Raw genomic sequence first — 66,962 nt, 5'->3', positions numbered from 1 at the left:
ATAATTTAAATGGTCATCTATAGGCGTTTGAGTAACGGGAAGTGTAAATAGTACCTGTTGTTTCTGTTGCCGGAAATCGCTCAAAAGTTGAGAGAAACAGACACATTTGATATAATACCTACATATGAACATTTGTCGACCTAACTTAGACGAGAGAAAGAGAATTAGGCACCGCGTCGCCCAGCGGTAGAGCGCTTGACTGCTAATCAGACAGTCTCGAGTTCGAATCCGGGTTCAAGTCAATAGAACGTCCCTGAGTTCACCCAATTCTAATGGGTACATAACTCATGTTAGGAAAAGTATATTGCTGACCACACTATTACTATCTATGCCGAGGTCATAGAAACAGATGAACACTGTTTCACTTTCTCCATGGACCGTTATGTTAGAAAAAGGAACTTCATTTTTAAATATAGCCATGCTATATTTAGATAAATAGTTTTAAAACACAAACTCGCTTCTTGAATGATAAAAACGTGACTAAATATGCATTCGATGATATGTTGAGCTATGCGAAGGTAGCCAGAATACCTAGTGCCTTTATAGAAGTCGGGTTCAAATTATTTTATTATGACTATCAGGAATTTGTATTTAATCAAAAACAATATTGTATCGTTTAAAGATTACGATTGTTTGAATTGTTGTTTTTTACCGTTATAACTTTAGTTCACGCAAAAGAATGTTAGAAATTAAAGAAGGTTTGTATCGGTGGTGTGGCTACAAATTTGTTCCAGAAACACGTACGCTCCAGTTTATGTTTTTAATCAACAGATATACTCTCCTAGTCAAACCTCGCACATTTTAATGACGTATTTATTAACAATGTTTACAAAAAGTACAACAAAAATGGAAGAATGCTGACATGAAATACGATTTTTTTGTAGCACACAAGCAAAATAACATATAGATCTATCTATCACCCTGCATATTTTTGAATTGCTTCACTTTGTATTTATTATTTAGATCTGCTCAGAATTGAAAACAAGTTGTCATTCTATTCAAATATCAAATATTGCTTTGAGATAAATAAATGATTATTCATTATGTGTACGAAGCACCTAAAAGACTAAGTAAGTAATCTAGATCTAGATTTCTAAATTCACCGTAAGCATTCTGAGTCAGGTTAGATCTAGAGTACAGTGGTTCGTGAAGTCGATTTGGCTTAACGAAAAAACTGTGCTATACCCCGAACTTTTATTTTAACCTGAAAACTGATACCCCTGGGGCAAGGGGGGGGGGGGGGGGTAATTTGAAAAAATTGTTGAATTATGTTTCCTTTACTTTTCCGGCTTAATAACATAATGAAAAGAATCTATATTTCAATAGCACCATCTCACACACACCCTATCTAAAGTGGTTTTAAGATTTCAATATAACATAATCTTTGAAATCGTTATGTCAGAAGTATCGGTCGGTGACGTAAATGAAATGTTAATTAATTACTTTAAGTCATCTCTTATTGCTGAGAAAACGCAAAACAATACTATGTAGCGTCGCCAGTTTCTTAATATATCAAACGTTCAGTGTCTGACTGTATATTATGACTGGCATCCTGGCTAGGTTTATACAGAGTTTCTTCCAGGCATCTCTTCGGCCCCCGTGAATTTTTTTTTACCGCCCCCCCCCCCAGAACGAAATGAAATTTATATAATTTATATAGAAAATATATACTTTTAACAGTGTCCGCCCCCCCCCCCCCCCGAAGAAAGTCTACCGCCCCCACGAAAATTTCAAGTAACCTCCCCCACCCCCGGAGAAAAAAGTCTGGAAGAAACACTGGTTTTATACTTCGTATTGTAATCACAATATGGCTTGAGTTCGGGTTAAGATTGTATTCAAATTAACGACAGGTTAAGCAAACATACCGCTTCTAAAGTTGTAAGCTAGCTTCAGCCCATGAATCTTAATTTTTAAACAAAAGCAGGGATACTTGTAGAATTAAATCCAGTGGCGTAGGCAGGGGGGGGGGGGGGTTAGGGGGGGTCATAACCCCCCCCCCCCCATAGACCCCTCGGTATATATATAAAAAGTATGAGGTGGGGGTGCAAATCGAAAGTTTGAGGGGGGGTGGAAATCGAAAGTTTGTCCCCGGGTAAAAATTGGACCCACCCTTGAGACGATCCTGGCTACGCCACTGATTAAATCTGTATATCTTACGGAATAGCTCTCTAAAAATATCAATAACAATTGGAGCTTATCAACTGTATTTTTTTTCTACTTGTATCATACAGACAAACTAGGAGCAACGGGCAATCCAAATGTCAACCTCATATCTCAGACTTGCTGTTTTTACAATCTCCTGGGCGGCGATTTCAGCTAAAAGTAAGTCTATTTCATTGTTTCGTATTAGGTACATGGGAGGCTGAAAGAATATGCAGGACTTGGGACCTGCTGAAAAGAGTGGCATGAGACTGTGGACAATGGAAATCTTTAACAGAGGCGCTATGTTGCGCGGAGTTTCTTCCAGTCCCCCCTCCCCACCCAATGAAATCTATATAGAAAATATATTTTTTAACAGTGTCCGTCTCCCCACCCCGGAAATTTCAAGTGCCCCCCCCCCCCCAACGAGAAAAAAGTCTAAAAGAAACTCTGATGTTGCGCAAGGAAGGAAAGGAATAAGGATAATGAGGAATAGTGTAAACATTAAAATATATTACATTACACTATGTAAAGTAAATCTAAATCGCCATTGTTAAATTAAACAACGACGTATGCATAATGCATGTGTTTATCAATGAGGTTAGTAATGAGAATCTAATAATAGTAACATCGTTGTAAGTTGTATCTCTTGCCCTAATTAATATCGCCTACTAAATTTGTTTAAACACATCGCAAAGCCCTAAATGTTTGTTTTTAATCCACACTTAGAGTAAAAAATGTAAATTACTTCATGGTACGTTGACAAAAGGCAACATTGTACCATATAGGGTTAAAATATCATCAACTATATAGGAGTAGCTAAGTTTTAATTTGCAAAGGTGATGAATCCTATACATAGACAGATTTTAGTTTACAAAGTGATGAATCCTATTCATAGACTGGTTTTAGTTTACAAAGTGATGAATCCTATACATAGACAGATTTTAGTTTACAAAGTGATGAATCCTATACATAGACAGATTTTAGTTTACAAAGTGATGAATCCTATACATAGACAGGTTTTAGTTTACAAAGTGATGAATCCTATACATAGACAGATTTTAGTTTACAAAGTGATGAATCCTATACATAGACAGGTTTTAGTTTTCAAAGTGCTGAATCCTATACATAGACAGATTTTAGTTTACAAAGTGATGAATCCTATACATAAAATAGGTTTTAGTTTACAAAGTGATGAATCCTATACATAGACAGGTTTTAGTTTACAAAGTAATGAATCCTATACATAGACAGGTTTTAGTTTACAAAGTGATGAATCCTATACATAGACAGGTTTTAGTTTACAAAGTGATGAATCCTATACATAGACAGGTTTTAGTTTACAAAGTGATGAATCCTATACATAGACAGGTTTTAGTTTACAAAGTAATGAATCCTATACATAGACATGTTTTAGTTTACAAAGTGAGAAATTATATATACATGAGTCACCAATTCCGGTTTAGAAAATAAAGAATCATATATACTAAGAAGTGTTAGTATAAAAACGATAAAGCCTATATATACAAGAAAGTGTTAAAATATAAAATGATATACAAGCGAATTCTAGTAAACAAAACGATGAATCCTATATACAAGCATGTATACAAATCTTATATACACGCACATTTACAAAATGATGAATCACATTCAAGCAAGTATACAAAATGATGAAACCTGTATACAAGCACATATACAAAACGATGAATCCTATATATATATATATATAATAAGCACCTATACAACTCATATATACAAGCACTTAAATAAAACGATGCATGATTCTCCAGATTGTAAGCCTGATAATCCTATATACAATGAGCTAAATAAAACGATGCATGACTCTCCAGATTGTAAGCCTGATAATTCTATATACAATGAGCTAAATAAAACGATGCATGACTCTCCAGATTGTAAGCCTGATAATCCTATATACAATGAGCTAAATAAAACGATGCATGACTCTCCAGATTGTAAGCCTGATAATCCTATATACAATCAGCTAAATAAAACGATGCATGATTCTCCTGATTGTAAGCCTGATAATCCTATATACAATGAGCTAAATAAAACGATGCATGACTCTCCAGATTGTAAGCCTGATAATCCTATATACAATCAGCTAAATAAAACGATGCATGATTCTCCTGATTGTAAGCCTGATAATCCTATATACAATCAGCTAAATAAAACGATGCATGATTCTCCAGAGTGTGAGCCTGGGTGGTTTGGGTCAAGCTGTCAGTTCCGGTGTCGGTGTAAAAACAACGTCAACTGTGACTACTATGGGGGCTGCTCGGATGGATGTATCGAGGGATGGTTCGGTCATGCCTGTCAATTTGGTGAATCGAATTTTTTTAAAATATGTTTTCTTTTTTCTTTTTGAGGAAACTGTAATTTTTTTTAAATTTGAAATTATTTTTGTTCTTGTACAGTTTTTTTTTTTTGTTATTATTTTTTTTTTTTTTTGTAAAACGGCGTTCAGCTTGAACGGTTTTTAAAAAATGAAACATTTTTTTGTGTGAACCTTTTATTTATTTGTTTAGTTTGAAACGTTTTTTGGTGTAGCTGCTTAATTTAGTTTGAAACTATGTTCTTTTTCTATACTTATAAACTAGTTTTTGTAAGAATTAAGGAGATAAGAATTCTTCGTGTGTATTAAACATGATGAAAAATCCTTCTCAGGTGTAACAACAACAAAAAGCTTCTCATTCATGTGTCTTTAATATATAGATTTACTATTTAGTTACCCTGGTTTTATTTTTTTATAAGAAATAGAAACGGTCAGAAACTTTAAAAATACAATTTTTAAAATATAAAAGGGTTCATTCAAATTAAAAAGCAATCAATTATACTTTTTTTTTAATTAATCGCTTATCTAACAGGATGTTAAATAGACAATTGGATGAACATTCGTTGCTGCAAACACTTCCATTTAGCTTGTCAAACTTAGATGCATATATTTGTAACGTTTTTTTTTTAATTGGAAGGGAGAAATAAGAAGCATAAACTGTATACGCTAAACGAAAAAAAAAGGATTTCATGAAATGTGAAACACTGAAATAAAATATTCATTAGGAAATATTTCTTTCAATACTTTTATGTGATTTTTTTTTTTAAATGATGCCTAGTTGCTTAATTTGACGATACTAACATTTTTACAGTAATAAATAGTAAGAATTTGATATATTCCACTCAACTTAGTATAAAATCATTACAAACGTGAATGTGTTAGATTGCTGCACCTTCACAAATAACCAGCATAAGACTGTCTTGTTCTCCCGGGTTTACCACTATTTTTTGTGAAGTAATGTGGTTCTCATTTACGACATATTCAAGCATTCGTGTAGTGTTGATGAACTAAATACTGTGGTACCCCGTTCTGTAGCGTCGCTCGTATGTCACTCAAATCTTCAAGTAATTTTCTCCATTAATCCGTTCCAACCCCGTAACATGACATCTCAGTTGTTTTTATACGTTTATTAATAACTAAACTGTATTCATACATGCCAAAAATAGTTTATTAACAAACTAAAGGATAATGCAAAGAAATAAACGTGTTTTATAAATGAGTCTTACCGTGAACATCAGTCGACTTGAGCTTACAGAAGATGCTGATGGAGTTGTGGGCCAGTGTAGGGTGGAGTTGTGGGCCAGTGTAGGTTGGAGTTGTGGGCCAGTGTAGGGTGGAGTTGTGGGCCAGTGTAGGGTGGAGTTGTGGGCCAGTGTAGGGTGGAGTTGTGAGCCAGTGTAGGGTGGAGTTGTGGGCAAGTGTAGGGTGGAGTTGTGGCCCAGTGTAGGGTGGAGTTGTGGGCAAGTGTAGGGTGGAGTTGTGGCCCAGTGTAGGGTGGAGTTGTGGACCATTGTAGGGTGGAGTTGTGGGCCATTGTAGGGTGGAGTTGTGGGCCAGTGTAGGGTGGAGTTGTGGGTCAGTGTAGGGTGGAGTTGTGGGCCAGTGTAGGGTGGAGTTGTGGGTCAGTGTAGGGTGGAGTTGTAGCCCAGTGTAGGGTGGAGTTGTGGGCCAGTGTAGGGTGGAGTTGTGGCCCAGTGTAGGGTGGAGTTGTGGGCCAGTGTAGGGTGGAGTTGTGTGCCAGTGTAGGGTGGAGTTGTGGGCAAGTGTAGGGTGGAGTTGTGGGTCAGTGTAGGGTAGAGTTGTGGGCCAGTGTAGGGTGGAGTTGTGGGCCAGTGTGGGGTGGAGCTGTGGGCCAGTGTAGGGTGGAGTTGTGGGCCAGTGTAGGGTGGAGTTGTGGGCCAGTGTGGGGTGGAGTTGTGGACAATTGTAGGGTGGAGTTGTGGGCCAGTGTAGGGTGGAGTTGTGGGCCAGTGTAGGGTGGAGTTGTGGGCCAATGTAGGGCGGAAGAGATAAGCTGAGGAGCTTAGCTTCGTTTACTCACTCACTGATTTTCTCAAGCGCTATTGGTCACTTAAATTTCCTTTCTCTTTACACTTCGCACGCTACACTTTATCCGTAAACTTAATGGAACTGGAACTTCATCGATCATAATTAAAGTTAAATATTACTATATCATGTGTTTTACTTTAACTTAACTTTCTGAACCCACAACTCGCATTCTATTCTAAAAAGTTTTTTTTTTAAATTTAATAATATGAGCTGACCCGCGACGTAGCATACTCATAATTTGTGAATTCGACACTACCCCCCCCCCCCCCCCCCCGCCCTGCCTCCCCACCCCACCCCACCCAGTGAAAGCAGCCGTTTACAGACGACAATGAAAATATCAAGCATAACTTATTATCTCCCCTTAGTTTCAAATCTTTTCAAAACTAAATTATCTGCCCCTTATAGCCGTCACTTAATAGAACCGGCTCTACTATTGTAAACATTCGGGGTGAACCACAGCTCACCTGACAGGTGGGGATGGGGGTGGTAGTGATATGCCTAGAAAGCGGGGTAGGGACGGCTAAGCTGCGTGGTGTCTCGTATGGTCCCCATGAAGAGACTAGACTACCCGTCATCCCTTGGATAACTGTGGGTTTTGGGGGACATCCATAAATGACATCACGTCTGTCACTTATCATCACAAAATAACAGTCTCCACATTCAAAAAGACTTTGGTTTGTATCTAATTAATCTTTGGTTTGACCTAGATTCTCGATCTAGTTCTAGAAATAACTTTCTTGGCCACCTGATATTTAGATCTATAAATAAATAGATAACTTTCTTGGACATAATGTAGAGCTAGAGAAATTTATTGTAAATTTAAATGAAAAAGACAGTTGAAAATTTATATAAGTGTTGGAACGTAATAAAAACAGCAAGCGAACGTATTGTTAAAGTTATAGCCGACAGAAAATTAGTTTTAGAACGCGTTAAACTTTTGAATGGGCCACAAAGTCTATGAGGGAAACCGCCATTTTATTGTAGTAAAAAGTAAACAAATCATGTGACGTCACTATGCTGTCAAATTTAAGCCATTGTTTAAAAATTTAAAAATTAATGTGGTTAATCTATCTATGAATAAATCAATAAATTAATTAACGTCTTTAAATAAATTTGTGATTAACAGTCTGTCTGAAAACAAAATTTTTGCTCTACCTACATACTATTTTACAGCTCTTCTCAGAGAGCAGATTCTCTCCATTACCCAATCAGACAAACAAAACAAACAAATAAATATTCAAACATGTAAACAAACTTGATAAGTGTGGGTTTCGGGGTCATCCATAAAAAAACATCACGTCTGTCACTTATCGTCTTTTAAAAACACCTAAAACACCGGGTGGGTGGGTGGGTATATGGATGGATGGATGGATGGATGGATGGACGGACGGACGGACGGACGGACGGACAGAAAGATAGACAGACAGACAGACAGGCAGACAGACAGACAGACACACAGACAGACACATAGACAGACACACAGACAGACAGAAAGACAAACGGACAGACAGACAGACAGATAGATAGATAGATAGATTAATATTTTCTTAAACTAATGTATATCTAATATATTTCTCCACAGTGAATATTGCAAGTCCAGTTCACAGGAGGGAATCAAACTTTGAGAATAACGGATCATGTTTTTTAGTAAACAGAGCTATTGAGTTTTCGTTTCACGAACCAAAGTACTTCACGTGGATGAGAGTTGACTTTGGCCCCAGTAAGTTGCACATTGTAAAGTCTGAATTGAGATGAGAGTTGGCTTTTGTCCCAGTAAGTTGCACATTGTAAAGTCTGAATTGAGATGAGAGTTGACTTTGGCCTCAGTAAGTTGCACATTGTAAAGTCTGAATTGAGATGAGAGTTGGCTTTTGTCCCAGTAAGTTGCACATTGTAAAGTCTGAATTGAGATGAGAGTTGGCTTTTGTCCCAGTAAGTTGCACATTGTAAAGTCTGAACTGAGATGAGAGTTGGCTTTTGTCCCAGTAAGTTGCACATTGTAAAGTCTGAATTGAGATGAGAGTTGACTTTGGCCCCAGTAAGTTGCACATTGTAAAGTCTGAACTGAGATGAGAGTTGGCTTTTGTCCCAGTAAGTTGCACATTGTAAAGTCTGAACTGAGATGAGAGTTGGCTTTTAAAATCTCTAATATCTTACATTGAACACTGACAGCCACAGCGTCGAAAGTAGTTATTTAACTTCTCACGCATTAAAGGAATTTTTGAACAATTTGTTTTCACGAAAACTGGTTCCAGATATATCTGGAATGCCTTTAATCAAACAATTAGTAAAGAACAAAAACATTTCTGTGACTCTGTCCATCCATATAGAACAGACCAGCAATATTGCTTCCCAAGGTTCATGAAGTTGATTTTAGCCTCAGATCTCTAATTAAAGATGCATTGTTTTCAATATGATTTATCTAGTAGGCCCTATAGGTTAGGTTATGCTTTACCCAGAATAGGTTAGATTTTACCCAGAATAGGTTAAATTTTAGCCAGAATATGTTAGATTTTATCCGCTATAGGTTAGATTTTATCCACTATAGGTTAGATTTTATCCGCTATAGGTTAGATTTTATCCACTATAGGTTAGATTTTATCCACTATAGGTTAGATTTTATCCAGAATATGTTAGATTTTATCCGCTATAGGTTAGATTTTATCCACTATAGGTTAGACTTTATTCACTATAGGTTAGATTTTATCCACTATAGGTTAGATTTTATCCACTATAGGTTAGATTGTATCCACTATAGGTTAGATTTTATCCGCTATAGGTTAGATTTTATCCACTATAGTTTAGATTTTATCCACTATAGGTTAGATTTTATCCACTATAGGTTAGATTTTATCCAGAATAGGTTAGATTTTATCCACTATAGGTTAGATTTTATCCACTATAGGTTAGATTTTATCCAGAATAGGTTAGATTTTATCCGCTTTAGGTTAGATTTTGTCCACTATAGGTTAGATTTTATCCAGAATAGGTTAGATTTTATCCACTATAGGTTAGATTTTATCCACTATAGGTTAGATTTTATCCACTATAGGTTAGATTTTGTCCACTATAGGTTAGATTTTATCCAGAATAGGTTAGATTTTATCCACTATATGTTAGATTTTGTCCACTATAGGTTAGATTTTATCCACTATAGGTTAGATTTTGTCCACTATAGGTTAGTTAGGTAGGCTACTGACCTGACTGTACTTTAAAAAACAGCATGGGTTAATAATCGGTTTTACTTTCACTTTCTTTAGGAGAGCTCAATCGTGAATTTTCTGTACTATTAGAACAAGAAAATTTAACACTAGGATGTCTACGAAACTATATCGGCAACGTAACGGAACACACTGTAGACTACTACTGCGACAATCTATGCATGTTCTGGCGGATAAAGATCTCATGGAGTCAACCAGTCATTCTCTGTAAAATATACATCAGTGGAGGTACGTCAGTAGAGAAACAACTGTTCGCATTTCATACATGTAAAGATAAATAAAACTATATTAATCTTTCTAAGCGAAATTTAAAAAAAATGAAAATTATTTTTTTTTTTGATAGGACGTAACATAGCACTAAAGCAAAAGTTGGTGTCTGTCGCTACTTTGGAGACGTTTGACTCTGTTGTGGACTCTGATGACAATACGTGCCTTAAGAACGTCGGGGCTTTAACAATCTCGTTCAGTCAGCCGCATACATTATATGGCCTGCATATACGTACTCACTGTAAATGTCAAATTGTTTTGTACTAAACTATAGCTTTATTAATTAGCTCTATGAGTAGCTCTATAGAATAGTTTTACATTGGCGGGCATCAGTTAAAATAAAGAAGTACTCTCATAAACAAATGACACATCGATTTAATATTTTTAAAACCGTAAAATATTAGGCAAATATTTCAAATCGAACGTTGAGTTAGGGTGTTTGAGATTTTAAACTTTATCTATTTTTAAAATTGTTTTTATATGTATAGGCTATATATAGGCCTATATATATATATATATATATATATATATATATATATATATATATATATATATATATGAAAACTTGACTATGCTGAATCAGCACGCCACGTCATAATTTTTTAAATTTACTTTTTGTCCATACATACAAGCCTATCCCGTTCAATTGCAAAGCTATCTTAAGCAAATTGAAACGCTGTTCGTAGTTGTTATTTTGAATGGTCGCTGGATTGTTATGAATGAACTCAATTATACTGCATTAAAACATATTTCTAATTTTGAATTTGTGGATACTTCGGTCCAAGTCTTTACGGCCTGTGAGTTTCTAATCTATGGAGGTAAGTTCTTTATCTAGTAGATTCTATTATATCTGTTAGAAATAAACTACAGTCTCAGAAATAACCAATAAGAACAATAACCTATCAAATGTAGCTATTATTACTTGCATGACGTTCTCTCTAGCTATAGCCTCAGCCATAACTTGTATGACGTTCTCTCTAGCTATAGCCACAGCCATAACTTGCATGACGTTCTCTCTAGCTATAGCCACAGCCATAACTTGTATGACGTTCTCTCTAGCTATAGCCTCAGCCATAACTTGTATGACGTTCTCTCTAGCTATAGCCTCAGCCATAACTTGCATGACGTTCTCTCTAGCTATAGCCACAGCCATAACTTGCATGACGTTCTCTCTAGCTATAGCCACAGCCATAACTTGTATGACGTTCTCTCTAGCTATAGCCACAGCCATAACTTGCATGACGTTCTCTCTAGCTATAGCCACAGCCATATCTTGTATGACGTTCTCTTTAGCTATAGCCTCAGCCATAAATTGTATGACGTTCTCTTAAATGTAGCTATATGACTTCTACATATATTTTAAATGTAGTAAATAAAACCAAACCAAGCTAAACGATTTGAATTAATATATCCATCGCTAGTTGATTGGCGACCGATAATAAAGACGTTTGGTTTATTACTGACATTACACAACACCGAATTATCAGTTTAGTTAATTTTGCTTGACGACGTCATACTAATAATGTCTAATTTATTTTGCCATTTAAATTTTTGATTTATTATAATCTTTGAACAGATGTTGTGTAATCTATGAACAGATGTTGTGTAATCTTAAAACAGATGTGTGTAATCTATGAACAGATGTTGTGTAATCTATGAACAGATGTTGTGTAATCTATGAACAGATGTTGTGTGTAATGTATGAACAGATGTTGTGTAATCTTAAAACAGATGTTGTGTAATATCTGAACCGATGTTGTGTAATCTTAAAACAGATGTTGTGTAATCTCTGAACAGATATTGCGTGTAATCTCTGAACAGATATTGCGTGTAATCTATGAATAGATCTTGTATGTTGTTTATGAACAGATGTTGTGTAATCTATGAACAGATGTTGTGTTTAATCTATGAACAGATGTGAGTAATCTATGAACAGATGTTGTGTGTAATCTATGAACAGATGTTGTGTATAATCTTTGAACAGTTGTGTGTATAATCTATGAAGAGATGTTCTGTAATCTATGAACAGATGTTGTGTTTAATCTATGAACAGATCTTGTATGTAATCTATGAACAGATGTTGTGTTTAATCTATGAACAGATGTTGTGTGTAATCTATGAACAGATATGTGTAATCTATGAACAGATGTTGTGTGTAATCTACGAACAGATATGTTTAATCTATGAACAGATGTTCCATAATCTATGAACAGATGGTGTGTGTAATCTATGAACAGATATGTGTAATCTATGAACAGATATGTGTAATCTATGAACAGATGTTGTGTGTAATCTATGAACAGATGTTGTGTGTAAACCTGGACAGTTCGGACTGGAGTGCGAGCACACTTGTCGTTGTGCCAAAAGAAGCGACTTCTGCTTCCTACAAACCGGATACTGTGTATTTGGTTGCCCAGCGGGGTTTAAAGGAGTAGGATGCCTAACGCGTGAGTAACGCAGTTCAATGTTACAACTTGCAGGTGCTTTTTTAGCTTGTGGTACTAGAGACTTGCAGGTGCATCCCATGAACTCTAGCTTGTAGTACTAGAGACTTGCAGGTGCATCCCATGAACTCTAGCTTGAGGTCCTAGAGACTTGCAGGTGCATCCCATGAACTCTAGCTTGAGGTCCTAGAGACTTGCAGGTGCATCCCATGAACTCTAGCTTGAGGTCCTAGAGACTTGCAGGTGCATCCCATGAACTCTAGCTTGTGGTACTAGAGACTTGCAGGTGCATCCCATGAACTCTAGCTTGTGGTACTAGAGACTTGCAGGTGCATCCCATGAACTCTAGCTTGTGGTACTAGAGACTTCCAGGGGCATTCGATGAACTCTAGCTTGTGGTACTAGAGACTTGCAGGTGCATCCGATGAACTCTAGCTTGTGGTACTAGAGACTTGCAGGTGCATCCCATGAACTCTAGCTTGTGGTACTAGAGACTTGCAGGTGCATTCGATGAACTCTAGCTTGTGGTACTAGAGACTTGCAGGTGCATCCGATGAACTCTAGCTTGTGGTACTAGAGACTTCCAGGGGCATCCGATGAACTCTAGCTTGTGGTACTAGAGACTTGCAGGTGCATCCCATGAACTCTAGCTTGTGGTACTAGAGACTTGCAGGTGCATCCCATGAACTCTAGCTTGTGGTACTAGAGACTTCCAGGGGCATTCGATGAACTCTAGCTTGTGGTACTGGAGACTTGCAGGTGCATCCCATGAACTCTAGCTTGTGGTACTAGAGACTTGCAGCTGCATCCCATGAACTCTAGCTTGTGGTACTAGAGACTTGCAGGTGCATCCCATGAACTCTAGCTTGTGGTACTAGAGACTTGCAGGTGCATCCCATGAACTCTAGCTTGTGGTACTAGAGACTTGCAGGTGCATCCCATGAACTCTAGCTTGTGGTACTAGAGACTTGCAGGTGCATCCGATGAACTCTAGCTTGTGGTACTAGAGACTTGCAGGTGCATCCCATGAACTCTAGCTTGTGGTACTAGAGACTTGCAGGTGCATCCCATGAACTCTAGCTTGTGGTACTAGAGACTTGCAGGTGCATCCCATGAACTCTAGCTTGTGGTACTAGAGACTTCCAGGGGCATTCGATGAACTCTAGCTTGTGGTACTAGAGACTTGCAGGTGCATCCGATGAACTCTAGCTTGTGGTACTAGAGACTTGCAGGTGCATCCCATGAACTCTAGCTTGTGGTACTAGAGACTTCCAGGGGCATTCGATGAACTCTAGCTTGTGGTACTAGAGACTTGCAGGTGCATCCGATGAACTCTAGCTTGTGGTACTAGAGACTTGCAGGTGCATCCCATGAACTCTAGCTTGTGGTACTAGAGACTTCCAGGGGCATTCGATGAACTCTAGCTTGTGGTACTAGAGACTTGCAGGTGCATCCGATGAACTCTAGCTTGTGGTACTAGAGACTTCCAGGGGCATTCGATGAACTCTAGCTTGTGGTACTAGAGACTTGCAGGTGCATCCGATGAACTCTAGCTTGTGGTACTAGAGACTTGCAGCTGCATCCCATGAACTCTAGCTTGTGGTACTAGAGACTTCCAGGGGCATCCGATGAACTCTAGCTTGTGGTACTAGAGACTTGCAGGGGCATCCGATGAACTCTAGCTTGTGGTCCCAGCTAGAGACTTCCAGGGGCATCCGATGAACTCTAGCTTGTGGTACTAGAGACTTCCAGGGGCATCCGATGAACTCTAGCTTGTGGTCCCAGCTAGAGACTTCCAGGGGCATCCGATGAACTCTAGCTTGTGGTACTAGAGACTTCCAGGGGCATCCGATGAACTCTAGCTTGTGGTCCCAGCTAGAGACTTCCAGGGGCATCCGATGAACTCTAGCTTGTGGTACTAGAGACTTCCAGGGGCATCCGATGAACTCTAGCTTGTGGTCCCAGCTAGAGACTTGCAGATGCACATCCCTAGCTCTGTCGATACACTTGCTTGTTTTCACAAGAGTTAGAGTAGAAATCATTCTCCGTTTTGTTAGCTTTAATGCATGCTGATTGCTTCTGATTGAAACTCAACTAAGTCTAAAATTAAATGCATTTATTCTACAACTGAAACTTATGCAAGTCATCTAATGCTGCTAGGCAAAAAAAAAATTATAAAATCAGGTTTTTCTCAAAAATCTATAAACTATAAAACTTTTGGTAAAACGTAAACGTTACTTTCCTTTTGCCAACTTTATTTAAAATTTAAATAAAACAAGCTATTTCATTTACATTAAACTAACTAAAACAATTGAAACTAGACTCGTGTCTAAAACATGAACTCCTACCATTTCAGCCTGTATTCCGCCATACTACGGTCATGACTGTTCACGGATCTGTAGTTCCAACTGCGAAAATCTCATTTGTGATAGCGTTGATGGAAAATGTAAACGATGTGTTCCGGGGCGGTTTGGAGACTATTGCGGTAAAGCATTTATTTCTATACTTTCAGAAAGTAAATAATGATATCAATGTCAGTATATTGAACACTTCCTGAAAAAAATTTAAGTTTTAGCATAAGGTCCTGAAAGAAATAATTAATTATTTTATCATAACGTTCTGAAGGAAATAAGTATTTATTTTATCATTAAGTCCTGAAACTATTTCGAAAGTCGCGAAAGGCACAAATGGAAATTACATCCAAAAACCCAAAAAATTATCAGAAAAACGATTTCCCAAGAACCAAGCATCTGTGCGAAAAATAGTCAGATAACGTATACCACATAAAGTTGTCTTAAGAAAAATGAGGAGCCCCAAAAACAAATATTGCCTGAAACAAAGCATAGGTTATATTTCTACATTTTATGTAAGAAACATTGACAGAGACTATTGTCTTAGATATGTTATATTGTAACACAAGTTAATTAAAACCTAACTACACCCTCAGAGCTGTGTTGGGCAAATATACTTAAGTTTTCTAAAAGACCGTCAGTTCCGCATGTAGGTTAAAAGGGGTCGTCCATAAATGACGTCACGCTTTTTTGACCATTTTTACCTCCCCCCTCCCCTCCGTCACACGTTGTCACAAAAAGCCAGACACCCCCCCCCCCTAAAATGACGTCACACTTCAGCCGACAACCCCCCCCCCCCTCAAAATTGCAGTTGAATTTTTTTTAAACATCGATATTTTTCTAAAATCTTGTCTGAACTCTGTCAAAATAGAGCATTTCAATCAATTCCTATTACAATTTATTAAAACAGTTATCTAAAACGCGAAGTAACGAAGCCATAACTGATATGTCAGTGTGTAATGTTTAACTTTGAATGAAGTAACGAAGCCATAACTGATATAACACTGTGTAATGTTTAACTTTCAATGAAGTAACGAAGCCATAACTGATATAACACTGTGTAATGCCACAGAAACCGCTCAGCTGGAGTGTAGCTCTAACTGTGCCTATAAAAAATGTCGCTCCGACAACTTCACCTGCATCAGCTGTATAAAGGGACGGCACGGAGAGTATTGTGAAAAAGGTAATTTACTTGTTTAAATGTCCGAATCCTGCATCAGATGCCTTTCCTTGAATAGATTTCAATACTTTTGTACGGTAATATGTTTACTAACGACTATCTACATATCTTAATGTACCGGTAGATTATTAAAATATTTGAACCTGTGTACCCAATATGAAAATGTCTGACTAAATTACATCTAAAGATTCCTGACTGCCAAATATCAAAATGTCTGACTACTTTACATCTAAAGATTCCTGACTTCCCAATATGAAAATGTCTGACTACTTTACATCTAAAGATTCCTGACTAATATCTAAATCTAAACATTCCTTTGGATCATTGTAGTTTGACTAATGTACATGTATATATTCATGTTGAGTATCAAAATGTCAGTTATTCAAACCTCATTTTGCGTTATTAGTGCATGCTTTTATTTTGTCGTCTGCTAGAGTGTATTAATATCTTCTAATTTTTAGTATACTTACTAGACTACCCGTCATCCCTTGGATAACTGTGGGTTTCGGGGGTCATCCATAAAAAACATCACGTCTGTCACTTATCGTCACGAAAAACCAGACCCCACATTCAAAAAGATGTTTTTTATCTTTAAAAACACCAAAAACAACGATTTCGGACTATCCCTTTATATACTGACGTCACAGGTGACCTACTCAACTCTACTTCACCTGCCCAGTGTCCCCCCAAGTCTCAGACAACATGTTTTTATCGTTTAAAAAACGATTCCAGCCAAATATGTCTCTGCCCACACTATCCCTTCATATACTTAGGACAAAGAAACAGATTAACTCTACTTCACCTGCCCTGTATCCCACCAAGTTCAGATATGCAACTTTATCATTCACATCTAAAAAAATATAAAAAAATTGAAAAAAAAAGTAACATTGGCGTATTGGTCTAGAACCCGTACCACCCGCTTGAAAACCGATTACACTAGCAACTTAGCTATTTTACTCTAGACGTCACTGATGTTTTTTTATACTATAGTTTAATACTTTGAGTCTCCTTATGCAACTTGATTTACGCGCATAGATCTAGATCAGGGGTTCCCAACCCTGTACCCGCCTCTCACTATTCGACAGAGACAGATTTTATCATAAACAATATTGAAAGGTTGAAGGGGGATGGAAATTAAAAGTTTGAGGGGGGGGGGGGGGTGCAAATCGAAAGTTTGAGTAGGGGGGGGGGGGTGCAAATCGAAAGTTTAAGGGGGGGGGGTGCAAATCGAAAGTTATGTCCCCGGTCGCCGGGAAGGGTCGCTACGCCTCTGGAAGGAGTTTGTCGATTTAAATTAGGTGGTACCCGCCTCCCTACCGATATTTTAGAATGTGCTCTAGAGTAAAAAAAAAAAGGTTGTTAAAGTTATGGCCGACAGAAAATTAGCTTTAGAACGCGTTAAACATCTAAATCGGCAACTAAATCTTGGATTGAAGTCGCCATTTTATTGTACTGAAAAGTAAACACATTATGTGACGTCACTATTCAGTTAAAATAAAGCCATTGTTTGAAAAATTTAAAATTAATGTAAACCAACTTGAGTTTTGATAGAGATAACAAGTGCGACCAGAGGCGTGGTACTAGAGAGCATTGCGTCTCATCAGAAAAGTTATGATCTTTTTAATGTAATTGCTGTAGCACTAATGTTAGAAAACAGTTTCTTGCTTCCAGTCAAGAAAAAGGTTTATCGTTTAGATATTATGAATTCTCTCTCTCTCTCTCTCTCTCTCTCTCTCTCTCTCTCTCTCTCTCTCTCTCTCTCTCTCTCTCTCTCTCTCTCTCTCTCTCTCACCAAACTACAAGTATATTTACAATTGTATATATTAGATTATTATTTTTAGACATCTTTATTCGGGAACGGGAATCCCCGCAGGTTATTAGTTATCTTTTTTTGCGTTTTCGTTTTGGTCTGTTTTTTTTTTTTTTTTTTTTTTTTTGCGCACGAAGAGGAATTCGTTTTGGTCGGTCGCACCAGAAAGCTCTTTTATAGAGACCTGCACCAAACTACAAGAAGATATACAATTTTATATATTAGATTATTATTTTTAATCAAAGACGGGTGAAGTAACAATGGACATCTTTATTCAAGAACGGGAATTCCCGCAGGTTATTAGTTCTCTATCTCTATTTTTTTTTGGCATGTTCGTTTCTATCTGTCCTTTTTTTTGCGCACGAAGGGGAATTCACTTTTGTCGGTTTCACCAGAAAACTCTTTTATAGAGACCTGCACCAAACTACAAGAAGATATACAAATTTATATAATAATAGCCGTCCCGGTTTGTGTTGTGTTGTGTTTATGTTGTGTTTTTGTTTTGTTTAAGTTGTGATTGTGTTGTGTTTTTACTTTCTCGTATATACGAAGTATAGAGAAAGTCTTGTAATCGTGCAAAAAAAAAAAAATCGAGATTTTTGCAAATCTCGACGTTTTACATCTCACTGATACGGAAAAACATAATTTTGCAATCTTGTCCGTATGTCTGTGTGTCCGTGTGTGTGTGTGTGTGTGTGTGTGTGTGTGTGTGTGTCCGTGTGTAAACACGATAACTTGAGTACCGTTACAGCTAGGTTGATGAAATTTCATATACAAGTATTATATCAAAATCGTAGATCCGTATCAACTTTTGAGCGATTTCGGATAACCGGAAGTGGTACTTTTTCTACTTTGAATTTTTCAAAAGCCTATAACTTGAGTACTATTTCAGATAGATAAATGAAATTTCACATGTAAGTAAAAGATCTAATTCTCTACCTTCTGTTAAATTTTGAGTAATTTCCGTTGATCGGAAGTAGTACTTTACGCTACTTCCGATTTCTCAAAAAACTAATGTAAATTTATAAAGTACTAATACTATTGCGCACTATTATACACACCTTTATTAGGCGTTCGCTTGGTGCGCAATTGTTTTTTACTGAGATTCTATTCTATTTTTAAAAGTTTCAGTATTTAAAATGGATTAAAGATCATAACTATATCCCCAGTTACCATCCCCTGTTGTTTTATATAAGAATATTCGAGAAAGTTTAGGGGAGATCACTACCGGTTTATTTTTTGGCGTGTTCGTTTTTGTCTGTCCTTTTTTGCGCACGAAGGGGAATTCATTTTTGTCGGTCTCACAAGAAAACTCTTTTATAGAGACCTGCACCAAACTACAAGTAGATTTACAGTTTTATATATTAGATTATTATTTTTAGACATCTTTATTCGGGAATGGGAATCCCCGCAGGCAGTGGCGTAGCGAGGTCGGGTGTCACCCGTTGCGGCACTTAATGGTGTCACCCCCCCCCCCCCAGAGGCGTTGCGACCCTTCCCGGGGACAAACTTTTGATTTGCACCCCCCTCAAGTTTTCGATTTGCACCACCCCCCCCCCTCAGACTTTCGATTTGCACCCCCCCCCCTTTTTTGCGCACGAAGGGGAATTCATTTTTGTCGGTCTCACAAGAAAACTCTTTTATCGAGACCTGCACCAAACTACAAGAAGATATACAATATAGTAGACGAGCCGACCCGCTGCGTATCATACGCCGCTATTTAGTTGTTTTTTTTTCTACTTTTCAGTAATTTATAATTTGTGAATTCGACAGTACCAATGCTGCCATTGAAAATATTTGCTTAAAAACACTACCCCCCCCCCCCACGTGAAAGCAGCCTCCTCTTAGTTACCTCCTGTAAGTTTAAAATCGTTTCAAACTAAATTATCTGCCCCTAATAGCCGTCACCAAACACGTCTCTGTGATTGTAAAATGTAAACAGAGTGAACACCGCTCACCAGATCATGTGGGGGTGGGGTGGGGGTGGTAGTGATAGAGAGGAAGAGAGGGGACTGCAAAGGCGCGCTTGCAGCTTGTTTTCTAACTGATCCCAGAAGAGAATTATATATATATAGATTATTATTTTTAATCAAAGACGGGTCTTTGAAAATTGCTCTGTTTACAGAATGTACTAACAATACGTTTGGTGAAAATTGCTCTGTTTACAGAATGTACTAACAATACGTTTGGTGAAAATTGCTCTCAAAAGTGTAGTAAGGGCTGCCACCTAGGGGCTGTTAAAAGCAGCCAAGTCTGTGACCCAGTTTCTGGAGAATGTGTGGCTGCTGCTATTCAAACGGCTGACATTCGTAAGTACAAAACATTAAAAAAATTTCCATTGAAAAAAAAACCAATGTAACGACGACACAATGCATGTAGTGCTGAGTGCTTAAAGCAAAACAGTAATGCTCATATACGTACGGCTAATTGGACATGCAAATGAGACAATCGCGATCATTTATGCTGTTCATAACACAGGGCGATTTATGCATTAAAACTGTGAAAGCAACAGAAACTAAGAGACGAATAAATGAAATATTTAATAAACAATGCCCTCCTGTGTCTAATAAAACATTGCGGGTTTTTAAAACAACTTAACCGAAGGAATTTTTTTTATGAATATAAAATTAGATAACATTTAAATAAAATAGTTTGGTCTTGTGAACATGCAGATGATTGCCTTTAATATACAAGTATTCGTCCAAATAAAATTCAGGTGAAAAAATGTCCCCTGTAAAATGTTTTTTCTAGTCCAGCGCCAAGGAATCGTGGAAACGCTTCTAACAGTATTGCTTATATGTTTAGCAATTCCAATGTGTTTAACTTTTGGAGGAGTCATTTACAGGTATGTTAAAAGACTATTCCTTTTAACTTTATGGTTTTAGGACATTATTCCCCCTCCCCCTTCAATTACCCTCCAGGCATGCCCCACATTACCCCTGAAGTCATCATTATTGATTATTTTATGTCAATTACCCCCTCGGGTCATTTAGGAAATGGAATAGCCACGTATAGAGATAGTGATATAATATGTATTTTAAAGAGTGAAAATTCAAATATCAATAACCAACACATCTTAAATGTGGTGCCACTGTATAGCCCGAGATATGTCCTACAGATTAAGATATAGTCTTAACACAAGTCATCGGTACCATTGGATCTGTGTAGGATTCAAGAATAATCTGAACTAGATTTTAGCTTATTCTTACTTGAACATGAATAACGTTCTCGGCATTTGTGGAATTCAATAATAAACTGAACTAGATTTTAGCTTATTCTTACTTGAACATGAATAATGTTCTCAGCATTTGTGGAATTCAATAATAAACTGAACTAGATTTTAGCTTATTCTTACTTGAACATGAATAATGTTCTTAGTATTTGAGGAATTCAATAATAAACTGAACTAGATTTTAGCTTATTCTTACTTGAACATGACTAACGTTCTTAGTATTTGTGGAATTCAATAATAAACTGAACTAGATTTTAGCTTATTCTTACTTGAACATGACTAACGTTCTCAGTATTTGTGGAATTCAATAATAAACTGAACTAGATTTTAGCTTATTCTTACTTGAACATGACTAACGTTCTTAGTATTTGTGGAATTCAATAATAAACTGAACTAGATTTTAGCTTATTCTTACTTGAACATGACTAACGTTCTCAGTATTTGTGGAATTCAATAATAAACTGAACTAGATTTTAGCTTATTCTTACTTGAACATGAATAATGTTCTTAGTCAGTGGCGTAGCGAGGTCGGGTGTCACCCGGTGCGGCACTTAATGGTGTCACCCCCCCCCCCCCCCAGAGGCATAGAGACCCTTCCCAGGGACAAACTTTCAAATTTTCGATTTGCACCCCCCCCCTCTCAAACTTTCGATTTGCACCCCCCCCCCCCCCTCGAGTTTTCGATTTGCACCCCCCTCAAACTTTCGATTTGCACCCCCCCCCCTCGAGTTTTTCTCTATATATTTTGCTATTTTTTGCCTTGGTGTCACCCCCCTAAATGGTGTCACCCGGTGCGGTCCGCACCCCCCGCCCCCCCTCGCTACGCCCCTGTTCTTAGTATTTGTGGAACTCAATAATAAACTGAACTAGATTTTAGTTTATTCTTACTTGAACATGAATAATGTTCTTAGTATTTGTGGAATTCCGAAATGTGTACACGTGTCAGTGGTTCTTAACCTGGGATGGAACGAATCCCAGAGTTCGTTGAGTCAGCCTCAAGGTTTTACAGAGGTCAGGTCACACCCCCGACTCGTATGGTTTGCGGGCCCTGGTTTGCGGTCGGATATAGTCAGTGCAGCCGATATAACTAGTGGCTCCGGTGGATGACATAATAAGGTGTGCCGTACCGAATCACACGCAGAGATATCGTGATATTTCTATATCGAAGAGCGTTACTAATCGTGTCAAAGCCACCTATACAGGCGTACGTTGATCGTGAATATACATGCTGTGACGGCATTATTGTTATCTCTATATCAAGATCCAGGTGTCGACTTCTGATTGTCGTGATATTACGTCGATTGAACTCATTTTAATATTTTAATCCTCCTCTATTACGTTGACCAAAAAAAAAGTGGTCTGAATTCCATACGTAAAGGAGATTGATGCCAGTCAGCGTCCTACCTGCTGGATTATAATGCCGAGTTAAGCAATGTGCGATTCTAATCAAGCACCGGCAAAATTACCTGAACACTTCCTTAATGAAGGACACAAGAACACAACGCTTGCTGAATTCCAGATGAATTTCTGAGCTGGTGTCGGGAAGGCAACAGTAGAAGTAAAATTGATTTGCAATGAATATTCACAATGAAGTTTGTGTTCTTGTGTGTATATCTATTTGGATGATTTTGCTCTTTGAACAGCAGCAAAATATATATCTATGTTATCAATTTGTAAGTAACATTGTATGTGTCGTGTTAAGAAGGGTTCAATGAATGTGCGTATGAAGCGGGTGGTTTCGGTACCTCCAAAAATGTTAAGAACAACTTATCTATGTTGAACAGAAATATTTAACAGTAGGTTTATTCAGAGTAGACTGACCATGTACTACACAATAAGCTTACCATGTGCTACATAGTAGACTGACCATGTATTATCATTGTACACCAGGGGTCTCCAAACTTTTCAGACCGAGGGCCGCATTACCTATTAAATTTCAGTTCGGGGGCCAGTTTCTTCCAGGCATGTTTTTGATTTTTCTGGGCAAATTTCCTCAGCCATCACCAACACACGTTTGTTTCCGTGGACAAAATGATCTCCGCGGGCCGGATGAGAGGACCTCGCGGGCCGCATCCGGCCCGCGGGCCGTAGTTTGGAGACCCCTGTTGTACACTGACCATGTCCTATCATAATACAAATTGTATTGCACACACTCATGTGTCTTGTATCTAACGGGTGATCTGAAGGAAGTCAAAGAAAATTGCACATAGCAGGCCAAGTATAATTGCGGAAAGTAAGTAACAAATTGTTTTCAATCCAGTTTACACTTATTTTATACTTTTCAAATTCTAGTTGTATTTTACGATTTTGACAAAGATTAGTGTCAGTCCTACCTGATTCCTTTTAATCGCCCACTCTGCTGGAAGCTTGGGTTGACGCCCATGCCTGTGATGTAGGCGTTGCGGTGTGAGTTGGAAGTTCTACTTGAGAATTTACGTAAAATGTTCAACATCTGCCACCAATTAAAATCTTTCAATTAATTTTTAGTAAAAGTATTGGTCGCTAAGTAACAAATATGGAGAGTGACCGATGCTTATATTAAAGAAATAAATTTAGTTTTATGTTCTTATTTTTGTGATTTTAAAGAGTGTAGTTAACGATTTTCAAATTTATTTTGTTTTTCATTTTTTTAGTAATTCATTCTCAAGGAAGATGACACTATGACACTCCGAGGCTAGACTAATAATATTTACTTTTTCTAGCGATCAGTAACTTACAATCCATTTATAAGACAGTTATCAGCTGATTCTCAGTCCACGGTCGACTCTCAAGCAGGGAGACAATTAGCCTCGACTAACAAGTCACCATCGTTGCCTCCCCTCATACTATTAAATTGTTCACTTTTCGAATTAACTATTAATGACTAAACTTAATGCTAATTAGATTTTGAAATGTATATTATTACATTGTCATCTGCGTTAATAAAAAGTTACCTTCTCGAACTTGATGGCTGATGTGGCAGGTGAAGTAGAGTTTACTATTTTCTCTTACCTCGGCAGAGGAATATGTGCATTAGAAGGGGTTAAAATACTGGTTAAACCATTTGTAACATCTCACAGACAAACATACACTCAACTAAATAATACATTATAATAAAAATATATTAAAATTCTACATCGAATATTCTACATCATTTGAATTCATCATATCGACCGGTGCTTTTAAATAATTATACTTTTACACACCGTGATGTATAATAATAGCTGTTTTTTTTAATACCCATATTATTACTACAAAAGTTTATATATATATATATATATATATATATATATATATATATATATATATATATATATATATATATATATATATATATATATATATATATATATTATTTTTTACTATTGTGTAAGTCAACATGTTCATTGAAAACATTCAGCAGAACACTATCTTAATTTTCTCCAAAGCAGATTGCTTTTTTTAAAAAAATGAATTAATTGGGTGCAACATGATAATAGTACTTATTTTAATGCTATAATAATTGCTGCAAAAATTGCAACTACCTGTGCATTAATAGATAAGCACCAGACGCGATGGGGATGTTTTGTTTGTGACAAACTGATCAAATAGTTATTTGTACAATTAAGTAGAATTATTCATGCACATTCAAAGTAATAAGACTCGTGAAGACATGGACTATTACAATTTCCATCCATCCATCCATCCGGCTATCCTTCCATCCGGCTATCCGTCCATCCATCCATCCATCCATCCATCCGTCCAAACGTCCATCCGCCCAACCTTCCGTATATCCGTCCACCGTTCCCCCGTCCCACCTGCCATCTGGCCGCTCATTTATTCATCCACCCTTTATTTTAAACAAGTGCATTTTTTTTAAATTACAGATAAAGGAAGAGGCGAAAATTTGACTGCAATACCTATAGACAGTTTCAACACCTACATGAAAGAACACACCGTCGAATTTCTCGAGAAACAATTTAAAGTAAATTCTATTTCAAGTAACCAACAATTTTAAGTAAAAACTTACCCCAAAGGTTGCTAATGAATTTAATTTACATATAGACCTCTAGTATTAAATATTTTTTATATGAATGTGTAAAACATTCCGTTAAGAGACGATTAAAATTAATAGATCGATTGCATAGGAGCTATTTGGCACATTTAAAACTTAGAGTATAATTTTAAATCAGGTACCTAAAACAATTTTTAATCCAGTAGAGTAACAGTTGTGTTAAATACCGACACACCTTTTTAAATTGCAAGTAAAACATCAAGTAACTACATTTAAATATAAGAAGTATGAGTAGTCGATCTTTATGCAGTGACTCTGACGATATTGTTAACGATTGCGAAGAAAGAGATTTAACATAGTAAACTCTGAGTGTACGTTAATTACCATCCATAATAGTGAGGTAGACACGCCCAGTGACCGCCCCTGTGTCAAAGCCGTCGGGAGCTTCTAGTTACAGTAGTGCAGGGACGCCGGGTACTGCATTTTACGCCGGGTATTGCCCCTGGTTCTGTTAAATCACCAGGTGGACGCTCCTGGTTCGATTTAGTCTCAAATTATAGTACTGCATCATGTCCATTATGTACAGTGTTTCTTCCAGACTTTTTCTCCAGGGGGGGGGGGGCACTTAAAAATATTTGGGGGGGGGGAGGGGGTGGCGGACACTGGTAAAATTAAAAATATATATTTTCTATATAAATTTCATTTCGTTCGGGGAGGGGGGGGGGGGGGGGCGGTAGACTTTCTTTCGTACCTATTGTTAGATAATGTGCTTCTTCTAGTGAACAATACCGCTATGAATTCCAATTTTAATGTTTAAATATAAAATATCGTACTAGTAGCATGTAAGAATATATATTTTATACCGTAATAGAGAAAAACATTTGTTTACATTTTTGTAAAAGAAGAAAAAAAAGACTGAAAATATTTTTTTTTAATTGAACAGAATATTGCACACGAAAACATTAGCTATTTCTACAATCAAAATAGGGGCAGAAAGTACCTATTAAATGTTACATAATATGTACGTGATCGCCAATAATTGTGACTAAAATGTTAATTTTTTACCCGGGTCTCGGGCGTTACCCCCACCTGATCATTAGCCCTCAACTTAATTAACTACTGTCCCTTAACACGCTGCATGATTACCCCACTACAGAATACATATTATACCACTACCTATCCTTGAGTTTCTCCATATACTCTCCCAAAATTTCACACAGTTCCTAACTAAAATCATATCATTATCCCTACACAATTACGTATTTTATATATATGTATATATATATATATATATATATATATATATATATATATATATATATATATATATATATATATATATATATATATATATATATATAGGTTTTGATACAATTATATCTTATATTAAAGTCTATACCAGAAAACGAAACAGCGAGTAAACAAACTGGCCTTGGTAAAGAAAATGTAACTAAAAATGTACGCCGGAGCATTACTGCATGTAAGTTATTCTCCATATGTTTGTATAACCGCAAACTTTCAAAGTAATTACAGCAATTTTAATCAATGAGTTTTAAAAAAAAAATTATAGTCAAGCAATATTTAACTAATTTTATTAATCTTTAATTGATGAAATGTAATAGTTATAATAGTTGTATAAACTGAAAGCTTATTGGCCATTCGTTTTGGTGACATTTAATGATACAACTTATGTTAAACAAATTTTTTTTTTTCTCGTGTTTCTTATTCCTAGTTGATCATTCTAGAGTGTACCTTATCCCCAACCAGGAGAAAAATCACGGAGATTATATCAACGCCTGCTTTGTTAACGTGAGACGTACAGTTCCTTTTCTATACGTTTTAAGACATTAATTTTTTAGGTTCTGTATTTAATAATGATTTTAACTTGTAGCTATTAACTTTACAATCAACTTACTTTATTCTGGTGTTAATTTAGTTGTGAGTTTGCTTGCTGTTCAACTGAGCGTATAAAACTTGTACGATTATTGTGTGTAAACTAGTACGGAGGTTGCCCGTTCAGTAAAAAGAATCCTATAAGATTACTTATCTTTCAATTGAAACTAAAATTAACTACGTTTTCTTTTTCTAAATTAGAGCTTATAACAATTCTGAAACAGACATGTATATGTTTTAAATGACCAAACTGTGTCAATTGTATACGCTTTAAATTAATGAGAAAATAAAAGAGTAAAAAAAATTAATGTATTAAATTTGGCGTTTCTTTCCAAAAGGTTCAAGGGAATGAAGAAATAATAGCATCACAAGGTGAGATAGATTTACCTGTGCAATATGTTATAAGATTAAGGTGGGGGTGCTGATAGGTCCCCAGCGGCAAACTTGTACCAACCTCTGATAATAAGAAATGTCTTTCTTGAATTCCGGCTCTGGTAAAATACTACACACTTCAAAACATTTAAAACAGTCACTAGGACTTCAAGCTAATCATTCTTTCTTTTTCTACGGACTAGAGTTTTTTGCAAAATTATTATAAACACATTATTCGGCATTTTTCGCCTAAAACTAATGTCTAAACTATTATTGCTTAGCTAGAAGTGTAACTATTTTTTTAGTGCTACTGCAAGGTTGCATTCAATAATCAACAGGACCTGACAAGTTTACTAGAGGAATGATCTTTTAATTATTCATTTTACGTACCCACTTTCAATGCCCGCTGTTTAAGGCACCACATAACCCAATCGATCTAACGTTAACGTTTACTGCTACATGTGAACAAGGACATTGGACTAACAAGAAAACTGATAGACTTAAAAAATAAAATTTCAAATTTACGCAATGAAAAAAATGACATTAGATAGACTTGGAGAAAATCAACTATTATAAGAAGCTAGATAGCTAAAATGAGACCAGATGAACAATCAGGGATTTTATTTGTCTAAGGTCCAAACACCTGGACTATTGTCGATTTTTTGCGGATGTTGAGGGAGAGAAACGTTGGTAAAGTCGTCATGTTGAACAATGTCAACGAAAAAGTAAGTTTATTTGCTTTAACCAGAGCGTACAAAAAGTAAGTTTATTTGCTTTAACCAGAGCGTACAAAAAGTAAGTTTATTTGCTTTAACCAGAGCGTACAAAAAGTAAGTTTATTTGCTTTAACCAGAGCGTACAAAAAGTAAGTTTATTTGCTTTAACCAGAGCGTACAAAAAGTAAGTTTATTTGCTTTAACCAGAGCGTACAAAAAGTAAGTTTATTTGCTTTAACCAGAGCGTACAAAAAGTAAGTTTATTTGCTTTAACCAGAGCGTACAAAAAGTAAGTTTATTTGCTTTAACCAGAGCGTACAAAAAGTAAGTTTATTTGCTTTAACCAGAGCGTACAAAAAGTAAGTTTATTTGCTTTAACCAGAGCGTACAAAAAGTAAGTTTATTTGCTTTAACCAGAGCGTACAAAAAGTAAGTTTATTTGCTTTAACGAGAGCGTACAAAAAGTAAGTTTATTTGCTTTAACCAGAGCGTACAAAAAGTAAGTTTATTTTCTTTAACCAGAGCGTACAAAAAGTAAGTTTATTTGCTTTAACCAGAATGTAGGATCGAAGAAAATCGATCTCGGCAAATTATGTTAGAAAAATAAATTACATCTCTTAAAATATACCCCATAGAAAAATTATCAACGCAGAATATTGTAGACTCATATAATTAAATGATATATGTCTAAGTCTTACAAATTGTAATCTTCCAACATTTAATACATAAACAAAATGCTCCTTAAATGAGTTAATATAAACAAAACGCCACCTGGTTAATTACTACCATAGTTTAAGGGCAGAAGTAGTTGGGGGGTGGCGATACGTAAATATCAATATTTCCTGGAGTATTATGGTAAACCTACTGTACAAACCTAGTGTTGTAGATGACAGTGATAAATGCATGTGGAGAGTTTCAGTCGTGAGAACCTTAATTTTAATTTTAAATTTTGCGTAAAAATGTTGAAGAGTTGAAAAGAAGGATAGAACATGGCACTGTTCGATCCCTCTTATAGGAGACAATAAAATGCAGTTTTATGGTGCACCTCACCAAAGTTGATCTCATCTAATGTTGATCTCACCCAAAGTTGATCTCAAACTTATATTTCAAAAAGCTCAATGGATACAAATAACATATTTGTAATAAGATCTTCTTAGTTGGTGCACTTAAACATTGATGTAAAGATTATTTGCTCTATTGAAATAACAAACTTAACAAAAATTAATATAAATCTTCCTAGAGCATTCATAAAGTAGTTCATGTATTAAGCATAACTATGCCTAGAGACAGGTATATCAACTTGAAAGGAGAAAAAACACCCCAATGAAAATAAAAAAGATGAATTAAAAGATATCAGTTTCTTTATCTTAAAATTTTATTTTAAAACCAAAAGTGCACAGCTGTTCTGCAACACTTATATGTAACATTAAAAATATTACATAGTCATAAAATTCATTGGCTGAATTCACTTGAATTAAAGCTTTCGACTTTGTAATCACATAAATACCATGTATTTTGTATTAAAGTATTCGAGTCTGTAATCACCTTAACACCGTGTATTTTGTTTCTATTGGTTTAGGATGTGGTTCAGTATTGGTCTGACAATGAGATCACCTTTGAGTGCATGAAAGTGAAGGTTCTGGACACTCAAGTCTACACTGACTACACAATCAGACAAATGGAATTAACAAAAGTAAATCATACGTTTTAAACTGGACAAGGCAGAGCTTGCGTAATTCAAACGCACCTCTGCTTCTATTCACTGCCTTCGAATAATGTTTTATTAAGCCATGTCAAAAGAAATAATGGAATAATGTTTTATTAAGCCACGTCAAAAGAAATAATGGCGTAGTGTTTGTTTGTTCTTCTAGGAAGACTTACCCCCATGGTCGCTGACCCAGTACCACTACACGTCGTGGCCCCAGGAGGGATACCCCCCGTGCATCTGGAGTTTAGTCAACTTTGAGAACAGAGTCTTCTTAGAGAGTATAAAGTATCACACTGTGGTTCATTGCAGGTCAGCCTGATTATGAAACCCATCAACGTATGCTAGCCCTAGGTCATACATCATCTTTATTTATCCCTGCGTCATCAAGTCACCCCTACCTCAACACACATACAATACAATTAATGTCTGTAAATTATCCTCCAACCTTGTCAAAACCTGGAGTAGGGCATAGGTCCCTATGAATGACCTTCAACCCGTTGCAGTAGCCATTTACGATCTTCGCTTTTGGAACCTACAAAGACGTCAACAATAAATCACCTCGTACTAACAACATTGATTAAATGTCACCCCCCCCCCCCTGCTACTTTTTACATCAGCGTGGAACATTTAACAAGCTATAAAATCACAATAACAATCAACTATTTCACAATATACTTTATTTGTTTAAATTCTTCTTGAAAGTTTTGTTTACGGATTATGTGTTGCTTCTTTTATCGAGATTGTGTCAGATCCATACCTATGTAGTTCTTTCCCCAAACTGTGCCAGATATTTGTTTGTCTAATTCACCTTTGTTTTTGTCGATATTTATTTATTAAAAATGGCGTAAAATTTTGTTGTCAACTAAGTAGACTGAAATAGTTGAAAATATTTATAGCACGACCAAACAGTCTGCATTGTTTTACTATCATTTTTTAATTACCCTAATTTTCTTATAATACTTCCAGTCATTTCAATTTTCATAATGGATTAATTTTTTTCAAGTATACTAATGGCATACTTTTAGTGCAGTGTTAAATTAGATCGTGTTTTAACTTTTCAACTTTCACATTGCTTTGATAGGACTGGGGCGGGTAGAACAGCGATGTTTATCGCACTACATGAACTGGTTAAACAAGCTAAAGCTACAAAAAAAGTTGACTTGGTGACGACAGTAAGAAAACTTAGGGAAGACAGGCCGCGGATGATAGAAAAGCTGGTAAGTTAGAAGGTATATATATATATATATATATATATATATATATATATATATATATATATATATATATATATATATATATATATATATAGTTATGTAATGGTAAGTTGGAAGATATATTAACTTAGGGAAGGCAGGCCTCGGTATATAGAAAAAGTGATAAGTTGGAAGATGTCGTCATTCAGGAAATACAGGCCTCTGGTGATTGAAAAAACTGGAGATATTATTATCTTAACATAAGGAAGATGGCCTTCTTATAGTTGAAAAATAGTTCGACAAGTTGTAATTGACAATTAATATTAGGGGTTCCTGTTAAACGATGTTATTTTCTAGTATTTTTATTCAGTGTAATGAAAAATAATGAGTTTAATATCTATTAGAACTATTTCATCAAGTACTAGGACTATACAACTGTAAAGAGCACACTCTCTCAGTGTGTGTTCTACAACTATGACTATAAAACTGTAAAGAGCACACTCTCTCTGCGTGTGTTCTACAACTATGACTATACAACTGTAAAGAGCACTCTCTCTGTGTGTGTTCTACAACTACGACTATGAATTCTGTGAAGAACACTCTCACTGTGTGTGTGTTCTACAACTATGACTATAAAACTGTAAAGAGCACACTCTCTGTGTGTGTTCTACAACTATGACTATAAAACTGTAAAGAGCACACTCTCTGTGTGTGTGTTCTACAACTACGACTATAAAACTGTAAAGAGCACACTCTCTGTGTGTGTGTTCTACAACTATGACTATACAACTGTAATGAGCACACTCTCAGTGTGTTCTACAACTACGACTATGAATTCTGTGAAGAGCATACTCTCTGTGTGTGTTCTACAACTACGACTATAAAACTGTAAAGAGCACACTCTCTGTGTGTGTTCTACAACTACGACTATAAAACTGTAAAGAGCACACTCTCTGTGTGTGTGTTCTACAACTACGACTATAAAACTGTAAAGAGCACACTCTCTGTGTGTGTGTTCTACAACTATGACTATACAACTGTAAAGAGCACACTCTATGTGTGTGTTCTACAACTACGACTATGAATTCTGTGAAGAGCACACTCTGTGTGTGTGTTCTACAACTACGACTATAAAACTGTAAAGAGCACACTCTATGTGTGTGTTCTACAACTACGACTATGAATTCTGTGAAGAGCACACTCTCTGTGTGTGTTCTACAACTACGACTATAAAACTGTAAAGAGCACACTCTCTGTGTGTGTGTTCTACAACTACGACTATAAAACTGTAAAGAGCACACTCTCTGTGTGTGTGTTCTACAACTATGACTATACAACTGTAAAGAGCACACTCTCAGTGTGTGTTCTACAACTACGACTATACAACTGTAAAGAGCACACTCTATGTGTGTGTTCTACAACTACGACTATGAATTCTGTGAAGAGCACACTCTCTGTGTGTGTTCTACAACTATGACTATAAAACTGTAAAGAGCACTCTCTCTGTGTGTGTTCTACAACTACGACTATGAATTCTGTGAAGAGCACACTCTCTGTGTGTGTTCTACAACTATGACTATAAAACTGTAAAGAGCACACTCTCTCTGTGTGTGTTCTACAACTACGACTATGAATTCTGTGAAGAGCACACCCTCTCAATGTGTTCTACAACTATGACTATAAAACTGTAAAGAGCACACTCTATGTGTGTGTGTTCTACAACTATGACTATAAAACTGTAAAGAGCACACTCTCTGTGTGTGTGTTCTACAACTACGACTATGAATTCTGTGAAGAGCACACTCTGTGTGTGTGTTCTACAACTACGACTATAAAACTGTAAAGAGCACACTCTATGTGTGTGTTCTACAACTACGACTATGAATTCTGTGAAGAGCACACTCTCTGTGTGTGTTCTACAACTACGACTATAAAACTGTAAAGAGCACACTCTCTGTGTGTGTTCTACAACTACGACTATAAAACTGTAAAGAGCACACTCTCTGTGTGTGTGTTCTACAACTACGACTATAAAACTGTAAAGAGCACACTCTCTGTGTGTGTGTTCTACAACTATGACTATACAACTGTAAAGAGCACACTCTCAGTGTGTGTTCTACAACTACGACTATACAACTGTAAAGAGCACACTCTATGTGTGTGTTCTACAACTACGACTATGAATTCTGTGAAGAGCACACTCTCTGTGTGTGTTCTACAACTATGACTATAAAACTGTAAAGAGCACTCTCTCTGTGTGTGTTCTACAACTACGACTATGAATTCTGTGAAGAGCACACTCTCTGTGTGTGTTCTACAACTATGACTATAAAACTGTAAAGAGCACACTCTCTCTGTGTGTGTTCTACAACTACGACTATGAATTCTGTGAAGAGCACACACTCTCTGTGTGTGTTCTACAACTATGACTATAAAACTGTAAAGAGCACACTCTCTGTGTGTGTTCTACAACTACGACTATAAAACTGTAAAGAGCACACTCTCTGTGTGTGTTCTACAACTATGACTATAAAACTGTAAAGAGCACACTCTCTGTGCGTGTTCTACAACTATGACTATAAAACTGTAAAGAGCACACTCTCTTTGTGTGTTCTACAACTACGACTATAAAACTGTGAAGAGCACACTCTCTGTGTGTGTTCTACAACTACGACTATGAATTCTGTGAAGAGCACACCCTCTCAATGTGTTCTACAACTCTCCACAGGATCAGTTCATCTACCTCCACGAGGCTACACAAGTTGCTCTGGCGTGTGTCGATACTTTTATTAAACTTGAGGACATTTTTCTAAAAGTGTTCCAATTAGATCACCCTAAACCAGGACAGGAAACTTTTGAATCAGAGTTTAATGTAAGTATATAACTGGTCATTTTAGGTTTTTGTAATTTCATGCAACGAACCATAAACTTTTGCCAATAAGGAGCCTTAAGTGAATTATTTGGAACAATCTAACCCAACAATAAAAAAATAGCATGTAGCCTACATTTATGTTTGCTGCACATTATTTTTACAACTTTTATATGTTGGATTCTTAAAAATAAGGCACAATTAGGTTATCTTAAAATCAACTTAGTTTCTAAATAGTTTGATAGGGGAACATTGCCCCACCTATATCGATTCCACATGACAGTCGACACGGTGTAGTGATTTTGGAATCAGTGGCGTAGTCATAGAGGGTTCTTAACGACCCCCCCAACACACTTCCATAGACCCCCCCCCCCCCCCAATGACAACCATTTTAAGTTTGGATAACGCTGTTGACGTCGATAGACTTGAGTCGCTATCATCTAGTAGGGCTTACAAACTAAACTCTCACTCTCACGATTTCAGCCTTTACAACAACAATAAATACTACTGTAAAGAGAATTGGCTTTAGCTCTTAGTTGCCGTCATCGCGTAAAGTTAATTTATTGTGATCTGGATCGCAGTAGGCAAAGGTTAAGCTGACAAAGTTTAGATCAGATAAGGGATGCTGAGGGGGTTGGGGGTGGGGATGAACGTGGGTAGTACATAGGATATTGTGCGACATAATGCACATCCGACGGGAAGCCGTGGGCAGGACCCATGATTGTTGACCCTGGGTGGGGGAGAAACTGGGCAGATAAAATATATAGGACCTATAGAGTCAGAAACCTACGGTAGACTGTTAAGAAAAGAAAGCCATCAAAGAGGAATTAATAAAAGACTGATTTTCCTTTACGCATAGTGATTTTTTTTCAATTGTTTGTTTTTACAACTTCACACAATTTGAAATTCGTTTCAATGATGGCAGATGGAAAAGGGAAATTGAAAACCACTACATTAACTGCTTTCTTTCCAAAAACTAAAGCAGAACTGAGAATGATAAAGATGGTATTATTCCTTCTCTAAGTACTTATCACCAAAAATATTTCCATAAAAATGAATTTTTCAAAAGATTACTACGTCTGTCAGTTGTGTACTGTCATAGCCGATAGAACTAGTGATGTAGCTGGTATAGGAAATGTTTTCCGTTATATGTTCGATACTATGATAACAACATACAGTTTTGTAAGTGTAACCGATCTAAAAAGGCATAGGATTTGCAAATAATTTAATGGACACTCTAGCAAATTTAGACATAGACGGTAATTGTATGATCGGTCAATGATATGATGGAGCCGCTGCAATAAGTAATCGACTACACGGGGCGCAACAATAATGATGAGAAATTTAAGTTCGTTTTCACGTGAATTGCGCATCATACAATTAAACACCTGATGACTGCGAACCATCAGAAACTACGTGAAAATCTTTGATCGCGCATACAACGTTTTTAACACACAAGAACGACAATCTTTATTGCAAATTCACCAGAGACATTAATCCTGAAATCTGCAGCAGCTCCACTCATCTAGTTCTTTTAATGTGTGGCAAAAATATTTCCAACAGTGAACAAACTACTGCAAATATTTGTAACATTGCTTGGTACGACTGTCTTCTTGAAATGCGATTGTAGCTGAGTAATTTTAAATGTACTCCTTGCTGATGACTGGGTTATAGTCCTCTTATATTCGTTTTATGAACTAGCTAGATGTCATCATGAATTTTAAAGTTTATATATTTTATATGTTTTTCTTGGATGTTGTACATCGGTTGCATGTTATAAAACTATATATTAAATTACTGGGATTCCTAGTTAGTCCAAGGTGTCCACCAGTTTGTATTGTCACCTGCCCCGCTGCACACACACACACACACACAAACACACACACGCGCGCACACACACGCACACAATTTGAATCCGCCCCACTATCATGGCTAAGCCGCTGTTTGTAATCAATAATATTCTACTGTATTGATGTGTAAACTGCTGTGAAAACTATGAAGTCTAACCGCTGTTAGTAATCAATAATATTCTACAGTATTGATATGTAAACTGCTGTGAAAACTATTAAGTCTAACCGCTGTTAGTAATCAATAATATTCTACAGTATTGATATGTAAACTGCTGTGAAAACTATTAAGTCTAACCGCTGTTAACGTTGGTTTAAAATTTACTTTTAGAAAATTTCATACGTGACTTCAGTGCTGCAAGGTGAATATGGCGAAGAAAACAGTGCAGAAAAGAACAAAAGTAAAAATAGATGCCACGACATTTTACCGAGTATGTATAACAAGATCGTCTTTTTATCATTCGCCATTGATCAGCAACACTTGTATGCAACATATTATGTATTCAACATATTTCCTAAAATTTAAAATAAAATATATTTCAGTAGGTTTGTCTATAACTTGGTGTAAAGACAAAATTATATTTTTTTTTTAAATAAAAATGTTTATTTTCCTCAATTTATCATTAGAAGGTGTATCTGTAAACTGTAACTAATTAATCTTCTATCATCTTCTCTGGTGTTCCTACTTCCTTTTGCTTTATTGACCGGTTTAACTAGCCACGTGTCTCCCCCATGTCGCCACCCCCCCTAATACGTTACCCAGCAACATGCTGGACGGGTACGCTAGTGTTATGAAAATCCACTTCATAAAAGATTAAATATTGTGTATAATGTTCTAAAGACCGCCGTGTTAGATACTACGTGTCAACAGTCTGGTACAAACCTCGAGTCTGACGAGGTACAGTCTGGTACAACGTTCGGTGAGGTACAGTCTGGTACAAAGCTCGAGTCTGATGAGGTACAGTCTGGTACAAAGCTCGAGATTGATGAGGTACAGTCTGGTACAAAGCTCGAGATTGATGAGGTACAGTCTGGTACAAAGCTCGAGTCTGATGAGGTACAGTCTGGTACAAAGCTCGAGTCTGATGAGGTACAGTCTGGTACAAAGCTCGAGTCTGACGAAGTACAGTCTGGTACAACGTTCGGTGAGGTACAGTCTGGTACAAAGCTCGAGATTGATGAGGTACAGTCTGGTACAAAGCTCGAGTCTGACGAAGTACAGTCTGGTACAAATCTCGAGATTGATGTGGTACAGTGGGGTAGAAAGCCTAACATCATCATCTTCCACGAAACCCCAATTAGGAGCTTGCTGTTTGTAGGCCTGTCTGGATAATGGGGGACGGGACCCTTAGCCTGTGATGTCCGCGTCCCTAGAGTGGCCTAATAAAGCCGAACTCAGCATTAAACGGCTAGTCTTACTCTTATCTGGCTAATGTCAAACCTGGTAGATCTCGGTTAACATGCTGGTCATTTGTGTCTCCCACAGAGGAGAGGTACAGACCTCTACTACAAATTGATGAAGAAGATGAAGACGATTACATCAATGCAATCTTTGTGCCGGTGAGGTTCCTTTTCTTTTTCATTGTTTTATTTTTCGGCTTACATTATTTATGATTTATTTATAGCAACCGCTTCCTTTAATCTTAGCGTGACGTTATTCACAAACACCCTTTTATTATCCTGTGCAGGACTTCAACAAACTCTCACAACAGATCCTGACTCAGCTACCGCTCCCTACAACAGTCACAGACTTTTGGAGACTGGTCATACAACACAACGTCACGCTTATTGTGGCATTTGAATCGGACCTCAAAGATAAAGATGCTGTAACTTTTATCATTTATCTTTTTTTATTAGGCCTGCATTACCTGCTGTATTAGATTTAGTATTGGAGAGTGATCTGTAAACTTTAAGCTGAGGAATAGTTAATTTAAGTATTAATTTATTTCACTGGTTATTTATTACAACTACATTCATACTTCATACTTGAATATACTTTAATATTGAATAATCCAAAATTACCATTTTTTTAGACGATAGGAGATTACATACCGGAAGATTATGACAGCCCATTGCAATGTGGGAACATCAACGTAAGCCTTCAAAATCTGATAACACAAACAGACTGGGAGGAAAAGTCTCTAGTAGTCTCGGTAAAAATATAGCTTTCAATTAATTAGAAGACAGATCTAGGCCTTATTGTTGTAGAGACTAACTGTACAGATCTAGATTCTAATTAAATCTGTCTTTAGTTGTCAATCTTTAGGCGAACTAAGACAAATAAATCAAAACGCCTGTATAGAACAGCTGTTTGAATGGATGGAGTGTCTAGTAGAGGCCGTAGTAGCCAGCTTCATCACAGGGTAATCTCCCTCCTTTATCCCATTGACTGCCTTGAACTTAATATTTTCTGTTGTGATTAAAAGTATCTATACGCCCACTGTTTGTTATTTTAGAATAAATCAACGAACCACCAAGTGACCCATCTGAAGTACACAGCTAATATCAACGACGTTGTTGTCAGAATCTTCTTACCATTTATTTTACATGCCCGATCCAAGAGGACTGAAGAAGGGGCAGTCATCTACACATGCAGGCAAGATAAAATAAGCATTTCATTTTAGTCGATTACCTGTCTGCATTTATTTAACTTATCAGGCCTAACCAATTAATGACAAAATACATCGGTTGCACTTTTCATTTTGATTAATTACATATACTGCCGGCAATTATTAAATTTGCCGTATTATTCTTCTGGACAAATTTAATTTAAAATATTTAATTGGGTTGGACAGGAATAATTTAAAACAATTCGCTTGGACATGTTTAACTTAAAATAATTAAATTGTTGGACAGATTTAAATTAAAAACAATTAATGATAGCTTGTGCTTCAAGTTTTTGTAATAAAAATCCTATTTATCCTATGTCTTTTACCACTTATCCCATAGAGATGGTGCCAAGTACAGCGGGTTGGCCTGTGTTTTGACTGTACTGGTGGATAGGTTGGAGAGAGACCATATGATGACTGTTCCCCTCGCTGTTGGCAGGGTCAAATCAATCAGACAACAGGTCATTTCAACAGTGGTAAGTTTTGTATTGGTCAAGTCATTTCAACAGTGGTAAGTTTTGTATAGGTCAAGTAATTCCTACAGTGGTAAGTTTTGTGTTTGTCAAGTCATTCCTACAGTGGTAAGTTTTGTGTTGGTCAAGTCATTCCTACAGTGGTAAGTTTTGTGTTGGTCAAGTCATTCCTACAGTAGGGGGTCGGCGTGGTCGAGTCGGTAAAGCTCATGGTTGCTTAACCGAAAAGTCTCGAGTTCGAACCCTCGGGCAGATGAGGCTCGTTAGCTGGGGACAGCCACTCTTCTAGGAGAGACAACTCCAAAATTAAAACAACTACTGCCTTGTAGTTTGTTCTTGGTTGGACAAAGGCTATGGAAGCAAATCCAAAAAGAAAAGCAGGCTGAAATCGGAGTCAATGGCCTCAATGGCGCATAACCAGTTGACACGTAACGCTTAATTGTGTTGGAGGCGTGGTCGAGTCGGCAAAAAGCTCATGGTTGATGAATTCGAACAAAGTCTCGAGTTCAAACCAAACCCACTGGCAGATAAATCTCGATCCCCTTCAACACTAATAATTAAGAACGAAGAAGAAGAAGAAGATTCCTACAGTGGTAAGTTTTGTGTTGGTCAAGTCATTCCTACAGTGGTAAGTTTTATGTTTGTCAAATCAAATCAGCCAGACAACAAGTCATTCCTACATATATGTATATATATATATATATACATACATATATATATACATACATATATATATATATATATATATATATATATATATATATATATATATATATATATATATATATATATATATATATATATATATATATATATATATATATATATATATAATGAAATTAAGAATAAAAACTAGTTTTCATGACTGTCACAATTTCAAACACTAAGTATTTAACGCCATAAAAAAAAAACTTTACTCAAAACATATGATAACCCTTTAATTTTGAATCCTAGGCTGCCTAGTCAATGATATTGAAACCTACAATGTAGGCCTAGAGATACACTCTAATACTCCTTGTATTGGAGTAATGCTTTTATATCCTAAGATATGTAGCTACTGTTAATCAAATCTTGAATCTCTAGATCCAGTAAATTATTGTATGCAACATGTACGTACTAGCAATTAGGGATCATGTACTTACATTGATTATGGTTTCATGGCATTATAAGATTTGTGAATAACCTCCACACACTAGACCCATAGCTCCCCATCCCATTATAATATTTGCTAAGGAAATGTTTCAACTGATAATTTTATCTGACAACAGCAGCAGTACATGACTGTATACCAAGGCATTAAAACATTCTCTGACTCCATGAATAGAACAGCGGCCTCTTAATTCTTCTGAGCAGTGTGCCAACTTGTGACCAGCTTGTAATTATACTTCTCATTATGCTGATATATATATTGTTATAGAATTTTGTGTATCTCTTTTATATTAAAAATCAATACTGTTATTTTGTTTATAACATACAGGTTATTTTACGTTTTAGTCTGTTAGAATCATGTTGTAATAAGTACAATATACATTTTATTAAGTGCAGTAATTACTTTAGTTTAATATTCCTTAAAAATGTATTCAATAGTAAAGTTAATATCAATCTGACAGTACTCATTAGTATTTATTCCTAAATAAGGGTAGAGATTTTCATGTTGTTATGTGGTATTAGATTGTGTACTTTTAAAATAAAACAGGAAAACAATTGACAATCAAATCTGGCTTTCTCCAATTTTTAATGAAACTTTGTTAAACGGTTTTGTTTGTTACATAGTCTTACATTTGAAAGTTTGTCTACAAAGATGATTGATTATACATCATTCAGTAGGATAAGTAGCTACAACAAAACAAACACTGACTTTAAAATTCAATAAAATACTTAAACTATTTGTACCACTCATCAAACTTTTATTTTCAGAGAAATGACTTAGTTAATGTTGGATACATTTTTCTGTATAGAAATATATCATAACAATTACAACAGCTAAAATTTGAAATTATATTTTGATATATTTATTTTTATAACAAAATAAAAAACAAAGCACAATATTTAAAAAATGCTACACTCAAAAAGAGTATGCATGTTAAATCTGGAGTAAATTGTAACTGGCAAAGCTCACAAAGAGGAAGCTTTGTAATGCATTTTTCTAATATGAATTCAAATCAATTTTTAAAGCTCAATACCATTTAAAGCTCATCACCGGGGAAATTTATTAGCAGTAACAATAACACAAGAGATAAAGTGTTATGTCTTATATTATTATCTAACAGTTGTAATTCACACAATTTTGCTACACACGACAGTTTTTAACAAAATAAACACATGTAACTCTTTGTGGTTTTTTTCCTAGCTTGTGCAATAGTTTTTGACAAAGAAACAATATAATAGGCCTACTATCCTACATCTTTAAAAAGAGTGTGATATCTAAGTGAATGGTTGTACATATGACAAGAGCATTGCATGCATCCTGTGTTCTTATAATGCCCACTCAGATAGACTGAATTTTTAAGTATTTGTGTTTTGCTTTGCTATTTTAATATGTATTAACAATAAGAGAAAAAACATTTTTAAAACTATACAATAACACACTTAAATTTTAAATATGTTTTGTTTTGTATGTAAATCTACTCAACCAGATAGTGAATAACAGAGAAAAATACTATACAATTATAAAACCAGCAGTCTTCAAAAGGCTGGAGTTCAATTGGTGGCCAGGACAACTGCTGGTGTGTTGTTGACTGAGGACGTGTTGAGTGGTATTCCTCGTCTTGGCTTGTAGGGATCCTTGCGAGGTATCATCTTGATGCACTCAATGATGGGGCATACAGACAAACACAGGGTACAGCCTGGGAATGCAGGGTTCATAATACTTAGCTAGGTTACCTCTTTAAGAAATAAATAACCATTTACTTTTTAAAAAAGGACATATTGTCATAATAGAATATTCAATTAGTCTTTTTTTTTTATTCCTTAGGTTTTGTTAGAATACCAAAATACCTGTGCAGTCTTTTTCATTAACTCTTGGCAGGTGAGTTTCTGGGTCAAATGTGATAGCCTGGTAGCCAGAGTCATTGCAAGTCATGTAGCATTTTCCACAGTTGATGCACATGTCCTGACCAAAATAAAAATTATTGGCTACAGTGGGCATACTGCTATTTTACGCTTGACGGAAAGTAATGCAAATAAAATTAAGGAAGCGGCATGGTCAGTTTTAGAAATAGGTGGGCTAGTATAATTAATATAGATGATGTTTTCATTGGTAATAAAACTGAATATAAGATAGATACTGACCTCATCAATTAGAGCAATTACTTGGTCAGTATTGTCCAACTCATTGTATGAAGTTATCCTGTCTACAGCATCACCAATCAGATCTGAGAGTTTGGGAACAGACCTGGTCTGCTCATAAGCAGGTCTGTTTGGCATTGGCTGTTGGGATTCATCCAAGAGATCCAATTTTTGCTTTAAGCCAGCAATAATTGCTTCACGCTGTTTCTGGTAGGGGCCAAAAGATGGCAGAGCCTGGAAAAACAGAAACAAATCTTTTAAAATAATTTGACCAAAAGAAATAAATCTCAAAATATTTGGGTCCAGAAAAAATATATCTTTAAAATACTTAGGCTAGAAAAAACATATTTCGGAAATAATTCCCCACGCAAGAAAAAACAAAATGTATGAAATATATGAATGATTGAAATCATAATTTTTCAAGTATAACACAATTATTTAAAAAATCCACGCGAAACATAATAATTATTTATTAATACAAAATGAATGTCAAAATTATAGAAACTAAATCACAAATATGAAACAAACACATCATCTCACTATTTACATTGTTTAAAAATTACATAACATTTTTTATAAATAATTTTTTAACACAACGAACCAAATTCTTTATATTTTTTGGCATTCTAAGAATAAAATAAATATTTTAACAATTAGTGGAATATTTTAACAGCTATTTTAACAGAGTTTTTTCCTTTTACTTTCACTAATTGTATTCTAAGTAAATTAGATGTATAAACTTTAGTATGGTCTGTCCCTTACAGGTAAGCTGATTGAGGTGAAGCTGTTACAGACAAATATTGACTTTTAATACTTACTTTACCAACCAAGTCAATAATATTTGGTACAGGTTTTCCTTTTTGGTGCTTCTCCACTGGTGGACTTTGGCCATCCCAAGCAGAAAAGTTGCCCAGACTTCTTAAGTAAAGCAATGTTTTTAGGCCAACAATGTAATCTTCTATCAAAGTAAAATCTTGATTGTGGATTGCACTACACACCTTTCATTAAATACAGAAACACAAACACAAGTAGAAACACTACAAATAAAAAGAAACCAAATAGTATTATTTAACAACACTAGCTGCTGGCTAAGCTATAGATGGATTTATGATGGTTAATCAAATAACTGCAAAAAGATAATCATTATTCCTTGTTTTTAATATTATAGACCTGCTTTATAAAATGATGTTGATAAATTTTTTAATTTAAATAATGAGACCAATAGGATCAATGAATTTTTAGGCATTTTTAAAAATAGGCTTACTACTTACTGCTAATGTAGAAGAAATTTCATAATGAAAACATTTAAAAAAAATAAACCAAATATTTTTTTAGTTCTAATATAATAACAAGATATTAATGGTGAATAATTACTGGAGGTAATAGTTTTTAAAAATCAAGCTGTCTGTAGGTTTACCTGTAGTACAGATGCCCCAGCGTGAATATACTGCAACCCAGCATCTGCTGAATCTATGCCCCCAGTGGCCAAAATGGGGAAGTTTGGCAAGGCTGCAGCTATAGCTGACACAGCTCGAAGAGCAATAGGGCGGATTGCATTCCCAGACACTCCACCGTAAGTGGTTCGTTTCATTTTTCCTACACTTGGCCAGGCTGAGCCATCATTTCTGAGACCCATCAGACCAGAGACAGTATTGGTAGCTGTTACCCCATCAGCCTGACCTAGGGAGGGATCAAAATGTTAATATTAATACAAATCAACAATGAAAACTAAAGTTTAAAAGTTGACTTGATTTTCAAATGAAACAAATAGTAGCTAACCTTCCTTGGCTGCTTTGGCAATGTCAACAATGTTTGTGACATTTGGTGTCAGCTTGGCGAAAAATGGAATCTTTACAGCTTTTCTAACCCAGAGACAAATATTGTACACTAGTTCAGGTTTCTGGTGGAGAAATAGATGATTAAATCAGTTGTCAATAACACAAATCACTAAGGAACAAGTTAAATTAAATTCTACTATTAATTTTATTAGAGTCTACAAAATTTACCAACTAAACAGAAGCTGCTAGTGTCCCACTGACAATCAAAATATTAAACTGTTTGAAACTTCACTTGCAACGTCCCATACTAGCCTTGATTGATATAGTTATTTTAATAACAGATCTAAAAGCCATCATTACCTGACCACAAGCAAGGCCCATTCCTCGCTCTCCCATGCCATGAGGACAAGAAAGATTTAGTTCTAGTGCATCAGCACCAGCAGCCTGTTAATTACATTAATTAATTAATAGCAAACAAAAGTAATTACAACACTTTTAAAGCATACCAAAGCATAAAAAAAGTAATATTATTTTTTCAAACAAATGTTCACATTCATGTCTCAACTACAATTCATTTTTAGACAGGATTTGATCTGTTTAAAACTATCTTTTGCTTACTTACACACAATTCATGAGCTTATTTATTTTATTGGAAAAAACTATGGAACATGGACTATTCCTGTGATCTCATTCAAAACATAGGTAGCACAAATGATTTTCTTATCTTAATTGAAAGTTAATTTTTATGCATTGAATAAAATAAAAATCACACCTACAATTCCATTTAACTCATGAGTAATTTTATAACTATATTGAAAACCATCTAATTTAAGTTTATTCAATTAACATTGCTTGAAATACAAGTATTTGACCTACCTCTGCCATTTTTGCCAGTTCTGTCCAATCTGATTCAATATATCCACACATAATACTAGCTATTACAATCTGAAATTCATGAACCATAAAATTTTTAATAATTAATTACAACTATACTGAATCTAATACTAATTCTTTGGATACTATTGCATCAAATAATTATTTTTACATTGATTAAAACAAAATGGAAATCTTTTCTATTTTTTTAAAACTAAAACTACCAGTAATTTAGATATATCCTAATGAGACAATTATAACATGGATGTAGATTGTTAACAAATTATCTGAAAATATAGTACAACATGGACATACATTGTTAGGGAAGTCTTGCTTGAGCTCTGTAATACTTTTGCACCAATACGCAGCCGTCTTTTCGCTGATGAGTTCAATGTTGAGGAAGGAGCCTTGACCTGGTCCAAACAACTGACCACTGGTGGTACCCCGAACAATGCGAGGGGAAACATTTGTCACGATGTCCTACAGTCATGCAAAAGTACAACAGTTTTTATTGTTATAGTCATTGCTAGGGGATAAAATAATAGTAACATTCTCATTTTATATTAACTGTTAATAGATAAAAAGATAAACATATTTCTGTCATAGTAATTGTTTGAGTAAAAATATTAATAACCTTTTAAAAACTGATAGCATATTAGTCCTGATCCTGATATATAGCAATTATTTTTTTTATCTGTGAATTTGTATAACTATGTTAAGGTTTCTTGAATAACATAAAATATTTATTTACTTTGAATTCATTTTGAAAAAAAAAAACACTGCTAAATAAATTTAAAAAACCATTTTTTTTAAAAATAAATAAAAATGTTAAATTCAAATTTATAAAACAATATTAAAGTAAGGCAAAAAAATTCAATAAACATTTAAACATTAAATCCAAAGTAAAGAAATTGAGTTTGAACAAAAATTCACTTAGAATAAATTAATTGAACAACAAATGTGTAAATAAAACAGTTTCAACCTTGCTTGCACACATGCTATTGATCTGGTACCCACCTTGTCTAGAGAAAATGTTTTTGTCAAGGCAAAACCCCATCCTGCTTCAAAAGCTCTCCTAATCATAGCACTGCTGGTGGTAGGGGTGGCAGAGGCTAGACCAAAAGGATTTGGAAACTTGAGACCACACATTTCAATGGAGACATCAACTAGGTCTATTGGTGTAAAGAAGTTTGGAAGATTTGGTTGGTCTGGGATGGGCTGGTTAGTAAGAAGCTGAAATAGTTTAAGTAATCAATTTTATCTACCTTCTAAAACTTACAATGCTTTTTATGAAGAAAGAGGAAACTTTATGAACATGTTAATTGGGTAATTTCTATTTACAATATGTTAAATGTAGGGATAATTTTTTTTCTATTTAACACTGACAATATGAAAATTCCAAAATTTTAAAATCATCAATATGACTTATAAAGCTTATATAGCCTCAAGGTTGTCTAATATATTTATGCTGTCATCTATAGCCTACTCTAACCCAAGAAGAAATCTTATCCTAGAACCAATTCAAACCTGATCCTAACCCTAGAATTATTTAAATCTTACCCTAACCCTGGAACTATTTAAATTTTATCCTAAACCTAGAACTATTTAAATCTTACCCTAACTTTAGAACTATTTAAACTTGATCCTAAACCTAATATTATTTACATCTGACCCTAACCCAAAAATCAATTTCAAAGCTAAACCAAATTAATTTTAAACCTGAACTTAAATTAGTACTACAAAAACATAAGAGTTCCATAAAACCAACTCTGCAGGTTACATGTTCAGTGATCAACTACCTGTAGGTACTTATGTATGTTCCACGCTGCCACCTTCCCATCATTGACGGACTCCACAGTTGTTTGTGCCACTCCGGCCAGGTCTCCCCCACAAAAGATGTCCACCTCACTAGTGGTCATTGTGTTGGTGTCCACTTCTGGCAGCCCCCATTTGTTTAGCTTTACGGGGGCCATTGCTTCTTTCACTACATTGTTAAAGTTTACTTTATTACAATTAATTATAAAACAATATGCTTTTGAAATTAATTATAAACACCACTAAACTTAGTTAATTGATGATGGCAAAAACCACTGAGCAATTTGTTTGGTTCATTCATTACATTTTTTAAAATTATTTTCAATTTAAATAAAGTTTTCAAAAGTAGGCCTAACTTATTTGAAACTTCCATTATAGGGAAAAACAAATTCAGTATCATTTTATTTAAAATATATGACTTATAATATACAGCAGATTATGCAGTAAGGTTGGTTTATGCCTACATCCTTTAATCTGCTATGTTTTTTTAATTATTTCTTTATTCCATGTTATTACCATGTCTATAATATTTCATTTAAATGTTGTTGATATTTATTTTTCTTAAGTAACAGCTAATGTGTAAAAAAGCATCCATACCTACTGTTGTGCCATTTCAAAATAAGTTTTATTACTATTATTATTAACACAAACAGTAACATTTGCTAATACAATAAAAATATGCCTATAGGCCTTATTCAAAATACATCTAACAGAGGAGCAATTGGAACTAAATATCAATAGAAACATTATGTTCATTCCCATTCAATCTACACTATTTTGTAATAACTCTAATAAATTAGTCCGTAGCTATAGGAACAAAATGTACTGACATTTATCATCTGTGATGCCTGAACCAAAAGCTGAGATGATGTAATCAACCTTGAGTTTCACCACTTGGTCTTCATCTTCTATCCAGTCACCGGTTTCTGTTTGTTCTGTTCTCAAGAACTCCATCCCACAGATACGGTCATTTTTGACTTGTACACTCTTGGGTGAGAGGAATGGCAGGAACTCACATTTTTCTTCTTTTGCCAACTCCATCTGTTGAACACATGGGACTGGTTTCAAATTTTTATTTGATCTACATACAATTGTTATAAGCCTAGTACAAGTCATCGATGTTAAAATAGGTTACATGATTTTTACAGGTTGATGGAAATGTTATTATATTGTTAGCAATGTGTAAAAACTTACAAAAGTTAATAATTTCTTTATTTTCTTGATTATGAATAAAGAAAATGTTAGAAACTTATAAAAATATCTAAAATATACAATGTATAAAGTATTCAAAATAAATTTTATATTCAAAATATTCAAATAAATGTAATATCTTTAAAAACTGTACATAAATTAAATATAATACACAGAGTAATGTGTTTGAGCAGTGAGCTATATGCCTAATTTGAAACTACACAGATGTGATAAAAGAGTGCAAGATAAATTATTGTTTTCAAGGTTCAAACATAACCCAAATTATATAGTTTTATGGAAAAATAACCAGATACTTAAGTAGTCTATATTAGCATAATTAGGCTTATTTTATTCCATGCACACAACCCACCTCTTCTGGCACTGCTCTGATGTTTGTGAAACCTTTCCTAAAGACAACAAAAACTTTCTTTGCTCCGCACCTCAGGGCAGAGGTGGCACAGTCAAAGGCAGTGTCTCCAGCACCCAGCACTATCACGTTTCCATGGAGACTTGGTAGCTGGGACTTGCAGTGGCACATTCCTGGGAACAAAATGTGTTTAATCATTCAGTCACAAGGAAACAGTGCCGCCTTCTTGGGATAATTTTTGTTCATTCATTCAAACACAAGAAAAGTGTGGCACATTCCTGGGAAAAAATTTTGTTCATTCATTCAGAAACAAGAAATTGGTGGCACATTTCTGGGAACATTTGTGGTCATTTATACAAACACAAAAAAAGAGTTGCACCTTCTTGGGAACATTGGCTCGTTAATCAAACATACAGAAACAATTAAACAATGGTAAATCTCTGAGAGAATTTATAAATTATTAATACGCCATTGAATCAATAGTAAAGATATGTTGGCGGTCTTTTCACTTCTATAAACCTACACAAATGCCCAATGCATTGGTAGTCCTGGGTAAATGTGTTTACTTTATTCAAACTTACAACATTAACAAAAATATGTTCATATCTTTCTGATTTTATCATTATCTAAATCATAGTTAATTCCTATATATTATTTACACTTGAAAGTACCTGCTTTACTAGCCTGAGCAACAACAGGCAGAAAATCTTTTGAAGTGTAAAATCCTTGCTCTTGTTTTAAATCTTTGAAAATTCCAATTTTCTTTGGATCTGGTAAACCTGTAGGACAAATATATACTGTGTTTATATACTTGTTAGATAAAAGCACTCTGTATTTATTTTCTTGTTAAAATAAAACACTGTTTTATATATGCATGTCAGATTTTTAAAAAAAACATTGTTTTTACATAGGGCTATGTGTTAGATAAAAACAGGTGTTTAAATCCTAATTAGATTTTTTAAAAACTCAGTGTTATAGATAAAAAGTAGTCCAGTAATTAAACCTTATATTGACTATACTTATATTAGTTTATAACATTAGAAAACTAATTAAAATTTATTTTCTTATATGTATCCTATTGCATTTGTTTAAAAATCAAAGCAACGGAAATGAACTCTTCCTACCAATGCCAAGAAAGATAGCCTTGTATCCTTGCTCCCTGAGAGAAGACACAGTTAAATCAGATGGATCTAATGCTCTGTTGGTCACAACCTGGAGGAGAAATAAATTGTCTAGGTCAATAAGTAGGTCCTAATATCTCTATAAAATTCAAAGGTTTTTTTCAATCCTTATTTAAATGAAAATGTAAAAAATAAAACTGTTAGATGAATGAGTAAGAATGTTTTTACCTTGACACCGAGATCTTTCATCAAATCTACTTCAAACTCCACTACACTGTAAGGCAATCGGTACTGAGGAATCTCTGAAGAACTGTAAATAAAACAAACAAAATTTTATAACAATTTTTTCTTTCAATAATTGTGTATAATAGTATAATAGTCTTACACCAAGTTCATTAAGGTATGGTAATTTAAACATCATTTGAATACAAGTGTTTTAATAATTGAAGTATCAAGTAAAGTTAAAAAGAAACTGGTACCTTAGACCACCGATGTAATTTTTTTTCTCAAACACTGTAATGTCTGTATATCCGAGCCTGGCTAGATAGCTAGCACAACTGATGCTGGCCGGCCCACAGCCCACTAGAGCTACCTTGGCCCTGTAGCTGTCAGGTAGCTGGTCCACAGGGGGGAGGCTCGGGTCCCTGATCTGTGGTACCCTCATCCTTTTGAAGATCTGTATGTGCAGGGAAAGGTCATCAGAAAACTATCAATGGTGATTTAAAACATTTTTTTCTCCAAGAAAGTAAGTCTATCCTGTACGGCTATAAGACGTGTGTACAATAGCCTAGCTGTATTATTATGATTCGTGAAAACAATCTGTCTGCGGATTATGTGAGAACAATCATTGTCCCCACAATGTTACAGTACTAACAGTATGATGAATTGATGTGTTTAACAAATATTGGTAAAAAAAAGGAAACTATTACATTTTTCATTGGGTTGAGTTTCATTAGTTTATTTAATTGAAAACTTTAGTTAAAATTATTTAATAATGTTTATTATTTTGTTCCTTGTCAAAGTTAGTATTTTTAGCATTTCATATTTTTTAAAATTTCAAATTTCAAATGTATATTTAGATAAGATTTTAAAAAAATAAATTACTAAAACATAGAAGTAAGTCTAGTGGACAATGATACTGTTATTTTAGTAATTTCGACGAACGTTACCTCAATAGCAAACTGCTGTAAGCCGCCAATGTTGATTGGTCCTTCCTCAGATGCGTACAAGTTGCAACCACCCACACACAGGTCGGATGTTGGACACACCATGCCGCATGTCAGACCCAATGGGTTGTCCGACAAAATTGTTTTCGCTGCACCGTAGTAATTCTAAAAAAAAGGATTTAATTAATTAATTGTGTGCATAGGGTAAATTTGGGCTTTTTTAAAACTTGGTTACACGGGCCTAAATGTATTATACAGATCTTCAACCAAATGTTAAAAATTGTATCATTTGTCCTTGAGATATGAGATCATTTGTCCTGATATCTTTTGTACGGAGATCATTTGTCCATGAGATATTTCTAATTTTTGTGGATGACACAAATGGATGAACCCATGCCATTATTTTCAGTGATTACGAATTATAGTCTATTAGTTTTTAAAAACCGGGTGACACCATTTAGGCATAAATAGCAAAATATATCTAGAAAAAAAATATTATTCCAGTTAAATAAATGATTAATTAGAGTTAAAAAGTATTTATAAGCGACTATAGATGGGCATCGTTAGTATTATCTGTGCACAGTTTGAAGATATCACCGGGTGGAGGGGGTGTTAAACCAACTAAACGTTGCAAAACTTGCTTGGAGAAAAAGGTTTTCTTGAGAATTGTAATAACTGACACGTCTATCCACGTCAGGACTGCGGGTGGGGTATATATATATATATATATATATATATATATATATATATATATATATATATATATATATATATATATATATATATATATATATATATATATATAGGCCTATATATAGATTTTTTTCGTGGAGGGGGGTAACACCATTGGTTGCCGCACCGGGTGACACCCGACCTAGCGACGCCACTGAAGCTACCAACACTAACAAGACTTCACATAATTCTACGTTACACCATCTACCAACACCACCAGCCATTGGTTGAGGCTACCTCATGTATTCCGACTCGTACAATGATAAAGAGTTTGGAGTTAGAGATACAGTCTGTCCTATTAACGCGTCTGAATCACGAACCGTTTGACTCTATTTAAAATATCACCCACTCTTCTGCTTTATAAGACACACATCCATTGTTCCTGGTTTAGATTACATCAGCAAGTTGCAGTAATTTGACACAATAATTGTGTCCAAATATAATGCACCATTATTTAGTAAGACATGTGGGTGATTATTAAAATTGTATTTCTTTAAAATAGTTCTTATTTTTAGAGAGAAGAATTCAGATATTATTATATTTTTTTAACATATCAGAAATACAACAATAAATACCAATATTGAAACGGAAAGGTGATATTTAAGATGTTATCAAGGATATGTGATATATGTCAAACTATAACTCCATTTCAGTGTCGTCACAAGTGGTGTGTCACTACAGGTTTACATTTACACACACCAGCACAGTGTGTCATTTACACACACCAGCACAGTGTGTCATTTACACACACCAGCACAGTGTGTCATTTACACACACCAGCATGGTGTTTCATTTACACACACCAGCACAGTGTGTCATTTACACACACCAGCACAGTGTGTCATTTACACACACCAGCACAGTGTGTCATTTACACACACCAGCATGGTGTTTCATTTACACACACCAGCACAGTGTGTCATTTACACACACCAGCACAGTGTGTCATTTACACACACCAGCACAGTGTGTCATTTACACACACCAGCATGGTGTTTCATTTACACACACCAGCACAGTGTGTCATTTACACACACCAGCACAGTGTGTCATTTACACACACCAGCACAGTGTGTCATTTACACACACCAGCATGGTGTTTCATTTACACACACCAGCACAGTGTGTCATTTACACACACCAGCACAGTGTGTCATTTACACACACCAGCATGGTGTTTCATTTACACACACCAGCACAGTGTGACATTTGTACACACACAGCACAGTGTGACATTTGTACACACACAGCACAGTGTGTCATTTACACACACAGCATGGTGTTTCATTTACACACACCAGCACAGTGTGACATTTGTACACACACAGCACAGTGTGACATTTGTACACACACAGCACAGTGTGTCATTTACACACACAGCACAGTGTATCATTTACACACACCAGCACAGTGTGACATTTGTACACACACAGCACAGTGTTTCATTTACACACACCAGCACAGTGTGACATTTGTACACACACAGCACAGTGTGTCATTTACACACACAGCACAGTGTGTCATTTACACACACAAGCACAGTGTGACATTTGTACACACACAGCACAGTGTGTCATTTACACACACAGCACAGTGTGTCATTTACACACACCAGCACAGTGTGACATTTGTACACACCAGCACAGAGTGTCATTTGCACACCTCAGCATGGTGTGTCATTTACACACAAATGCAGTGTCATTTGAACTCATCAGCACAGTATGTCATTTGAACACATCAAGACAGTGTGTCGTGACCTATTCGCTATCGACTACCTTAACGAGTTACGATCGACCTAGTATCTACGTGCTTGTCGCTAAAAGTGGTGAAAACTGAATTAAAACAATAGCCGACTTGACCTTGAGAATATGTCACTAGGTTCAAGGTTATCAAATAGGCTGCATCAAGCCATACATCTTCGAGAGCAGCAACCCGCGACTGGGATCAAGTAATTGTTTAGACAACCCGCGACTAGAGTGAGGTAATTGGTTGGACAACCCGCGACTAGAGTGAAGTAATTGGTTGGACAACCCGCGACTAGAGTGAGGTAGTTGGTTGGACAATCCGCGACTAGAGTGAAGGAATTGGTTGGACAACCCGCGACTAGAGTGGGGTAATTGATTTGACAACCCGCGACTAGAGTGAGGTACTTGGTTGGACAACCCGCGACTAGAGTGAGGTTATGGGTTGGACAACCCACGACTAGAGTGAGGTAATTGGTTAGCTAAACCGCGAATCGAGTGAGGTAATTGATTTGACAACCCGCGACTAGAGTGAGGTAATGGGTTGGACAACCCACGACTAGAGTGAGGTAATTGGTTAGCTAACCCGCGACTAGAGTGAGGTAATTGGTTAGCTAACCCGCGACTAGAGTGAGGTAATTGATTTGACAACCCGCGACTAGAGTGAGGTAATGGGTTGGACAACCCACGACTAGAGTGAGGTAATGGGTGGGACAACCCGCGACTAGAGTGAGGTAATGGGTGGGACAACCCGCGAGAGTGAGGTAATGGGTTAGACAACCCGCGACTAGAGTGAAGTAATGGGTTGGACAACCCGCGACTAGAGTGAGGTAATTGATTGGACAACCCGCGACTAGAGTGAAGTAATGGGTTGGACAACCCGCGACTAGAGTGAGGTAATTGATTTGACACCCGCGACTAGAGTGAGGTAATTGGTTGAACAACCCGCGACTAGAGTGAGGTAATTGATTAGACAACCCGCTACTAGAGTGAGGTAATTTGTTAGACAACCCGCGACTAGAGTGAGGTCATTAATTTGACAACCCGCGACTAGAGTGAGGTAATTGATTGGACAACCTGCGACTACAGTGAGGTAATTGATTTGACAACTCGCGACTAGAGTGAGGTAATTGATTGGACAACCCGCGACTAGAGTGAGGTAATAGGTTGGACAACCCGCGACTAGAGTGAAGTAATGGGTTGGACAACCCGCGACTAGAGTGAGGTAATTGATTTGACACCCGCGACTAGAGTGAGGTAATTGGTTGGACAACCCGCGACTAGAGTGAGGTAATTGATTAGACAACCCGCGACTAGAGTGAGGTAATTTGTTAGACAACCCGCGACTAGAGTGAGGTCATTAATTTGACAACCCGCGACTAGAGTGAGGTAATTGATTGGACAACCTGCGACTACAGTGAGGTAATTGATTTGACAACTCGCGACTAGAGTGAGGTAATTGATTGGACAACCCGCGACTAGAGTGAGGTAATTGGTTAGACAACCCGCGACTAGAGTGAGGTAATTGATTAGACAACCCGCGACTAGAGTGAGGTAATGGGTTGGACAACCCGCGACTAGAGTGAGGTAATTGGTTGGACAACCCGCGACTAGAGTGAGGTAACTGGTTGGACAACCAGCGACTGAAGTGAGGTAATTGATTTGACAACCCGCGACTAGAGTGAGGTAATTGATTGGACAACCCGCGACTAGAGTGAGGTAATTGATTGGACAACCCGCGACTAGAATGGACAGGCCTGTAGCCAGCTGGTTTCGTATTTAAAACTTAAAATTTAAAAACGATGAATTTCTAATTGACCAAATTATGTTTAAAAAAATATATATTGACAATGTGCTGATAAAAAACAAACAGTAGAAAATAAAGATGTGAACGGATGTAGGGATCATACACATATTTTATAACTTAAACTAAAAGTTTGGCCCTTTACCCTCTATCACTCTGACGTTAAGTAACGTTTTTACAGGCCACGACCAGGCATAAAATATATTTTAAGTACTTTCACACACACACACACACACACACACACACACAAACACTCCATCTCACACACAGAACTAAGCCATAACACAATAAAATAGTGACGTTTTGCTATATTTGATAAGAGTAACATCTTCCTACATAAAATCAATAGTACCATCTACACTAGAAACAACTTCAAAACTTAAGTAGCGTGCGTTATAGGAAGAATGTATCAGATAATTATGTTAATGTATTCATACAACTGTTGCCATTAGTAGAAATTTTGCCCAAAAAAAAAGAATAAATAAAAAGATGGGCAGCCTCATTGCTCTATATCACAACTCTACCCATTAAATTACAAGAGTCTAACAAAACGACAAACCATTCCAACCACCTTCATGCTATATAATCTGCGTACAGCCTCAACCTCTAACGTGTACCGAGATTGTTTAGAGAATTGTGTCGGCCTGGGCTAACAATAGCGCCCTAAAACACAGGACGAGATGTCTACAGAGCAAGAACGGTGGAAATTTTTTTTTTTCAGATCACCTTGACTTTTTCATAGGTAAATAACCAACAAAACTCTGACCTAGATATACCGTATTTTAGTATAATTTGCGTCAGTTTTTATACTTTTAAACGGTGTTATACAGTATATAGGCGGTTAAAGAAGTTTATAATAGGCTGTCAAGCCTGAATTTATGGCGTTAACCTACATTTTAGTCATGAAATAAGGGGAGGCTACACTGTAAGGACAGGTTTAGTTTCGGTTACCGTTCGTGTGGCCAGATGTTCTTACAGAACACCTTCAACAATTCTGCTTTCGTTTGTCTTTTTGTTTTTTTTTAAACGGACAAATATTTAAACCCGCTAGATGAATGGAAGCTACTGACACCAGTTTTAGATGTTACCGAGGAAGAAAATTCAGTGCTCATTCTAAATAATGCATTTTCAGGGCACACAAGTATGCAAACAAACAGGCATACAAATATATAATGAGCAAGCACAATAGAAAAACGTTTTGTTTTGTATAAATGAATATGGTAATTTGATAGGGTTTCACAACTAACATCAACTGTCGTGTAACAGACTGTGGAGGAAGAATGTAATGTCAACTAGAACCCCCCCCCCCCCCCGCCTCTTTTGTACCTCCCATACCTTGTGTAACAGTGAACCTCCCATAAACCTCCCATAAACATCCAATAAACATCCCATAAAACTCCCACAAACCTCCCACAAACCTCCCATGAACCCCACATAAACCTCCCATGAACCACCCATAAACCCCCATAAACCTCCCATGCACCTCCGGAAAATCTCCCATGGATCTCCCATAAACCTCCCATGAACCTCCCATAAACCTCCCATGAACCTGTCTTACCGGAAACCCATGAATCTGCTATGAACCTCCCATGAACATACCATGAACCTCCCATGACCTCCCCCCCTCATAAACCTCCCATAAAACTCCCATGCCCCCCCATCCATAAACCTCCCATGCCCCCCCACTCATAAACCTCCCATGAACCTCCTATAAACCTCCCATAAACCTCCCATAAACCTCCCCCCACCCATAAACCTCCCATGAACCTCCCATAAACCTCCCATAAACCTCCCATGACCCCCCTCATAAACCTCCCATAAACCTCCTATAAACCTCCCATAAACCTCCTATAAACCTCCCATAAACCTCCAATAAACCTCCCATGACCCCCCCTCATAAACCTCCCATAAACCTCCCATAAACCTCCCATGAACCTCCTATACCTTGTTAGCGATACAGGAGATGAAGAACTTGATATCCAGCTGTGTGGGGCAGCTCTTCTGACACGGGGCGTCGGCACACTTGAGGCACCGCGCCGCCTCCTTCAGGGCCCCCCTCTCACTCAGTGTTGTGTGCTTGATGTCGTCAAAGTTTTTAAACAGCCCAGAGTCACATGACTTCAAATAGACAATCCAATATCAAGTTACTAGCTAGAACATCAAGTTACTAGCTAGAACATCAAGTTACTAGCTAGAACATCAGGTTACTAGTGTCAATACGAAGTAAAATTCGAAGAAAACCAACTCGATGTGTTATTTAATGTCTGATATATTTATTTCTAGATGTATAACTAGTAATCTTTAACTGTAACATAATATTGCTAAGTGTAATTTTCTGTAAAGTGTGGAGTTAAATAGGACGTTAGCGTGTAGTCTCCCATGAATGGATGGTGAGTACTGGTGTGTGTAGCGAACTCACAGAACAGTGGTTGTCATGGTTCCTCTTCCAGTGTTTTTTGCCAGTTTTGGTGCTAGCACTTGGGATGACCGTTGCCGAGCGTCTCACCTTCGGGTTCAAGGCCAGCAGGTTCTGAAAACATTAGCACCCATTGGTCGATTGGAGGTAGTAGCTAGGGATTTACATTGGTCGATTGGGGGGGGGGGGCAGTAGCTAGGGATTTACATTGGTCGATTGGGGGGGGGGCAGTAGCTAGGGATTTACATTGGTCGATTGGGGGGGGGGGGGCAGTAGCTAGGGATTTACATTGGTCGATTGGGGGGGGGGGGGGGGGCGGCAGTAGCTAGGGATTTACATTGGTCGATTGGGGGGGGGCGGCAGTAGCTAGGGATTTACATTGGTCGATTGGGGGGGGGGCAGTAGCTAGGGATTTACATTGGTCGATTGGGGGGGGGCAGTAGCTAGGGATTTACATTGGTCGATTGGGGGGGGGGGGCAGTAGCTAGGGATTTACATTGGTCGATTGGGGGGGGGCAGTAGCTAGGGATTTACATTGGTCGATTGGGGGGGGGCAGTAGCTAGGGATTTATATTGGTCAATTGGGGGCAGTAGCTAGGGATTTACATTGGTCGATTGGGGGGCGGCAGTAGCTAGGGATTTATATTGGTCAATTGGGGGCAGTAGCTAGGGATTTACATTGGTCGATTGGGGGGGGGGGGGGCGCAGTAGCTAGGGATTTACATTGGTCAATTGTGGGCAGCATTGGCGTAGGCAGGGGGGTTAGGGGGGGTCATAACCCCCCCCCCTATAGACCCCTCGGTATATAGAAAAAGTATGAGGGGTGGGTGCTAATCGAAAGTTTGTCCACGGGTAAAAATTCGAACACCCCCCGCCCATTGAGACGATCCTGGCTACGCCACTGGTGGGCAGTATTTAGGGATTTACATTGGTCAATTAGGGGCAGTAGCTAGGGATTTACATAGTTCAATTAGGGACAGTAGCTATGAATTTACACAAGGTTTGTTTTAATTTTTCAAAAATAGATTACATCACCTTTGCTGATTTTATCAAATTAAAATATGTAAAAGTTACAGAAATAGCTACATTTAAAATTCTGTTAGCAAGATATAAGCCCCTATACCATTTATATTGAATTTGATTCACAACAGTGTTTTTTCAACAAGTGCACAACATGTGGACTGTGCATTAATATAATGTGGGTTTTGTTTTAATTAATTAGCTACCAGAAATTATGCTAATGATGGCGCTGTTTTATAATTAAGTCTGTCGATGTTGATCAGGAAGTAGAGTTTAAAATCTTATCTTCTGTATTGCTGTTTAATTTAGCTGTGCAATAATTCATGCTTGACTTGCAGACATTTGAAGATAAAAATATGACCGTGTGAGTACAAATATCACATGTGTTGTGGCTCACATCGAGGCACGCTCGTGTTCTAGGTTTCTAAACTAGGTCAGACTGCGTGTTTATCTCGCGTGAGCTCAGCTGATTTTAAACTTGTAAAACTTTTCTTTTCTAAAATAAAACAAAAATCGTTTGAAATAAAAGCACTGACCTCGATGTCCGGTAAATCTTTGCTGACGTGTGTGTAGGCCATGACGGTGGGATAACGTTTGCTGCAAGTGTTAACCTCTCTGTCTTGACTGCGTAGACAGTGTGTTACGGTTTTATTCCTTGACCTTCATTTTTTTTATTCTCTCCCTTCGGTCTAGATAGGGCATGACGTGGTGTGGTGCTGGTATGGTTTTAGGGCTATGTGGGTGGGGATTCGGGGGGGGGGGGTGTTGACAGGTAGAGTGGTTTTAACTCAAGGCGTAGTATTGTTATAGTAATTAAATCAAGACGCTGACTTTCAAGTACTGGGACGAAACTTTAAGGCGACGTATAAAAAAAGTTTACATTCGGAGGAGGCCTGTAATATAAGCTTTAATTTAGCTCGCAATGTCTATTTGTTTGTGGATTTGTGGCAAATCTTGTAACTCAATGTTGTCCTACTTTTAATCCACCTTGCTTCAGGCAGCTTACCAGAAACATTTCTTCTAAATTTTTTTTTTAAATCTCGGTCAGAAAAACACAGGTACGTAAAAAAAAATCGGCAAAAAGTAGACGCGAGGAGACGATGATACAAGAATTTACAGCAACAAAACACCCTGCACATACAAACACACCTAACTACTTGTCCACTCAAAAACGTTAAAACGGGTTGGTATTGATACTGGTTGGTTGATGTTGATACTGGTTGGTTGATGTTGATACTGGTTGGTTGATGTTGATACTGGTTGGTTGATGTTGATAATGGTTGGTTGATGTTGATACTGGTTGGTTGATGTTACTGGTTGGTTGATGTTACTGGTTGGTTGATGTTACTGGTTGGTTGATGTTACTGGTTGGCTGATGTTACTGGTTGGCTGATGTTACTGGTTGGTTGATGTTGATACTGGTTGGCTGATGTTGATACTGGTTGGTTGATGTTACTGGTTGGCTGATGTTACTGGTTGGCTGATGTTACTGGTTGGTTGCTGTTGATACTGGTTGGTTGCTGTTGATACTGGTTGGTTGATGTTGATACTGGTTGGTTGATGTTGATACTTGTTGGTTGATGTTGATACTGGTTGGTTGATGTTACTGGTTGGTTGATGTTGATACTGGTTGGCTGATGTTACTGGTTGGCTGATGTTACTGGTTGGCTGATGTTGATACTGGTTGGCTGATGTTGATACTGGTTGGTTAATGTTGATACTGGTTGGCTGATGTTGATACTGGTTGGCTGATGTTGATACTGGTTGGCTGATGTTGATACTGGTTGGCTGATGTTACTGGTTGGCTGATGTTACTGGTTGGCTGATGTTGATACTGGTTGGCGGATGTTACTGGTTGGCTAATGTTACTGGTTGGCTGATGTTGTTACTGGTTGGCTGATGTTGATACTGGTTGGCTGATGTTGATACTGGTTGGCTGATGTTGATACTGGTTGGCTGATGTTGATACTGGTTGGCTGATGTTACTGGTTGGTTGATGTTACTGGTTGGTTGATGTTACTGGTTGGCTGATGTTGATACTGGTTGGCTGATGTTGATACTGGTTGGCTGATGTTGATAATGGTTGGTTGATGTTGATACTGGTTGGTTGATGTTACTGGTTGGTTGATGTTACTGGTTGGCTGATGTTACTGGTTGGTTGATGTTACTGGTTGGTTGATGTTACTGGTTGGTTGATATTACTGGTTGGTTGATGTTACTGGTTGGCTGATGTTATTGGTTGGCTGATGTTGATACTGGTTGGTTGTTGTTGATATTAGTTGCTGCTATAATAACCCACTTGTGATTGCATGTATTTCTTTACTAAACGACACTTTAGTGTGAGTTAAGACAACGTCTCAATAATGACACCTTTCTCTGACGGCATATAGTTCTGACCAGTTGGCTGACACCAAATCATGACACGTCATGACACCATAATGTAGATGTTAGAGGAATTTTTTTTTTTATATAATGTACTATCAAACAACGGGGAGGGTTTTGTCCCAATCTCAGTTGAAAGATAAACACACATTGAAACTGAGCCCAGTATACACATACATGGGGCTAGACAGTAGAATTCTGCTCAAAACTACTTTACCCGATGACAAAATTACCAGGTGAAACAGAATTAGGATAACTTTGAATTATTGTCGACTCTCAAATTCAGGGGAAGTAACTTTGCCGTAATATAAGAATCTCCGATTAAGAGTTGCTTCTCTTGAAAATGTCACTGCTATCCGCTCTATTAAAGTTTGAAAGTTTGATTAATTTATTTTTTTAAATTAAATAATTTAAACATTTGTCTTAAAGTGTAAACTGATTTTGAACTTTCATTAATTATATTTGAGACCTGGGGCTTTGAACTATATTAAGTTTATTAGTAGTTTGGAAAAGCTTTTGATTGAATTTTTTTTTATCAGTAATTAATTAAATGGTGGTTTAAAACCACAACAAATATTGTTTAAAAAAAACTATTTGAATGGTAATCAGTGATGCCGATTTAAATATAAGCTTGCTATTGATTCTGTAATGCCACCTCTATAACTTACAGGTAAACTCAGGTTAGGCAACCCGAGTATTATTTTAATCAAATCTAGTTTCGATTGCTTCCCTTGTGTCTACAATAACTTAGTTTTGTACAGATGTTAGAACAACACAGAAATACCCAAGGTTATTCCAGTTCGTTTGTCACTTCTTTGTCGAATAATAAAATTCGCTATTCGCAATATTCTACCTGTCTATTTTTAAAACAAATATTTTCCTTCATGTTGGGCGATGGCTTGATAAAAACGATGAAATGTGCATTAAAAAATGGAGGCCACTAGATTTTTCCTACATTTAAATCCAAATTTTATTTTTTTATTTTTAATATTCCTAACTACTAAAAGATTTTTAAAAATAATTAATTATTAAAACCCTTTGTAATAGCATATTAAATGCACTTTAAAAATAACATTTTTGTAAGCTTAAATGTTATTATGAACGTTTATTTTTCGTTGAACCTTTGTTTCTCCCAAACGGAGAGGGGAGGGAAGGCATAATTTGATTGATGTCACATTTTGTCTACTCCTGTTTTTAAAAAAATCTCATAGATTCAATGACTTGAGTTATATGTTACAAAGAAAACGACATCAATGACGGCAAGAAAATTATCTTCTCGACATGAAACAGCTCCAGCTTTCAGCGCGTAGACTGGTCCATGTGTGTCCTGGGGGTATAGAAAAATGTCTTAGAATATTACACGAGTCTAGTTAGTTAGGCGTACAGGTATTCCTTAAGATATTACTTGAGCCTGTTTAGTGAGGCTTACAGCCATTCTTTCATTGAACGAATCTAGTTAGATAGGCTTACAGTCATTCCTTCATTGAACGAGTCTAGTTAGTTAGGCTTACAGCCATTCCTTAAGATATTACTCGTGTCTGTTTAGTTAGGCTTACATTCATTCCTTAAGATATTACTCGAGTCTAGTTAGTTAGGCTCACAGTCATTCCTTAAGATATTACTCGAGCCTGTTTAGTGAGGCTTACAGTCATTCCTTCATTGAACGAGTCTAGTTAGTTAGGCTTAGAGTAATTCCTTAAGATATTACTCGAGTCTATTTAGTTAGGCTTACAGCCATTACTTTATTGAACGAGTCTATTAGTTCTTACAGCCATTCCTTAAGATATCACTTGAGTCTGTTTAGTTAGGCTTACATTTATTCCTCAAGTTATTACTCGAGCCTATTTAGTTAGGCTTAGAGTAATTCCTTAAGATATTACTCGAGTCTATTTAGTTAGGCTTACAGCCATTACTTTATTGAACGAGTCTATTAGTTCTTACAGCCATTCCTTAAGATATTACTTGAGTCTGTTTAGTTAGGCTTACATTTATTCCTCAAGTTATTACTCGAGCCTATTTAGTTAGGCTTAGAGTAATTCCTTAAGATATTACTCGAGTCTATTTAGTTAGGCTTACAGCCATTACTTTATTGAACGAGTCTATTAGTTCTTACAGCCATTCCTTAAGATATTACTCGTGTCTGTTTAGTTAGGCTTACAGCCATTCCTTCATGCTGTATCAGCCAACCAGGACACTTTATCTAGCAATACTGGTGTAGTGGGTAGAATTTAAACCACCCTGGAAGGTGTAAAATGTTCCCTGGCCATTACACACATTTAAACGTCAGCCTTTTTTGTCGTTTATATCTCAGCCTCTAATTTTTAGACTCTTATTTCAAGTACATTCCATCCCCTCCCCCTCACGTCATTTATATTTCACCCTCTCCCTTCCCATCATTTATATTCCATCCTCTCTCCCTCATGTCATTTATATTTCACCCTCTCTCCCTCATGTCATTTATATTTCACCCTCTCTCCCTCATGTCATTTATATTTCACCCTCTCTCCCTCATGTCATTTATATTTCATCCTCTCTCCCTCACGTCATTTATATTTCATCCTCTCTCCCTCATGTCATTTATATTTCACCCTCTCCCCCTCCCGTCATTTATATTTTACCCTCTCTCCCACCCCCTCATATATATTTTACCCTCTCTCCCTCCTGTCATTTATATTTCAGCCCCTCCCACCCCCTCATATATATTTTACCCTCTCTCCCTCATGTCATTTATATTTCACCCTCTCTCCCTCCCGTCATTTATATTTCACCCTCTCTCCCTCCCGTCATTTATATTTCACCCTCTCTCCCTCCCGTCATTTATATTTCACCCTCTCTCCCTCCCGTCATTTATATTTCACCCTTTCTGTCACTAGTTTATATTTCAGCCACATTTGTCAAGTATATTTAAGCCACATTTGTCAAGTATATTTAAGCCACATTTGTCAAGTATATTTAAGCCACATTTGTCAAGTATATTTAAGCCACATTTGTCAAGTATATTTAAGCCACATTTGTCAAGTATATTCAAGCCACATTTTTCAAGTATATTTAAGCCACATTTGTCAAGTATATTTAAGCCACATTTGTCAAGTATATTTAAGCCACATTTGTCAAGTATATTTAAGCCACATTTGTCAAGTATATTTAAGCCACATGTGTCAAGTACATTTAAGCCACATTTTTCAAGTATATTTAAGCCACATTTGTCAAGTATATTTAAGCCACATTTGTCAAGTATATTTAAGCCACATTTGTCAAGTATATTTAAGCCACATTTGTCAAGTATATTTAAGTCTCTTCTGTCAAGTGTATCGCCTGTTGCTGCATGTATATTCGAGTATACTTCACCCTCCTGTACTAGATATACTTCGTTACTCTTCATCTGCCTGATTTACATCAAACATGCAATATGTTAAAATTATAATAATATGTATTGTTTAGCCGCGGTTTTGAAGACACACTTCCGCTACTGTTACCTAATCCTAATACCCCCATAGTATTTAAATCAAAACCTGAGATTAAATAACATTTTAAAGAAAACTACAAGTCACTCCTTCCATGAAAGCGAATGAAAAATATTTTGAGTATATCCGTATTTTCAACTTTAGCCAACTATTATAGCCAACATTGGGGGAAATTGGAAGAAAATAAATATGAAAATGATTTAGACCTTTTGCTCCAATCTGTCTACTAATGGAGATTGAACAAATCTAAGTGTACATGGTCAACAAATCTAAGTGTACATGGTCAACACATCTAAGTGTACATGGTCAACACATCTAAGTGTACATAGTCAACACATCTAAGTGTACATGGTCAACAAATCTAAGTGTACATGGTCAACAAATCTAAGTGTACTTGGTCAACACATCTAAGTGTACATGGTCAACAAATCTAAGTGTACATGGTCAACAAATCTAAGTGTACATGGTCAACAAATCTAAGTGTACTTGGTCAACACATCTAAGTGTACATGGTCAACAAATCTAAGTGTACATGGTCAACAAATCTAAGTGTACATGGTCAACACATCTAAGTGTACATGGTCAACACATCTAAGTGTACATAGTCAACAAATCTAAGTGTACATGGTCAACAAATCTAAGTGTACTTGGTCAACAAATCTAAGTGTACATGGTCAACACATCTAAGTGTACATGGTCAACACATCTAAGTGTACATGGTCAACAAATCTAAGTGTACTTGGTCAACACATCTAAGTGTACATCGTCAACAAATCTAAGTGTACATGGTCAACAAATCGAAGTGTACATGGTCAACAAATCTAAGTGTACTTGGTCAACACATCTAAGTGTACATGGTCAACAAATCTAAGTGTACATGGTCAACAAATCTAAGTGTACATGGTCAGCAAATCTACAAGTAACAAGAAAATTATTGAATATGTAGTTTATTATGTGGTAAGGCAGTTTTTAAATAATACAATCATATCTTTTAATGCCACATCAATTCACATGATCACAGGCAAAACAAACTTTTTGTTGTGTGATTAATTCACATGGTTTTAACACAGCAATGTTTGTATGATAAATTCACATTTTTAAAAGACAAGTTTTTTTTTTTATCAATTTACATTTTTAGTATCGAAATTAAAGTAGTACAAACGGTCAAGGATTTGGTCCCTTTGAAATACATTATTTCTGGGCTACGAATACAAGGGATTTGGCCATTTTGCCAAGGCTAATAACCTATTAAAAGAATCTTCTTCATCGCCGCTTTCAAACCACAAAATACGGGCTGGGGTAGATTGCTTTAAATTGATTCTGTTCATCAATGTGTAACCAAATAGCAAGTAACAATAAAACAAAAGACAGATAAAGAAACACTCTTGAATGTAGACATCTTGTGACAGATGGGAATACCACAAGAATAATCGGTCAAAGATGTAGTCTACACATGTTTTAAAATGTTTTGAGCCTTTCTTTTTTGTCCGTGATTCGATATAACACAGACAACTATAACAACTTATGAGATAAACACATAGACACACTTATACACAAAATTTGAAAGTAGCATAGACACAGTTATACACAATATTTAAAGTGACAAAAACACACATTACAAATGATAATCAAATTCACACCTTAGACGCTAGAAATGTAAAAAAAAAAATCTTCTTTTTACCATTCCATATAAGTCAAATACAACAAGTCAATATCAAACTAAAAGAATTAAATTAAGCAGACATTCGTCAACATTACTTGATGTAGAACATGTATAAGCTGAGAATAATTAATTTTGTAAACAACCAAAGTCGATACATCACAGACCACGACGGTAAATTGAAAACATGCTGCCGATTTGTAAAGAAATTCTTCTGGAACAAATACAACTAAAACCATAATATATAGACCTGGATAAGGCAACAAAAAATCTCTTATATTTAATATTGCAGTAGAGAAACAAATAAAATAGATGCAAAAAGTTCATTGTTAAAAACTATACATAAAATATATATTATGTCAGTAAAGACACCTGCATTGTATATAATATATATCAACAATGCCGCCCGGGGTTGACACCCCCTCTACTCCACCCTAGATCCGCCACTTCTTGTTAGTGTTTTTCTGTTCTCTAATCTCGCCTTCATTTACAACACTGAGTAGGCGAGTCAATACCGCCATCTCCACGGAGTAAAGATAGTTTATTTAGCAGTTCTATGAGAGTTGTTGTTTGGTTAGATCTAAGGCACCAACACTAAAGTGGTTGTACAAAGAACAAAAAGTTATTGCGGTGAACATATACTAAACGTGTTCCCCGCATTGTGTTTGTGGTAAAGGGGAGAAAATGTGGCTACATGAGATTCCCCCCCCCCCCCAGTCAATTATCCCCGGACTGCCACCCCCCCTCCCCCGTAATTAACACAAAACCAAAATCAACTCTAAACATTGGTTTAAGCCTAACCTTGACCATGACACTAACTCTAGCCCTATCCCTAGCTCTAACCATAGCCCTAGCCCTAAATTTAATCCTTACCCTAACCCTAGCTGTACATTAAGCTGTGTCCGGGGGGGGGGGGGGTTATGTCGTATTGGGCGGGGGGGGGGGGGGGTAATAACTCCGGGGGGTAATGTCGGGGCGAGGGGAATGTCCGGAAATAATTGCCTGGGGGGGGGTAATGCCCTGTTCCCAGGAAATGTATGAGTTGAAGGTCATAACTAGTAGTTTTATGGGGCTAACGCTTTTGATAGCACATATATATGAGAAGTATCTTACTTTACACATGTGAACACGGTCCTACATTACACATGTATGAAATAACGGTCCTAAGTTTCACACGTATGTGATCAGTGTCCTAGTTTATACATGTATGTGACAACGGTCCTAGCTTACACACGTATAAGGCAAATGTCCTAGTATTATATACATGTATTAGGCGAAAGTCCAAGCATACAAACGTATGTGATAAAGTCTTCGACTACTCAATGTTATTGATGAAGGTCCAATAGCCCACGATGTTAATGATAAAGGTCCTCTATTTCAGAATGTTATTGATAAAGGTCATATAGCCCACGATGTTATTGATAAAGGCCCTCTATTGTTATTG

The 66,962-nt window shown here is 36.5% G+C and overlaps 2 protein-coding genes across 2 annotated transcripts; one reads left to right on the top strand and one right to left on the bottom strand.

Moving 5' to 3' along the window:
- Window positions 1-10,739: 10,739 nt before the first annotated feature.
- Window positions 10,740-40,421, top strand: LOC131950708 (receptor-type tyrosine-protein phosphatase mu). Its single transcript, XM_059312934.1, has 23 exons — window positions 10,740-10,847; window positions 12,333-12,476; window positions 14,830-14,958; window positions 15,897-16,007; window positions 19,983-20,123; window positions 20,566-20,659; window positions 23,233-23,279; window positions 24,892-24,989; window positions 26,412-26,499; window positions 26,752-26,828; window positions 27,251-27,284; window positions 27,918-28,009; window positions 29,580-29,693; window positions 29,872-30,017; window positions 30,790-30,925; window positions 33,630-33,773; window positions 35,949-36,048; window positions 37,104-37,177; window positions 37,306-37,443; window positions 37,651-37,770; window positions 38,074-38,213; window positions 38,567-38,702; window positions 39,968-40,421. The coding sequence occupies exons 1-23, from the start codon at window positions 10,745-10,747 to the stop codon at window positions 40,037-40,039; spliced, it is 2,478 nt and encodes an 825-aa protein (XP_059168917.1). The 5' UTR covers window positions 10,740-10,744; the 3' UTR covers window positions 40,040-40,421.
- A 160-nt stretch (window positions 40,422-40,581) lies between these two features.
- On the bottom strand, window positions 40,582-58,689 carry LOC131950707 (dihydropyrimidine dehydrogenase [NADP(+)]). Its single transcript, XM_059312933.1, has 21 exons — window positions 58,549-58,689; window positions 56,996-57,106; window positions 56,521-56,694; window positions 50,302-50,463; window positions 49,612-49,808; window positions 49,361-49,442; window positions 49,136-49,223; window positions 48,683-48,790; window positions 48,015-48,184; window positions 47,284-47,494; window positions 46,438-46,622; window positions 45,656-45,871; window positions 44,954-45,118; window positions 44,642-44,710; window positions 44,126-44,209; window positions 43,767-43,887; window positions 43,405-43,667; window positions 42,806-42,985; window positions 41,991-42,221; window positions 41,697-41,811; window positions 40,582-41,545 (listed from the first exon to the last, which is right to left on the bottom strand). Exons 1-21 carry the CDS (start codon window positions 58,588-58,590, stop codon window positions 41,400-41,402), a joined length of 3,120 nt encoding a protein of 1,039 aa, XP_059168916.1. The 5' UTR covers window positions 58,591-58,689; the 3' UTR covers window positions 40,582-41,399.
- Window positions 58,690-66,962: the final 8,273 nt, after the last annotated feature.

The sequence above is a fragment of the Physella acuta genome, unplaced genomic scaffold, assembly GCF_028476545.2.
Source record: "Physella acuta isolate Inbredline_101_S28 unplaced genomic scaffold, ASM2847654v3 ptg000777l, whole genome shotgun sequence".
Taxonomy (NCBI): Eukaryota; Metazoa; Mollusca; class Gastropoda; family Physidae; genus Physella; species Physella acuta.
This window is presented reverse-complemented; position numbering and strand designations above follow the sequence as displayed.

Coding starts and splice junctions, on each gene's coding strand:
- LOC131950708 (XM_059312934.1), top strand. CDS start 10,745: ATGAATGAACTCAATTATACTGCATTAAAACATATTTCTAATTTTGAA. Junction 26,500..26,751: donor ACGCCGGAGCATTACTGCAT/GTAAGTTATTCT, acceptor TCTTATTCCTAG/TTGATCATTCTAGAGTGTAC. Junction 27,285..27,917: donor AGAAATAATAGCATCACAAG/GTGAGATAGATT, acceptor TATTTGTCTAAG/GTCCAAACACCTGGACTATT.
- LOC131950707 (XM_059312933.1), bottom strand. CDS start 58,590: ATGGCCTACACACACGTCAGCAAAGATTTACCGGACATCGAG. Junction 49,809..50,301: donor TACAGCAGTTTGCTATTGAG/GTAACGTTCGTC, acceptor CTGCACATACAG/ATCTTCAAAAGGATGAGGGT. Junction 41,546..41,696: donor TAATGAAAAAGACTGCACAG/GTATTTTGGTAT, acceptor CTGCATTCCCAG/GCTGTACCCTGTGTTTGTCT.